This window comes from Nicotiana tomentosiformis, chromosome 3 (assembly GCF_000390325.3).
Source record: "Nicotiana tomentosiformis chromosome 3, ASM39032v3, whole genome shotgun sequence".
Lineage (NCBI taxonomy): Eukaryota > Viridiplantae > Streptophyta > Magnoliopsida > Solanales > Solanaceae > Nicotiana > Nicotiana tomentosiformis.
The window spans coordinates 55,490,087-55,562,175 of record NC_090814.1 but is presented as its reverse complement, the minus strand read 5'-3'; the positions used below and the strand labels follow the sequence as shown (position 1 = coordinate 55,562,175).

Genomic DNA, 72,089 nt, shown 5'->3' with positions numbered 1-72,089 from the left:
CCAATTTATGTCTCCACGCCTGTGGGAGATTCTATTGTTGTTGACCATGTGTATCGGTCATGTTTAGTTGTTATTGGTAGTTTTGAGACCATATTGATTTATTGTTGCTCAGTATAGTATACTTTGATGTTATCTTGGGCATAGACTGATTGTCGCCCTATCGTGCTATTCTAGATTGTCACGCCAAGACGGTGACGTTGGCAATGCCAGGTTTACCACGGTTGGAATGGATGGGTACTTTGGATTATGTTCCTAGCAGGGTTGTGTCCTTTCTTAAGGCACAACAAATGGTTGAGAAGGGGTGTGATGCATATCTAGCCTTTATGAGAGATGTCAGTGTTGATACTCCTACCGTTGAGTCAGTTCTGGTAGTGAAAGACTATCCAAATGTAGTTTTGGCAGATCTTCTGGGCACGCTACCTGATAGAGATATTAATTTTGGTATTGACTTGTTGTTGGGTACTCAACCTATTTTTCTTCCACCATATCATATGTACCCAGCAGAGCTGAAAGAGTTAAATGAGCAGTTGCAAGAGTTGCTTGATAAGGGTTTCATTCGGCCTAGTGTGTCACCTTGGGATGCACTGGTTTTATTTGTGAAGAAAAAGGATGGTTTTATGTGCATGTGTATCGATTATCGACAGTTGAACAAGGTTATAATGAAGAATAGGTATCCATTGCCTCGCATTGATGATTTATTTGATCATATATAGGGTGCCATATTGTTCTCAAAGATCGATTGGTGGTTAATTTATCATCAGCTGAAGATTCGAGATGCGGATATTCCGAAAATTGCATCTAGGACTCGATATGGTCACTACGAGTTCTTTGTGATGTCATTTAGGCTGACCAATGCCCTAACAACATTTATACACCTAATGAACAGTGTATTTCAGCCATATATTGATTCATTCATTAATGTGTTTATTGACAACATCTTAGTATGCTCCTGCAGTCAAGAAGATCATGAGCATCATTTGAGGATTGTGTTCCAGGCCTTAAGAGAAAAGAAGTTATATGCAAAATTCTCAAAGTGTGAATTCTGGCTTTATTCAGTGGCGTTTTTGAGCCATGTGGTGTCGAGTGTGGGGATCAAGGTAGATTCGAAGAAGATTGAAGCAGTGTAGAGTTGGCCCAAACCGTCTTTAGCTACTAAGATCTGGAGTTTTCTTGGTTTGGCGGTGTATTATCGCCGTTTCGTAGAGGGATTCTCATTTATTGCTGCACCTATGACCAGCTTGACCCAGAAGAGTTCTCCTTTCAGATGGTCCAAGGAGTGTGAGGAGAGCTTTCAAAAGCTCAAGACTGCTTTGACTACAACCATAGTGTTGGTGTTGCCTGCGGGTTCGGGGTCTTACACAGTGTATTATGATGCGTCACGTGTTGGCCTTGGCGCGGTGTTGATGGAAGACGGTAGGGTAATTGCCTACGCATCTAGATAGCTGAAGGTTCATGAGAAGAATTATCATGTCCACGACTTGGAGTTGGCAGCTATTGTTCATGCATTGAAGATTTGGCGGCACTCTTTGTACGGTGTCCCTTGTAAGGTCTACACCGACCACCAGAGCCTACAACATCTGTTCAAATAGAAGGATCTTAACTTGCGACAACAGATATGGTTAGAATTGCTTAAGGACTATGATATCATTATCCTATATCATCCCGGAAAGGCCAATGCGGTGGCCGATGCCTTGAGTCGAAAGGCATAGATCTTGGATAATTTAGCATATCTACCAGTAGTAGAGAGGCCATTAGCATTGGATGTTCAGGCCTTGGTCAACAAATTTGTTAGATTGGATGTTTTGAATTCCAATCGGGATATGGCTTGCATGGTTTCTCAGTCTTCTTTATATGATCGCATCAGAGAGCATCAATATGAAGATGCCTATTTGCTTGTCCTTAAGGACACGATACAGCACATCGATCCCAAGGAGGTTTCTATCAGAGGTGATGGTGTATTGCAGATGCATGTCTGATTATGTGTGCCCAATGTGGATGGGTTATGTGAGTTGATTCTTTAGAAGTCCCACAGTTCGCGGTACTCCATTCATCAGGGTACCACTAAGATGTATCAGGATTTGAGGCAGCACTATTGGTAGATGAGAATGAAGAAAGACATAGTGGAGTATGTAGCTTAGTGCTTAAATTGTCAGCAGGTGAAGTATGCGCATTAGTGACCAGGCGGTTTGCTTCAGATACTTGAGATTCCCGAGTGGAAATGGGAGTGATTTACCATGGACGTCATTGTTGGTCTCCCACAGGCTCAGAAGAAATTTGACGCTATATGGGTGATTGTAGATAGGGTGACCAAGTCGGCTCATTTCATTCTGGTGGTGACTACGTATTCTTCAGAGAAGCTGGCTCAGGTTTATATCCGCGAGATTGTCCGACTTCATCGCGTGCCGGTATCCATCATCTCTAACTGGGGCACACAATTTACATCGCATTTTTGGAGAGCCATATAGCATGAGTTAGGAACACAGGTTGAGTTAAGTACAATATTTCACCCCAGACAGACGGACAGTTCGACCGCACTATTAAGATATTGGAAAATGTTCTTCGTGTCTGTGTTATGGAGTTCGGGGGTTCTTGGGATCAGTTCTTGCCACTTGCAGAGTTTTCCTACAATAACAGCTACCAGTTGAGTATTCAGATGGCTCCCTATGAGGCCCTATATAGTAGACAATGTCGTTCTCTAGTTGGTTGGTTTGCGCCGGGAGTGTCTAAGTTTTTAGGCACAGATTTGGTTCGAGATGCCATGGAGAAGGGCAAGTTGAACCAGGATCGACTTCGTACAACCCAATCTAGACAGAGGAGTTATGCGGATCAGAATGTTCGTGATGTTGCATTTATGGCTGGAGAGCGAGTTTTTCTCCGGGTTTCACCTATGAAGGGTGTAATGAAGTTCGGAAAGAAGGAAAAGTTGAGACCTAGGTATATCAGACCTTTTGAGATCCTTGAGAGTGTGGGATTATCGACCTACAAGCTTGCATTGCCACGTGTTAGATTTCAGCTCAGTCTAATTGGACAAGGATTTGTCTTATGTTGAGGAGCCGGTGGCCATCTTGGACAGGCAGGTCCGAAAGTTGAGGTCGAAGGGCATTTCTTCAGTGATGGTTCAGTGGAGGGGTCCACTAGTCAAGGACGCGACTTGGGAGACCAAGCATGATATGCGTAGCAGTTATCCTCATCTTTTCACCACTTCGGGTATATGTCTATACTCGTTCGAGGACGAATGTTTATTTTAACGGGGAGATAATGTAATGACCCGGTCGATCGTCTTGAGTATTTTATGCACGTTCCCCTATTTATTGTCTTCTCTCTGTTATATTGTAGTTATGCGACTTGTCGGGGTGTGGTAGTTTGGTTTCGTGTGGGTTTCAGAGTGAAATGAGACACTTAGTCCCAAAGTTGGAAGCTTAAATTGAAAGACTTGACTGGAGTTTGACTTTTATGTAGATGACTATGTAATGGAGTTTTATGGTTTCGATAGATTCGTAAGGTGATTTTGGACTTAGGGGCACGTTCGGATATTGATTTGGAGGTCTGCAGGTCGTTTCAGCTTGAATTGGTAAAAGTTAGAAAGTTTAAGGTTTGAAAGGTTGAGAAGTTTGATCGAGAGTTGGCGTTTTTTAAATCGGGGTCGGATTTCGATTCCGGAAGTTGGAATAGGTTTGTTGCTCCATTTATGACTTGTATGCAAAATTTGAGGTCAATCGGAGTTGGTTTGGTATGAATCGGTGTTAGTTTTGGAAGTTAAAAGTTCATAGTTTCCACATGTATGAATTGGGTTGTGATTCGTAGAATCGATGTTGTTTGATGTTATTTTAGGCCTCAAGTAGGTCAAATATGTGTTTTGGAACTTGTTGGTACATTCGGACATGGGGGTTCTGGGGCCCCCGAGTGTAATTCGGCTTGAATGCAGAACCATTTTGGGCTTGGTTGTTTGTTGAACCACTGTTGCGTCTGGTGTAATCACACCTGTGCACTTTGGACTGCAGGTGCGACATCGCAAAAGCGGCCCTCGAGCCGTAGAAGCGAGGGTTGAGCTGGCAAGCGGTGACTGCAGGTTCGGTTACCTCATCCTTGATGAATGTGTGTTTGACCTCGGACTGTGGCCTTCTCTTATGTTTACCTGGATGAAAGCTCGAATCCAAAATCAATTTGTGAGTTGTTATCTCTGGTGGAATTCCTATCATATCTAAGTAGGACCAGGCAAAACAATCGGCATTAGCTTTAATAAAATCAATGAGTTTTTTCCTGAGCTTGGGGGTTAGCCTCGTGCCCAGGTTAACCATTCTATTCGGCAGATGCACGAATAGTTTGACTTGTTCCAGTTCCTCGATAGTTGACTTGGTAGCATCGATGTCATCAGGTTCCACGAAGGATCTCGGGATCCCGAAGTCATCTTCCTCATCTGTTGAACGTTCCTCCCATTTATTTGGCTCGGTTGGGGTCGAGACTTTTGATTGCAATTTGGTTTCTTTATCTTCGATTGGTCCCTTATCCTTTGATGTCGTGATAGCAGGTACTGGGATCACTTCCTCGATGATGAACATCTCTTTTGTAGTCGGTTGTTCCCCGTAAACCGATTTGATTCCGACTAGAGTGGGAAATTTCAGCGCTTGGTGCAAGGTCGATTGTACTGCCCTCATGCTATGATGTCGTACAATGTAGAGTTGACAACAATAGATATCATACTTCAAGCATGTACATAAATATGCACATACATGAAGAAATAACATAAATAATAAAAGAGCTTCAATCTAAACCAACCGGCTATCATAAATCAATTTCACAACACAACTGACAATAACTCCCAAAACCTGGTGAGACCAAGTCATAAGCTCTACACGAGTATACTGAAACATCCCTAATACATCAATATCTATAATAAGAGTATGTAATAGAAACTAAGACAGAGGGTGACTCTGAGGCTTGCGAACACCGGCAAGTCTACCTTGAAGTCTCTGATCCCTAGCTCAACTCATGGATGCCTATCTGGAATGAAGTACCTGGATTTGCACAAAAAGATATGCAGAAGCATAGTATGAGTACACCACAACGGTACCCCATAAGTATCAAGCCTAACCTCGATAGAGTAGTGACGAGGTCAGGTCAAGACACCTATTGGAACAAATAAGGAAACTGAACAAGTATGGTACAGTATAATAATGAAAATAATGGAAATGATACAATGAAGATATACAACAAGAATAGCTACACTGAAATTAATGCAATAAAGGCATCATAGGAGGAACACAAGAATTACTACCGAGGTACCGCCTCGTAGTCACATTTCACAATCAAATCATAATCTTTCCTTATATTACCATGGGCGCCTTGCATTTAGTTTTGAAAATCATTTTCCCGAAATAGATACCCACGTTATAGCCCACCTTATCACACCGCGTCACTTCAAGTAGATCCCCTACTAGAAACATGCATATTGATCCCACCTTATCTCACCGCATGCGTATCAACCACTGTCCTTATACAACCGCATACGTATCAATATCATAACATATCAGAAATCGCACCTCAAGTGCCCAATACCACAACTTGCCAAAAAAGTCAACAATAACAATGTTTCCACAATAAATAGCCCATAGCTCAACCACAATGTGTACAAGAGTCTCAACAATAGCAACTGGAAGTGAATAGCTCAACAAGGATGATATTTTGACAATTTGCAACTTTGCCTCAGTGTGATCACGACTTTCACATCTTCAACACCACACTCAACAATAAGATATTCCAAGAAATAACAACTTCAAGTAAGGTAACTCAATAGTTAAGTATTTAACAAGGCAATAAGGAAATAGTAACTCCAACTAAGCATGTAAGGGCAAATAACAAGTAAAGGATAAGACAAGTATTAACAACGTCAAGTAAAGCATGTATGACTAGATTAATGATGATGAATATAACATGTTATAACAATTCGATTAAAGGCAAGAGAATCTACATAACTTAAACTGGACAATTACCATATTTAGCCCAAGTACCCACTCGTCACCTTGCGTACACGGCTTTCACGTACCATAATTAACTTAAAATAACATAAATCCTATGGGGTAATTCCCCGCACAGGTTTAGGCAAGATACTTACCTCAAAACATGCTAACTCAAGCCACTAGTAAGCCTTTCATGCGATTATTCAACCTCGAACGACTCGGATCTATCCAAAATAAGTGTATACCATAAATATGAACCATAGGAAACTATCCGGATAGTGAAGTTGTAATCTTTAAAGAAAATCAAAAAGTCAACCCCGGATCCGCATCTTGGAAACCGACCAAACTTATAAAATCTAAACATCTATTTCATAATGAGTCCAACCATACTAAAATTACTCAATTCCGATCTCAAATCGATCTTCAAATCCTCAAAATGTGGTCTATGAAGTTTTCACAAATTTTCCCATTTTTTCCAACTCAAAAACACTAATTAAATGAAAAAAACAACGATGAATTCATGTAAAGTAGCTGAATTCGAGTTAGAAACACTTATCCCGATCAACTCCTTGAAAATGTCTCTCCAAATCGCCAAAAACCGAGCTCTCTAGGTTAAAAGATGAAGAATGAAATAAAACCCTCGATTTTCCCCTTTTCTGCCATGTGATTTCCGCTTCTACGGAATGTAGGTCGCTTCTATGACTCCGTACCTGCTGAAACTCCATCGCAGGTGCGGCTCTCACTTAAGCCCATGAAATTCCGCGTCTGCGGACGCAAAAACGCATATGCGCTCACGCTTTTGTGGGAAGTGGCTTGCTTCTGCGAACCCGCTTCAGCGGAGTGTTGACCGCACCTGCGGTCCTCTCCCAGCCCACTCAAATCCACTTCTGCAATGCCCCATTCGCACCTGCGCGTCCGCTTAAAGTTTTAAGAACAGGTTCTATTCGAAAAGTCAAATACTTTGATTGGTTTAGCCAACGTAGAGGTCGTTCCTAAAAAGGGAAATAAATTTAGAATGTGTGTAGATTACAAGAATCTGAATAAGGCATGCACAAAGAATTCATTTCCTTTGCCTAACATCGACCGAATGATCGATGCAGCGATAGGGCATAAGACGCTGAGCTTTCTCGATGCCTATTCTGGGTACAACCAAATACAGATGGACCCGGAGGACCAAGAGAAAACCTTTTTTAAAACTAGGTTCGGCACTTATTGTTATAATGTGATGCCCTTTGGGTTAAAAAATGATGGTGCCACATACCAACACCTAGTTAACCGAATGTTCGAGGAACAAATAGGGAAAATAATGGAGGTTTATATTTATGACATGTTATTTAAGTCCCTGCAAGTAGAGGACCATTATTTTCAGGAAACCTTCGACATACTAAGGGAATACAATATGAAGTTGAACCCAGAGAAGTGTGCCTTTGGAGTCGGCTCAGGAAAATTCCTCGGTTTCATGGTATCTAACCGGGGAATAAAGATCAACCAAGATAAGATAAAGGCCATAGAAGATATCACCATGGTTAACGACGTCAAAGCAGTGCAAAGGCTGACCGAGCGAATAATCGCATTGGGCTGATTCATTTCCAAGTTGTCGGATAAAAGTCACCAATTTTTCTTGTTACTAAAGAAAAAGAATGACTTTGCCTGGACCCCAGAGTGCCAAAAAGCTTTGGAGGAACTCAAACAATACTTATCAAGCCCTATCTTGCTGCACACACCGAAGGTGAATGACCAGCTATACCTTTACTTGGTAGTGTCCGAGATAGCAGTAAGTGGTGTCATGGTTCGGGAAGAAGAAGGTATTCTCCCATTTTTCCAATATTGCCCCGCGAATCCGAAACTATTTCTCCCATTTTTCCAATATTGCCCCGCAGACCCGATGATAACATAGAAACTTTTCCAAGTATTCTTCACACTCTGCTGTAAAATGCCCGTCTCCGGCCATATTACGAATCCAGTAGAACCACTATTGAGAGTCACCCACTCTGGCTTGGTCCCAAATAGAAGCCAAACTCTAGTGCGCTGTCAGCACATGAACACTCCCAAATAAGCAACCAGGTGAATTATTTTCCTTGTACATCACATCTACCAGAAGTGTACACTCCGAGTCTCCCCAAAATCTGCGCATGAATCGATAAGGCAAAATATAGCACACATTCATCAAATCCTTTGCCCAAATTATCCCTGATGTTTCCTTTTCTTAGTCGTAAATAATTTACCAATGCACCGGTAACCAGAAACTGCACAAGCAGACAACCACACGATCCAATCGTAGATGGTGGGCTCCCCCACTTAGCTTTAGGCTACCATCACATAATGTATAACCCATAAATATTCCTCCTTCTCTATTACCATGACCTCGCACCATCAACTCGCCAAACTTCTTTTAGTCCCTTGTTAAACTCTTTATGAACATTCCGAATTATCAGTCACAATTGCATGTTCGACCTTCTGTCGGGTAGTAAGTAGAACTCTTCATAGAAACTTTATCAAAATCACACAACCGCTGACCAGTCCACAGGAGATAGCCACCTGTGGAAATTCCATACCGACATCTCCCAACAACGCTGCATTGGGTATAACTAACACGAAATCAGTAAACTCTCCTGAGCCTATGCTCATCCACTAGTTGTACAAGTCTGTTCATTCCCCATTGACATCAACTAAGAGTCTCACAATATATTCCCAAACTCGAAGTCATGTTGCATCCCAACGATAATAAAGTTTTCATACCCTTCTTCAATTCCAACTACTCCTTTCTGACGTATTCGATCTTCCTCAGTGTAGTAACTACCATTTCAAATAAGGTCCGTAGACCTAGTCACTTTCAACCATGACCCCCAAATTGCTCTAAACTTCCTCAAGGCACATGGCTATCTAACCACAGAATCCATATCTACTCCACCGCTCTCAATTTGGTTAACCCATCTCCTTTAAGAAACTGCTCGACCTCTTCTTTTTATACTTGACCTACTAGTAATTCAACCACCGCGAGAAACCTCCCACTATATCCTTCCTCATCCTTCGTTTCCCAAATGCTTCCTCAAACCAAAATCCATCGCTATAGCACCTGAACTAATAAATTGCTACCAATTTTAAGCCTCCTCGAAGATCATCTTTCTCGAGCCATTAGCATTAGAAACACCGATTTGATTCTGAAACCGCTACACACCGCCATCTCTGACAATCGCTTCTCAGACGCCATTTCACAATACCCCACCCTGAAGGCAAATCAAAGAAGACCATAACACTGGCAAACCTTAATGTGTTCAAACAAGGATGACGATTCCACATCACAAATGAAAATTCCACCACGCTAAAAAACTATCAAGTATCGTCACTCCATTAACCAAAGCCTGAACATCCATAGACCGATTGTCTTTCCTTCGCTGGAATTAAATGCTGAACCCCAAGCCATGCATCTAGAAATCCTCCTTTCTAGTCACAGTCGCGATCCATAAATAAACACCCTACTATCACACCAACATTGTGAGATAACAACGCATGAACATCATAATAATATGTGCATAGCCTCGAAGCCATAGGAAATATAGATGCTGGGCTGAAATGACAGAATACCCTTCCGAAAGGCGACGATAATAGCCTGCCAAATATGCATGGGGAAACATCATTCACCATGCCTGCAGTACCACTACAACTCCTCGATACCCAATTGATAATAAGCGCTTCATGTCACATAAGATTGAGTAGGAAGAAAATAAAGGCATTAGCCTGAAAGAAATCAAATCGCACAATGAGGAATCAAGAAGGGAAGTGCTCCTAATAGTCTTCTAGCCTCTCGAAGATAAGTACAGACGTCTCTGTACCGATCCGCAAGAATCTACTAGACTTGACCATGACTCGTGACACCAAAGTGAACCTAGAGCTCTGATACCAAGCTGTCATGACCCAAAATTCACTATAGATCGTGATGGCGCCTAACGCCGCTGTCAGGCAAGAGAACGATGATTTATCAATTAAATTACTCATTTTATTACTTTAGAAATCATAAATTTTTAATAAGGAAAGAGATTTACACTTGTAAATCCACGGGAACGTATAACATTTGTAGTTTATTAAAGAAATGAAAGGCAATATAATATACGAAACTGTGAGAATCAACTAGTATAACCCCAAAACCCGGTGTCACAAGTGAATGAGCATATACTAAGGAGTCCAATAATAATACAACATTTATCTAGAATGTAAATAAGACAGGATAAAATAAATAGTATGATGGGACTCCGTGGACTGCGATGTGTATCCTGGAATGCAGCTCACATAAAGTCTCCTCAATAGGTGCGCCTATGCGCCAAGATAATCGCCCAAGGAACCGGTCCGATCCCGCACATTTAGTGCCGAAGTGTAGCATGAGTACGTAAATCAACGCGTACCCAGTAAGTATCTAGCCTAACCCCAGGAAAGTAGTGACGAGGGGTCGACATCGACACTTACTAGAGGTCCAACAAAACAATATAATAAAACGATAAGCAGATGTGAAGCACTCAACCATAATGGGGTAAATATGTAAGTTACATAATCTTTCAAATATTTCTTTTTAAAGTATGAATTTCTCAATCTCGTATCCTATCTCACTAACTTGGAAAATATCAAGTGCCAATATAAAATGGATAAGGAATACCATATAAAATGCCAGGCATCGGTGGAAGGATAATCTCGTGAATATTTGGACTTCCAGCGATATAACGCCCGATTATGTCAAGGTCGTTCGACCCGATCCATAATAATGTGTACATTGCTAAGAGTCGAGCGGCACAAACCATAGATGCATCTATTATGCTTCTCAGGCATTTGGCCCGCTCCACAAGAAAAGGAAGGAAGTTATCGAGTTACCAGACACGTGCTTACAATATAGTACATGAGCACAAAGTGAATATAATTTTTGCCGATTCTCAAATAACTAGCCAACAAATCAAGGTGATAAGGCTCGGCCTCGTATATGTATATTTATTTCTAAATCAATTTCAATTATAATTTTAATTAATTAAGCCTGCAGAATGAATTCAAATATTTCAAGTATTACATGGCAAAGTCCTAAGTCTACCCGGACACATGCTTTAGCTACGTACGGACTCTCGTCACCTCGTGCGTACGTAGCACCCACAATTATTAGCACATAAAAATTACATCACCTTGGGGTAGTTTTCACCTCACAAAGTTAGACGACTTACCTCGCTCCGAAGTTCCATAACCGGCTCCTACGCCTCTCTAACACCTCAACTCAAAGCCAAACGTCCTGAAACTAGCCAAACAATGAGAAAATAAATCAAAATATACTCCCATGCTTACAATTTAAAAATTCATAATAATTCCCAACTCCGCCCGGAAAGTCAATAAAGTCAACCCCCGAGCCCACATGCCCGGATTCTAAAATTATTCGAAGATAAAATTTACCCATAACTCCAATGTATAACTTATTCCAAATTTCATGTCACATTTCGTTACCCATACCCAGAAAACGTTCTAGGTTTTCTACAAAAATCCCAAATTTTTACTAATTTCCATGTTAAAATTCATATATAATTCATGTATTTAACCCATAAGTTGTAGGAATCACTTACCTCAGAATTGATGAAAAAGATGGTGAACCGAAATTTGTCCAATATTTGCTCTCGTGGCAGAAATGAAGTAAAAATGAGCCAAACCCGTGTACTTAACAAGCCTTCTGCCCAGCGATCATCGCACCTGTGGCCACTTGACCGCATATGCGGTCCCGCAAGTGTGGTCCAACCATCGCATCTGCAAATACCCCACTGCCTCCAACACTTCGCGTTTGCGGACAAGGGTCCGCTTCTGCGAGTCGGCTTCTGCGGATTTTTCTCCGCTTCTGCGCATCTTCATCCCAGGCCCCATTCCGCTTTTGCGCTCCAGTGCCCGCACCTGCGAGCTCGCACCAGGTCTTAACTGCCTTAGCAATCCTTCCAAGTCCAAACTCAATCGCACCCGAGGCCCGGGGACCCCATCCAAACATAACAACACATCACAAAACACGATGCGGACTTAGTGAAAGCCTCAGACCACTCCATATAACATCAAAATTATGAATTGATGATCGAAACCTTTCTTTAAACTTTCAAATATTCCAAACTTCGGCGAACGCGTTCGAATCATACCAAAACATTCCGTAATGATGCCAAACTTTGTATACAAGTCACAAATCATGATACGAACCTATTCCAAGGCTCTAAACCTCAAACGGATATCGATAACACCGTATTCCACTTCAAATCAAACTTAAGGACGAAATGCTCCCGGACCACCCGATACTCAACCTGAATATACGCCCAAGTTTAAACTCATCATACGAATCTATTGGAACCTTCAAATCCCGATTTCGAGGTCGTTTACTCAAAATCAAACCTTAGCCAACTCCTCCAACTTAAAGCTTCCGAAGTTAGAATTTTCTTTCCAAATAAATTCTGATCTTCCCGAAATTCAATTCCGACTACTCGTACAAGTCATAATACATGAAGTGAAGCTATTCAAGGCCTCAAACAACCAAACTATGCATTAGAGCTCAAAATGACCGGTCGGGTCGTTGCATTATATTTTTTTTCAGAAGCGAAGAGACATATGTCTTTTCCATTTAATGCTCGAGATACGTGTTCTGCTATGATTGGTTCTATAGTTTATAGCCTCTTTTAGGGTTTTCTGTAGCTACATCAGTTCGAAGTGACGGTTCATAATGACGTTTTTCTCTTATAAATACTGTATCACACACCATCCAAAAACTTCTTCTTCCTTCTTTCACTCCTTTACCAGCTTCTTATGCAATTTCTCTTCTTCCTTCGTGCTTCTACTATAATTTAAAAATGGCTTCTTGTTCTTCAAATCTTTATTCATCATCAGACCCTAAAACAACTATCATTATAGACGAACTTCCTCCCTCTTTAGTCCCGATTAGGAGAAAAAGAGGTAGTATACTTATTAGTCTATGTTCCTTGTCATGTCGTAGCACCACTCCTTCTGAGAAGATTTCTTCTAAATCTTCTTGTTCTAAAGCTAAAGCTTTATTATCTCCTAGATCTTCCTCGAAAGGTAGAGACCAAAACGAACCGCTGCATGAGCATGTTGTTTCAGAAATTGTTCCTCGGGAATTCTCTTTCACATCGGACTATGAGGCATGGAGAAAAGAGGTTTCTTCCATAGCAGCACTTAATCTTACCGTTCATTACCTTTCTTTAATCACTTCTGGCCCCTCAGTACGCTGTGAATGCCATTAGAAATCTAGTTTCCATATTGTAGCTCCTAGTGTCGATGATAGAATAACCTCTTATCGTGAGGGTTATTCATTTGTTTACACCTACTCTTTTAATTTAGTATTCAATCCTCCTATTGATCCAGTGATCATCGAATTTTACCGTTATTCTAATGTGTGCCTCGGTCAAATAAGTCCGATAGTATGAAGGGCGATGGCTTGCCTTCGTTACTTATCAGGATTAGTCTTGGCTTCTTTCACCTTGCGACACCTCATCTATCTGTACTCACCAAAGCTTTTCCGTGAAGGTATTTTTTCTCTTGAAGCGAGGAGCAAGAGAGTCTTGGTTAGCCCCGAAGATGACTGTGACCGGGATTGGTACGCTCGATTCATGACTGTTCCCACTCGTGACTTAGTGGGTGATGAAAACTTGTCCTTCCCTGAGAAGTGGAACTTTGCACATGAATATTTTCCTTTGCCAATTTTTTTGAATTTTGATTTCATCATCCATACTTTCTTACTTTTCAGCAATCATGGAAGTTTTTGGTGAACTTATCGACTTTCGTGATTTGGTAGAACAAATTTTGTCTGCCGCCCCTATGAATCAAAGATCTTGAAAATTTCTTTCTCAAAAGTTTTGATGGAAAGTGAAAACCCACGATATTCTATTTTACTTTACCCTTTCCATTATTCTCAGGATTTGTTGTTCATGGCATTCGTCCCGCCTCTGTTCTTGTGGCTAGACTCACCGTTAGCACTGTCCAAGAACAGATATTAAGTGTGTTCTCTTCAAAGAGGAAAAACAAAGAAACTTGTGCCTCTGACAAAGAAGAAGAAGAAGAAGAAGAAGAAGAAGAAGAAGAAGAAGAAGAAGAAGAAGAAGAAGATGATGATGATGATGATGATGAAGGTTCTTTAGTGAAGAATCCACGGGTCAGAAAATGTGTTGTTCTTAATGATGAATCCGCCATTTCTCAGAATCAACCTTCAGGCCCCATGCCTTTACAGCTAGTTGATGAGCCTAAGAATGTTCCTTTGGATATCTCAGAGGACAAGGATGTTGGTCATGCTTTGAATCCCCCTCTCAAGTCCCACTGAAAGGCTTTTTGCTCAAGGATTTGAAGGTGAAGAAGAAGAATTCGGCCTTGTTTCTGAAGAGCTACCCCTTGCTGCTCTTACCATGACCCCTACTGCTCCTTCCGTTACACTTGTTGTTGCTTCTACTACCACACATGCTATAACTCTTGTTGTCGTTCCTCGTGAAGAGGCTGGCCATTCTAGTGGAAGAAGAATCATGAAGCAAGCTCTAATTGAATTCCCCGAGGACGCCAATTTGCTGAAGAATCTAACCGAGCTACCTCTTGAGAGAGAAAAGCTTGAGTCCCATACCTCCATCACTCTGATGAACGATGTCATTCATTCTGCTCTTAAGGTATACTCTTGTTTTCTTATCTCTTTCATTTTTTTAAAAGTTTGTAATTCTCCCACCTTGTCGCTTTTTTCAGATCAATTTAACAGGTACGTAGTTGATAAGAAGGATAGCTTGGACTTAGCAACAAGTTGATAAGTTGCGCACAGAAGCTAATAACTGAAAGGAGCAATTTTAAAGCCTTCAGCTTGAGAAAGATGTTCTTGCAGAGGAGAAATAATCTTTGGAGCAATAGCTCAAGATTACCACTGCTAAACTGGCGGTTTTGAAAGCTTCTTCCAACCAGGTTGAAAAGAAGAAAGATAAAATGGAAGCCTCCTTTGCTAAACAGCACTCAAGGGCCACTGAGGAAATTAAGAGCTTGAAAGAGTTTCTAAATCAGAAGGAAATGTAGGCAGTTGATCTGGTTCAGACATTTACTCAAGCTCAAGAGGATCTTCGTGCTTCTTCTAAAGAAGTTAAATTCCTTGAAGCTACTCTTCAACCCTTGAAGGTGTTTTTTGATGCTTTTGAGGCTAAGAGAGAAACATTGATCGAGGCTAACCAGGAAGGCTTTGACCTCGAGGCTAGAAAGCATTGGCCTTGAGGCTGGAAAGTTTTGGCCTTGAGGCTGAGATTTCCAAAGATAAAGAAACATTTGAAAGTACTTAGCAACTTCAAAATTTCTCAACACCCGAGGATGAAATTTTCAAGGGTGATTTGAGTAAAGACAATTCTGAAGCTGACCAAGTTGATGCCCAACCTTCGTCTTCTCCTCAAGTTGATACTTCCGCCCCTGTTGATGATGATCCTTAGCTTATTTCCTTTCAATGATTATCATTTTGGACGTTGCTTATTGATGTTTATGGGATTTTTTGAAGTTGGTCTTTGGTAAACTTTTCCTCCTTTTGTTTTTAATAACATCATCAATATAACTTTGTTGCATATCTTATGTATGTTTTTGGTCTTTAATTTTCAAGATTTCTCTTGCATTTTTCAAGTAGATAAATGCTTTAATATGCCGTGACTAAATTCACACGGTCTTATTTATAAAAGAAGCCCCTTTTATATTAATAACAATGATGAAGATAATGTCTCATCTTCATATTGGTGTAAAGATATTAAAATAAGAAGTAATTTGAAGAAGTTTTTTTTGACTTTCAAAACAAATATTCATGTACAACATTTTCATAACTACTTTCTTTATAGCAAGTTTACAAGTACGGATTTTACTATCCTGTGACTATATTTGTGGCCTTAACCTAATAGCTCTTGGGAGTTTTCTACTGAATCTTCAATTCCTTACTTCCTATTCCTTCTGTGAGCTTGAAAATTTTAAAAAAAAATTAAACTTGAAATTTTCTTCAAGATTTTTCCTTTGGCTAGTGAGAGCTATGCTTTTTTGGTGTAAGTCTTATTTCTTTGTGTACTTCTTTCATATGCATAGTCCCCTCAGTGTTTGAGCTTTGAAGCATAAAAATTTGAATACGTGATCAACTCCTCTCTTTGGTCCTTTGCCTAAAAAAGAAAATACATACGGGACTCGGAGGTAACTTTTTAGATGATGACTGCTTAACCCTTTCCATCATAATTGTTATAACCTAGATCGATAATAATTAATTATTTCGCGTGCCTTTTAGGTCTAATGTCATCATCTGATACGGGCTAGCTTTTTGTCTATCATCTAAAATGATTAGTAAAATTCAAATGAACAAAACAAAAAATAAACTTTTAGGATACCTAATTGTAGGTACTTGCTCAAAAGTAATATTTCTTCAAGTGAACCATATTCCAATTGGAAGGTAACACTTTCCCGTCCATGGTCTCCAATTCATACGCTCCTTTTCCAATAATGCCTTTGACTCAATACGGGTCTTCCCAATTTAGACTCAATTTTCCTACATTTGTTGTCTGTGTTGATCGAAACACGTTTTTAGGAAAAAGTCCCCAATCTTGAAGTATCGAAGGTTTGCCTTTCTGTTATAATATCGCTCAATCCTCTGCTTTTGTGCTGCCATTCATATCAAAGTTGCTTTCCTTCTCTCCTATATCAAACCTAAATTTGTACGAAGTTCTTCCTCATTAGATACATCATTTGCATGCACATACCTTGTACGTGACTCTCCTATTTCCACTGGAATTAAGGCATCAGTACCATAAACAAGTGAGAATGGTGTTTCTCCCGTGCTTATTTTCGTCATTGTCCTATAAGCCCACAACACCCCAAGTAACACTTCAGGCCACTTGTATTTTGATTCTTCCAACCATTTCTTTATATTGTTGACAATGATTTTATTTGTCGACTATGCATGCCCATTAGCTATGGGATGATATGGTGCTAAAGTAATTCGTTTAATGTTTTAACTTTTGAAAAATCAGTAACCTTTGCACCCATAAATTGTGGCCCATTATCGCAGACGATTTCCCTTAGAACTCTAAATCGATGTATTATATTTTTTCAAATGAAGTCGATAACTTCCTTTTCTCGTACCTGTTTGAAGGAACCTGCTTCCACCCACTTCAAAAAATAATCAGTTGAAATTAATAAAATCCGTACCTTTCTTGGTGCTTGAGGCAAAGGACCTACGACATCCATCCACTACTTCATAAACGGCCCTGGTGCTATGATTGAATGAAGCAACTCTACCGGTTGATGCATATTATTTGCATACTGTTGCATTTATCACACCTCATTACAAAATGTTCCTCATTGTTCATGGAAATCGCTTCGTCTTCCATTTTTAGCCAATAATATCATCCTCTTATTAGCGTTTTACCAATGATCTTCCTCCAACGTGATTTTCACAATGTCATTCATGTACTTCTCACATCACTTATTCAGTTTGTGATGGTCCAAGGCACCATGCTAAGGGTCCTCCTAATATTTTGCGATACAAATTGCCTTCTATTAAGCAATAGTGAGCAATTTTCATTCACAACAAATGGAATTTCTTCTTATCCTCAGGTAAACTTTCATATTGCAGATAATTTACAAACTTATTTCTCTAATCCCAAGTTAAATTATTAAAATTTACCTAATTCTTGGCTTGATCAAGGGCTGAATGAAACAAGTGCGTCACAATTGAATTTTTTGCTTTTGACACATCAACCCCGAACCCAAGATTTGCTAAGCATCAGCTTCTGTGTTCTCCCCGCTTGGTATTTGAACAACATTCCACGCTTGGAACTGTCACAGTAGTTCTCGCACCTTTTCCAAATACTACTGCATTCGTGTTTCTCTAACTACATAATTCCCTTGTATTTGATTTACTACAAGTTGCAAGTCACTTTTGATTTCAACTTGGTCAATCCCCAACTCTCTCTCGAGTTCCAAACTTGCAATTGCTGCCTCATATTCGGCTTTATTATTAGTAATTGGATATCACTTTACCGCTTGCATAATAATCTCTTTCGTAGGTAAAATTAAAATAATACCCAAACCTGCTCCTTTTATGTTTGAAGACCCATTAGTATATAAGATCCAAGTCCCAGATTAGATACGGTAAATACTCGTATCTCTTTTTTAACTTCAGGAAGTAGGTTCGAGCTAAAATCTGCTACAAAATCCGCTAGTACCTAATATTTTATGGCAATTCTAGGCTGATAGATAATATCATATACACTAAGCTCTATGGCTCATTTAGCTAATCTCCTTAATAACTCATATTTATGCAGTATATTCCTTAACGAAAAAAGCAATTACAACAGAAATAGGATGACATTGAAAAATAAGGTCGTAATTTTCTTGATGCCATTACCAATGCTAATGCTAGTTTTTCTAAATAAGGATACTGTGTTTCAGCATCCAGTAAAGATTTGCTTACATTTTAAATTGAATATTGCTTACCTTTATCTTCTCTTACCAATATAGCGCTTACTGCTACCGCTGATACAGCTAAGTAGACGAGTAACCTTTCTCCGTCTCTTGGTTTCGATAACAGGGGCGATTTTGATAAATACGATTAAAATCCTTCAAATCTTGTTGACATTCGTCAGTACATTCAAATTGATTTTATTTTTTCAATATTGAAAAGAATTTAAAATACCTCTATTAGGATTTAGATATAAACCTCCCCAAAGCTGTTACTCTACCTATTAACCTCTGTATTTCATTCTTGCTTGTGAACACATCGGGTATGTTTTCAGTTGCCTTGATTTGAGTGGGATTCACTTCGATCCCCCCTGTTAGAAACAAGAAAATCTAAAAATTTACCTGAGGCTACACCAAAGGTGCATTTCTCCGGGTTCAACTTCATGTTATACTTGCGGAATATATCAAAGGTTTCATTTAAATGCTAGAAATGGTCTCCTGCTCTTGCTGATTTTACCAGCATATCATCAATGTAGACTTTCATTGTTTTCCCTAAGTGTTCTTGAAATATTTTGGTCACCAACCTTTGATATGTAGCTCCAGCATTTTTCAAACCAAACGGCATGACCTTATAGCAATAAGTCCCCCTATCTATAATAAAAGAAGTTTTTTCCTCATCTACAGGATCCATTTTTATTTGGCTATAACCAGAGTACGCATCTAAAAAAACTTAAAATCTCGTGACCAGTGGTAGTGTCAATTAGTTGATCTATATACAGTAAAGGAAATGAATCTTTAGGACATGTTTTATTTAGATCAGTATAATCTACACGCACTCGCCACTTCCTATTCTTTTTCGGACTACAACAATATTAGCTAACCAATCGGGGTACTTTACCTCTCGAATTGAACAATTTTCAAAAGTTCAACTTATGAGTCATTACTTCCGGCGGTATAGTTTTCATGTCTCAATGCGACCAAGCAAAACAACTAACATTAGCACGTAAGAATTCAATCAACTTATTTTTCATCTCCAAGCTCAGGTTTGTTCTGATATAAACCTTTCTATAAGGCTAGTTAACAAACAATATAACAGCTTCGAGCTTCTCCATGGTTGTTTTGATATTTTTGTTCTCCCCTAGCTCTTGGATCACATTGGGCCTTGAATCCATATCAGCTTCAGTTTTTGGACTTTTAGTTGAGGTAGAAGGTCTATTCTCCTCAACCGAATTTTGTAATTTCTATTTCTCTTCTCCCTCTTTGAGTGTTCCACTCATTTTTGCAATTATGTTGATTTCTTGAGCTGCCTGTTGATCTCTTCAAATTTGACTAATCCCCCATTGTGATGGAAATTTAATTACCTAATGCAATGTTGATGGCACTGCATCCATGTCATGAATCCACGGCCATCATAAAATTATGTTATAGACCATGTCTGCATCCACCACTTGAAATTTAGTATCTTTGATGACACCTTCTACAAACTTTATAAAACATAATTTTTCCTTTAGTTATGACACTCGAATTATCGAACCCAGACAACGATCGAGCTTTGGGTATGATATGATCCGTCACTTGCATCTCATTCACTACTCTCAGCAGTATGATATTCACAGATCTACCTAGGTCAATCAAAACTTATTTGACATTAGTATCATGAACAAATAAAGATTTTACTAGTGCATCGTTATGGGGGATGATCAAGCCATTCACATCTTCCTCGTCAAACGTTATGATGTCTCCTTCCAAAACTTGACGAACCCGCTTCCAATGGGTATTTGAGACCTTGGTTGTCTTTTTGATTGTTGTGTACGTTACTCTGTTGACCTCCTCACCCCCGGTTATAACATTTACTATCCTTTTTGGCGACGAAAGTTTTTGTGGTTTTTGCCTATTTTTCATATAAGATTATTTTCCCTTTTCACTAGACATATCAGCGCGGTAAACTTTTTTCAGTAAATACTCAACCTCCCCTTGCAAGAGCCTAAAATCTGCTATTCTATGGCCATTGATCATTATAAAATTCGCACCAGAAACTTTGGTTTCTTTTGCTGGGATTTGTCCTCATCTATTTCGGCCATCATACTTTATCACTCATACCTCTCAGCACAGCTACCAACTCGGATGTTTGAAATTATAATCTCCTATTCTTGATCGGGAATTTTGATCGTTGTTTCTTTCTATATCTCGTTCCTTATTGAATCGAGAAGAAGAACTTGTCTCCTTTTTCCTCGATCTTGAGTCAAACCGTGCATGTTCTTGTTTTGATCTAGAATCTCATCACGTGGGTACCATGTAAGGCTCGTACTTATTTTTTCCAGACCTCCTTTCTATTTCTGAACGTCTAGACTCGAACCTTTCCTCTACCTTTGGCTGAGACACTATATCTTCTTCTATTCATAACTTTGTATTGTATCTGTTATATATGTCATTCTAATTAGTTACAAGAAACTCTCACATGCTTTCATTTAATCTCCTCGTGGCTTCTGAACTTTTCTCATTCAAATTACTTGTGAATGTCATGGCTACCCAATTATCGGGTACACGTGGTAACATCATCCTCTCACGCTGGAATCGATCTATGAATTTTTTAAGCATTTCCTTACTTTCATGCTTCACTTTGAAGATACATTTTATTCTCTTTTCAACTTTTTGAGCTCTTGAATGTGCTTTTGTAAATAAATTTGTAAGCTCAGCAAATGAATCAATAGAATTTTAAGGTAAGAATGAATACCATGTTAGAGCTTATTTTGTTAGGGTTTCGCCAAATATTTCACCGAAACTGATTCAATTTCCTGCTTGGTTAAGTCGTTGCCTTTGAACCCGAGGTAAATGCGATAACATGATCTCGTGGGTCGGTACTCCTATCATACTTAGGGATATAGGGCATTGTGAGCTTTTTGGAAATCGGCAACGGCGCTGCACTCGACTTCCATGGCTGTTGTGAATACTTGTCTATATCAACTCCTTTGATCATGGGTGGTACTCATGTTATCTATTCTATCCATTCATTTTGTTCCTTAAGCTGCTTCTGCAAGGTTAGTACCAAATTTTATAAATTAGAGGTACTTGGTATAACTGGCCTTCCGGCCCCAAATCATTTGTCATTCCCCCACTTCCAGAGTTTTCAAGCCATGAACGAGTGTTTTTCACGGATGTATTTACTGGCGGTGAAGCTTGCACAAGTCTTGGCAATCCACTTGCAAGAGCATGCAAAGTTTCACCAATTTGTTGAGCAATAAACTGCTTCAAATTGTCTTGATCATCAATTTGTTGACCAACGTTACTATTAGCAGATCTTTCAAGTGAATTTTTTCGCGAACGTTATGGAGTAGGTGTGGGGGTATGATATGGTGGAGTTCCATTTCCTTGATCTTCATCACCCACTTAAACAATTTCGTTAGTAGTAGACATATTTCATTGTTGAAAATAAAATATGAAAAGTGAACAGATTACTAGATTCCCGATAACAGAATAAATTTGTTTAACCCAAAAAATAGTTTTTGTGGTCAAAGTAAATATTAGAATAAATCGATTTGAATAATAGACAATCGCGTATAATCAGGGATTATGTTGATTCCCTTTTCAGTTGTCAGATACGGTATCTTTTGCAAACAATCTCGTAGGTATTTTAACCGCGCCTCACCATTCTTCTTTGTTGATCTTATTCAAATGCCACCTGTCAATATATCATCAGGCCACGTGTCATATTTTCCGCCAATACACCCATGTCAATGGTTAGAATTTCAGATGGTTTTCAAGAAGGTATCGGTGCTGGTCACACGCTCAGCTAAAATAAGGGAATGAGAAATGTGCAAACTAGGGCCTCAAATTAAATTGGGTCAACATGCTCTATGAAATGCATAACATTTTGGGTGTGTTTGGTACGAAGAAAAATATTTTTCATGAAAAATGTTTTCATGAAAAATGAGTGATTTTATCACTTATTTTCTTTTGTTTGGTTGGTAAGTGAAATTTTTTTTTATGCTACTCTCCTCATTCCCCTTCCTTCAAGTCCCCATGTTTCCTTGCTCCCCCCCCCCTCCCCCTCCCCCTCCCCCTCCCAAATATCCAACCTTTTCAAGAGTTTATTTTTTTAATAATTTAATTATTCTTCTAAAAATGCACATAAACCCAAATGAACTAATGTGTTGCTTTACTTTTTGTTTTTACATAAAAACAACATTAAAATTTATTCTCCATAATTAAAAAGAAACTACTCTTTTTTGATTGAAAAAGAAAGTACTCTTTCTACATCATGAAAGTAAAGTGCTCATTTTATTAAAATAAAAGAGAATACTTTTTCTACATGAAAGGAAAATACTCATTTTGTTGAAATAAAAAATATACTTTTTCAGCATCATGAAAAGAATATATTCTTTTTGTTGAAATAAAATAAAATACTTGTTACTACGTCATTTAAAGAAAATACTCATTTTATTGAAATGAAAGAAAATATTTTTTTTACATCATGAAAAGAAAATACTTTTTTTGTTGAAATGAAAGAATACTTTTTTCTACATCATGAAAAGAAAGTACTTTTTTTTAAAATAAAAAATTACTTTTTTATATCATGAAAAGAAAATACTCATTTGTTGAAGTAGAAAAAGAAATTCTATCTATAACATGAAAAATAAAGTACTATTAATAATATTTTTATTTAGGGTGGGGGTGGGGTGGGTTGGTGGGGATGTGGAATAGGTGAGGTGAGGTGGGGGTATAGGGGTGGGTTGGTGGGGATGAGGAATAGGGTGGGGAAGGTTGAAAAAGAGTTTTGGAAAATATTTTCCCTTCTCTTGATACGGAAAATATTTTTCTCCAATTGGAGGAAAATGAGTTAATGAGAAAAATATTTAAGCCAACCAAATATAGAAAAATTAAAAAACATTAATGTTTTAACCTTTGAAAGTATTTGGCGGGCTTTTTGTACGCATGCGGCTAACAAATATTCTCGTCACCAACTCAAGATCAATTTCTCTCTCAAATTTGTTTGTGTATAATAAGGAAAGGTTCTCCTATAGTCATATAACTAGTTACAATTTGAATAAAAAATAATTATTCCATAAAGATTTCTCATGTTTTACTTGTTGAGTTCTTGTATTATTTTTTACCGATCTCTTATAGCAAGATTTAGGGCCGGCTAAATTAAGCAAGTGAAGCTTTTGCGTTAGACCCCCAAAATATATTTGAGGTCTCAACAGTTGTTATTACTATTAGGTTTTTAGACTTATTTTTCCTTAAAAATCACTCAAATATTTTTAGAAAAAGAAAATAGTTACAAAAGTTTTATAAAAAGAGAAACGAGACAATATGCTTCCACCTCATAATGTCCTTGGAGGGATTGTGTAGACCAAATTTGGATACATTGTAGATGCTTTTATCATGGCCTTAGCAATTCTAATATTTTCTGATTTCTGGCATAAACATAATTAATAGCTCATGGTATTGATTGGCTTAATTATTAGAAAGATTTTATTTTGATTGAGATTAATTTTATTCTAATTTATTGTAATTTATTTTCCTTCCTAAAATAGTCATAGGACCTAGTATATAAATATGTTTTCTTAGGGATGTAAGAAATACACAGAAATACAAGAAGCCTTTTATTCTTCTCAAAATCTGCATGGTATCAGATTCATTGCTGCCCCTTTTAGGTGAGTTATCTCCCTCGCAGCACTAGGGTTTCGTTTTTATCAAAGAGGTCGAGTTTTCTCTGTCTTGGTGGTTGTCCGCAACACAAACTCCTTCGGCTTCCGTCAAGATAGATTTAGTTTTCGGTGAGGCAGATTATTTTTGAACAATTTTCTTTAGATTTTCTTCTGATTGGTCAAAAAGTATGAAGACATTCAAGAAGACGGTTTCTGGAGAAATCTTGTCTTCGGATGAAATTCAACTTCTTTGTCGCCTCCTAGCCAAAATTGGCTTCGCTAATATTGCCACATCCAATTATGTGTAATTTGGTACTGTCTTTGCTGCTCACCTTAATTCTTGGATTGTTGATTTTAGCGCAAATAGGCACATGACAGGCTCTTCTAAAGGCATTCAAAACTATTCTCCGTGTCTCAAAGGAGATAATGTTAAAATAGATAATAGTTCTTTAACACCTATCTTTGGAACATGTTCTGTCGTTTGTACTTCTAATATTAAACTATCATCCGTGCTCCATATCTCTGAGTTCTTTGTCAATCTTTTATTTGTTAGTGCCATCACCAAAGTTCTAAACTATAAAATCGTGTTCTTTCCCGATCATTGTATTTTTAGGATCTTCAAACAGGGAAAAGGATTGGCAGTGGTAGATTACATGATGACTTGTATATATTAGATGAAATTCAAAACTTTGGTCAAGCCTTTTTGGGGAAAGTAAGGATGTCAACCAAGAAATAATACAGCGGCATAGACGGTTAGGACACCCATCATTCTTTGTTTTGAAGAAGTTATATCCCGATTTATTTTCAATGACTCAATTTGAATCTTTATTCTGTGATGCGTGTGAATACGCCAAGAATACTAGAAACTCTTATCCGATGAGTGATAATAGAAGCACAACTCTGTTTATGACTATCCATTCTGATGTATGGGGTTCTACCCAAACTGTTTCTTTATTTGGTAGTCGATGATTTGTTACTTTCATTGATTACTGCACTAGGATGACCTGTGTATATTTGTTAAAATTCAAAAGTGAAGTTTTCTCTTGTTTTCAGTCATTTCATAAGATGATTTGTACTCAATTTGATGCCAAAATAAAACTTTTGAGAACTGATAATGGAAGCGAATACATGAATAATGGTGCTTATTTGGAGTCCAATGGGATAGTCCATCAGCCTAATTGTCCTTATACTAGTGCACAAAATGGGATCGCTGAAAAAAAAAGGCATTTGTTAGACGTAGCAAGATCTCTTATGTTCACAATGCATCTACCACAATCTTATTGGGGGGATGCTATTCTAGTGGCTGCCTATCTTGTCAACAGAATACCACTTAAAACCCTCAATTTTCAAAGTACTCTGAAAGCTTTAAAGGGTAAGAATGAATATACAATTCCCCTAAAAGTGTTTGGTGTGTTTGCTTTTTTCACACTAGAAATTCTGGAAAACTTGATCCTAGAGCTATAAAGTATGTTTTCAATAGGTATTCTCTGGCACAAAAAGATTACAAATGTGATCATCCTCCCTCTAGGAGATCTTTTGTTAGCATGGATGTTACTTTTCGAGAATCTGAGCCCTATTTCAGTATTACTTCATCATCCCTTCAGGGGGGAGAGAAGTAAGGAGGAAGAGGTGATTCTACCTAGTTCCATTACTGGACCTCTTGGTGACATTATCACAAGGGGAAAGTGAAATTGGAGAAATGATTGAGGGGGAGACTATTGGGCGCTTGGATAGGCCTGATTTGAAAACTTACTCAAGGAGAAATATAGCAGAAAAAGCCATCGTGCAATCAATAGAAGCTGAACCTTATTTTACTAGTGAGTTATCTACATTTTCTAATGAGTTAGATGAACCTATTTGTGATGATCCAAAATATCATCTTTAAATTTAATAAGTAATTATGTATTCTAAGACCTCGAAAAGTACCATTTATCCTTTCTCGACTTGCGTGCGCAGTCCGTAAAATTTTCTGGAAAGTTTTCATGTGAAGAATGAATTAAAATGTAAAATAGGGCTTTAAAATTCAAGTGAGTTGACTTTGGTCAACAGTTTTAGCAAACAGATCCGGATCACTATTTTAATAGTTCCGATAGCTCCGTATCGTGATTTGGGACTTGGGCATATGCCCGAAATTTAATTTGGAGGTCCCTAGCTTAAGTTATGACCATTTAACGGAACTAGCAATTTAAAGGCTAAAGATTTTCAAGTTTGACCACGGGGTTGACTTTTTAATATCGAGGTCAGAATTCGATTCAGAAAATTAAAATAGCTCTGTTATGTCATTTATGACTTGTGTGCCAAATTTAAAGTCATTCTGGATTCATTTAACATGTTTTGGCACAAGATTTGAAAATTGAAAAGTTTGGAAACTCAAAAGATCGAATCGAGGTGTGAATTATAATTTCAGCATTGTTTGACATGATATGAGACCCCGACTAAGTCCGTATAATGTTTTAGGACTTATTGGTATATTTGGTTGAGATCCCGAGGGTCTCGGGTGGATTTCGGGTGGTCAACGGAATTTAATTTTGGCATTTCAAGAACGTTCGACGTCGTTTCTTCAAGAATAAGTGATATCCCATTAAGCAAATGAATTTCAAATTCCGTTTTGATGGAAACATTAGATCCGTATTGAAATTTTGGAGCCGTAGCAAAAAGAATCGTCGAATTCGGACATCGTATGAGAGAGTTATGCCCATTTTCATGTCGGAAAAGATTTTTCATAGCCGCCAGCGCCCAGGGTAGCGTGGGGCGCTAGCCCTGGCGCTGGGAATTATTGGTGTTCTGGAAAGTGCGCCACAGGCAGCGCCCCACGCTACCTGTGGCGCTCGAAAATGCCAGAAACCCCATAAAACGGGGAGTTTAGCCATTTTACTCATTTTTGAGTTTGGGGAGCTCGGTTTAGGCGATTTTTACGGGAAAAAGTTGGGGTAAGTGTTCCTTATCCTATATTGATTATATTTCATGATTACATACTCATTTACATCATGAATCCATGAATTTATGGAAGAAAAATCAGATTTTTACAAAACCTTCCAAAAAATATAAAACGAAGATTCGAAGGTCAATCCGATATCGGAATTTGATGTGAATTTCGGATTTTTATCCGAAAAATTAGTAAATTCATATGGAATTAATTTCTACGATTTGTATTGAGTATATCGAATTATTTGTGAATAGATTTGAAGCTTTTGGAGACAAATTTAAAAGGAAAAACTGTGGTCGAGTAATTTATTGGAATTTGCATAGCGAGGTAAGTGTCGTGGTTAACCTTGACTTGAGGGAATAGAACTCTTAAATTTTTTGTTATGTGAAATGCATGTGAACGACGTATAGGCGAGGTGATGGGTATCTATACGTCGTCAAATTAATGATTTGCATAATTATTTAAAAATCATAAATTGTTCTAAGACACGAATTAATTGTTATAATAATTATTTCTTTCATATTCCTTGACAAATATTAATTCTTGAATTCCTGCAACAATTGTTACATGCTATTTGATTTATGTGTATTAATTGCTACTTGACATTTAGCATATTAAATATTAAACTGTCTATTTTCTCCCCGATTTTTATAATAAATTACTAATTGTCATTGCTTGTTTCATAATTAAATCATAACTATTGAATGTTTGTTGTTTTAAAATTTTATATTAATTGTTGCATTTATTGGGACAATTTATTCTATAAGAATTGGTAAATGAATATATTGGAGGAGTGGGTTACCCGCCGCAACAGAGTTGATTGAAATGAATATATTGGAGGATCAGGTTGCACGCCGCAACAGACTTGTTTAAAAGTCCATATTGGAGGATCGGGTTGCACGCCGCAACAAACTTGTTTAAAAGTCCATATTGGAGGATCGGGTTGCACGCCGCAACAAACTTGTTTAAAAGTCCATATTGGAGGATCGGGTTGCACGCCGCAATAGACTTGTTTAAAAGTTCATATTGGAGGATCGGGTTGCACGCCGTAACAAACTTGTTTAAAAGTCCATATTGGAGAATCGGGTTGCACGCCGCAACAGACTTGTTTAAAAGTCCATTTTGGAGGATCGGGTTGCACGCCGCAACAGACTTGTTAAAAAGTTAATATTGGAGGATCGGGTTGCACACCGCAATAGACTTATTGAAAAGTCAATATTGGGGGATCGGATTGCACGGCGCAACAGACTTATTTAAAAGTTTATATATATACTTGATTGAAATAAATATATGACATACTTGATTAAAAGGAAAATATTGTGAGAGCGGGTTGCACGCTGCAACATAATTGAATGTGAATATATTGTGAGAACGGGTTGCACGCTGCAACAGAATTTATGGAAATGATAATTGGTTATAACTGCTGAGTTGACTTCAACCATTATAAATGAGTTACCTGATTTATTTCTATTATTGATGTTGTTACTAATATTGCGTACAGGTTAATGTAAGTGAACCGCCTTAGCCTCGTCACTACTTCGTCGAGGTTAGGCTCAGCACTTACCAGTACATGGGGTCGGTTGTACTGATACTATACTCTGCACTTCTTGTGCAGATTTTGGAGTTGGTCCCAGCGGCGTACCATAGACTTGCTCGGATTTCAGCTACTTAGAGGAGACTTGAGTTATAACTGCACGGCGTTCGTAGTTCTGAAGTCCCCGTCTACTGTACCTTAGCTGTGTGTTTATTTCCAGACAGCTTTATTTTATTCAGACCTTTATTTTTATTATTCTAGAAGCTCGTGCACTTGTGACACCAATTCTGGGATGGTATTTAGACGCCGTTATTTTTATGGATTATTCACTATATATCAGACCTTACTTCAGCATTTGGTTCTTTATTATTAATAAATTTAAAAATGGCTAATATTATTTTAACGTTGGCTTGCCTAGCAAGTGAAATGTTAGGCTCTATCACGGTCCGAAGGTGGAAATTTCGGGTCGTGACAATTGGTATCATAGCACTAGGTTACATTGGTCTCACGAGTCGCGAGCAAGCTTAGTAGAGTCTGAAGGATCGGTACGGAGACGTTCGTACTTATCTCTCAGAGGCTATGAAGTTTAGGAACAATATCACCTCTTTCACTCCTTATCGCGCGACATTGATCTTGCTTGAAACCTATATCTCACATTCCTTTGTATCTACTCGTGTATGACATTGTGCTCTTGGTGTCAGTTGTGCGTCGACGGTTCGTGATGCCGCAGATGAACTAAGAGGGAGCCAGATATGCTCAAATATTGCCTCAACGTGTGATTCCGACTGAAGATGCGGACGTATAAGGATACCACCGAGTGAATAAAGTGGGGGTGCAACGTACCTTGGAATCTGGTTGATTTATGCGAGTTGTGAAGGTTAATATTGTGGACCATCGGACGAGGTGAACTATGACTTCGCGCCGAGTGGGGGAGTCCACTATCGATGAATGGATTGCGAGTCGTGTGTTACATCAGTTTTGGCTTGAAATGTATATATGTGGTACTAAAAGATTCTCCCAAAATTTACATGTGTTTAAGGCCCGAGATCTTGTAGAGAATAAGGTTGGGACTTGCGGTATGTCCGCCTCCAAAATAATCTTATACTTTAGTACTAAAGGATTTAGAGAAACAATATTAAATTTACAGAAGGCCTACTCGGCATGGACGTCACAGTTGCAGATTTTGGGGTGCTTCGGAGGAAGTACAGTGGTTGACGAGATTCTGGACTAAGAATTGTGTATATGGAGCTCTACTTTTGTGATCATCGTATATAAATAAGGGTAAAGTCTAGCCCAAAGAAGAATCGAAGAGTATGTTAAGAAATGGGTCAGCTCAACAGTGTTGAGTCAGCATAACAAAAGAAGAAATTGGCCTTGGGAGAGATAATTTTCCACAGGTGTCTGTGGCAAGCCTATGAAGAGGGCAGACCAGCCAATACAACACCGCCCCCTTGGCTCGGTTCTCAGGAATACTTTTGAAAGAGTTTGTTTCCCGGACTCTCCATAATGCATGGCGCATAGGGTTTGAATGATTGCGTCAGGTCACCATGACGGTGTCATAATATGCCATCAGGTTCAATAAGTTAGCCTGTCATATTCCTACTTTACTTCTTATAGCTAGAGAGCGTGTCCACATAATCATTAAAGGACTCAATTATGATCGTAAAATTTTGTATGAATCGGGAGCTACAAGCTGATATTTCATTTCCACTAGTGGTAGAAATTGCCAAGATATTACAACGTGTTCGGGGTGAGGAAAAAGGAAACTAAGGAGACCAAGACGTCTCGAGGTTCTGGGGGATTCAGTGTATTCTACTCTGCAAGTATAAATCATTATGGCAAGGGCTCGGGCAGTCGGCTAGCCCAGTTCGCACATAGGATTAATCGAGGTGCTCTAGTAAGTTCTTTTAATGCACCACTGACATAAGTGTCCTACAATGGTTATTCCAGTTATTTGGCACAGACTTAGTATGAGCAGCGAAACTCGCAAATAGGTTGTTATGAATGCGGTGATACTAGGCACATCATGAGAAAATTGTCCCAAACTTGGGAGAGACATATTTCATCAAATCACTCAGGCTACGTGCCCCATTGCAGTTACTACACCACCCACATGACCAATTAGGGGTGGAGGACATGCGGGTAGAAGGCGTCCTAGAGGTGGAGACCCAGCCATTGTTATAATTGTTTTATGGTATGGTGGCGGTCGATACATCAGATGGTGTCGTTACAGGCGCGACCTCGATTTAATATAAAGGAATAGTTTCCTTAACTTGATTTGGTTCTGAGTATCGAGACGAGTCCTCCTATTGTGTCCCACTTATGAGTGGGCTTCATAATTATATAATCTACTTATGTGTCTACTTCTGTTGGGAGGTTTTATGGAGATAACTACACCTATCATTCCATGATGGACTCTAATAAGATCTGTGAGGATAAATGTGCCTTTCTGGTACTTATTTCTGTATGTTCTAATGTATGTTTGGATAATTAATTACAAATTGTGAATTATATGCCCTACCAGTGTGGGGTTCATTATGTGTTGTGATTTTGTTTAACGAAAGTTATTTAAAAGGAGAAAATGGAAAGTTTCGATTGGCACGATGTGCATATTACTTGTGATTCAAAACTGAGAACGAGATCCTCGCATTTTAATATAAAATGATATGTTTAAACCGGGCTACGAGCTGCGGTGGAAGTTATATAAGGACGAGATCCTTGTGATAAAAACCCTTGTGTTTAAATCCTCCCTTGTGAAATTAAATTTGTACTATAGTACTAATAGGGAGTCATGCCTGCTAGGCTTATTTTAAAATATTGTATGAAATTCTCTGTGCATACTTGCCAAATTCGTGTTATAATATTGAGTTATAACCTACGAGGTAAGTGCCCGCCCAGGTGGCGTTAAATGTGACTCGTTAATTTGGGTAAATAATTACGAGTTCTTCATGCCTCGCATCTCGTTATTAGTATTGTGAAGGTTTGAAACGAGATTTTTGTTAACATGAAGTTAATTGACGATTCTGTAATTGATTATGAACAACTATTAAGACCAGATTAACCCAGAAAGGTGTCCCATTCAGATGGTCAGACGAGTATGAGTTGAGCTTTCAGAAGCTCAAGACCGCTTTGACTACGGCGCCAGTGTCGGTATTACCCACATATTAAGGATCGTATACGGTATATTGTGACGCATCTCACATTGGGCTTGGTGCAGTATTAATGCAAGATGGCAAGGTAATTGCATATGCGACGCGACAGTTGAAAGTTCATAAGAAGAATTATCCTGTCCATGACTTAGAATTGGCAGCCATTGTTCATGCGCTGAAGATTTGGAGGCATTACCTCTACGGTGTCTCATGTGAGGTATTTACTGATCATCGCAGCCTTCAGTATCTGTTCAAACAAAAATATCTTAATTTGAGATAGAGGAGATGGTTGGAGTTGTTGAAAGACTATGATATCACCATTTTGTATCACCCCGGAAAGGCCAATGTGGTGGTCGATGCTTTGAGTAGAAAGGCTGTGTGTAAGGGCTGTCTTGCGTATATTCCGGTTGGTGAGAGGCCATTAGCTGCAGATGTTTAGACTTTGGCTAATCAGTTCGTGAGGTTAGATGTTTCAGAACCCAGTCGGGTTCTAACTTGTACAGTCGCTCGGTCTTCTTTATATGAGCACATCAGAGAGAGGCAGTATGATGATTCTCACTTACTTGTCCTTAAGGACACGGTGCGACACGATGATGCCAAACGGGTTGCTGTGGAGGAAGATGGAACTCTGCGAATGCCGGGCCATATTTGTGTGCCTAATGTGGATGGGCTTCGTGAATTAATTCTTGAAGAGGCACATAGTTCCAGGTATTCTATTCATCCAGGTGCCGCAAAAATGTATCAAGATTTCCGATAACATTATTGGTAGAGGAGAATGAAAAAAGATATAGTTGCACATGAAACTCGGTGTCTGAATTGTCAGCAAGTTAAGTACGAGCATGAGAGACTTGGTGGTTTGTTTCAGAAGTTAGAAATTCTTGAGTGGAAGTGGGAGCGTATCATAATGGATTTTGTTGTTGGGCTCCCACGGACTCAGAGAAAATTTGACGCAATTTGGGTCATTGTGGACAGGTTGACCAAGTCAGCCCATTTCATTCTAGTGGCAGTTACCTATTCTTCAGAGAGGTTAGCTGAAATTTACATTCGTGAGATTGTCCGTCTTCACGGTGTTCCCGTGTCTATTATTTCAGATTGAGGTACGCAGTTTACCTCACATTTCTGGAGGGCTGTACAACGTGAGTTAGGCACGCGGGTGGAGTTGACTATAGCATTTCATCCACAGACTGACGGACAGTCAGAGTGCACTATTCAGATATTGGAAGATATGCTCTGTGCTTGTGTTATAGAATTTGGAGGTTCTTGGGATCATTTACCACTTGCGGAGTTTGCTTATAATAATAACTACCAGTCGAGCATTCAGATGGCTCCATATGAGGCATTATACAGAAGGCGATGCCGATAGCCAGTTGGTTGGTTTGAACCGGGAGAGGCTCGGTTGTTGGGTACCGATTTGGTACAGGATGCCTTAGATAAGGTCAAGATTATTCAGGATCGACTTCGCACAACTCAGTCTAGGCAAAAGAGTTATGCCGACCGTAAAGTTTGTGATTTTGCATTCATGGTTGTAGAACGAATATTGCTCCGGGATTCACCTATGAAAGGTGTAATGAGGTTCGGAGAGAAGGGCAAGTTGAGCCCTAGGTATATTGGACCCTTTGAAATTCTTGAAAGGGTGGGTGAAGTAGCCTACAGGCTTGCATTACTACCTACTTTATCAGCAGTTCATCCAGTGTTCCAGGTGTCTATGCTCCGAAAATATCATGGTGATCTGTCCCATGTGTTAGATTTCAGCTCAGTCCAATTGGACAAAGATTTGACTTACGAGGAGGAGCCGGTGGCTATTCTAGCCCGACAGGTCCGACAGTTGAGGTCTAAGAGTTATCCTTTAATTCAGGTGCAATGGAGAGGTCAGTCCGTAGAGGCATCTACCTGGGAGTCCGAGTCGGACATGCAGAGTAAATATCCACACCTTTTCTCCAACTCAGGTACTTTTTTTTATAACTCCGTTCGAGGACGAACGTTTGTTTTAGAGGTGGAGAATGTGAAGACCCAAAATGTCATCTTTAAATTTAATAAGTAATTATGTGTTCTAAGACCTCGAAAAGCATAATTTATCCTTTCTCGACTTGCGTGCGCAGTCCGTAAAATTTTCTAGAAAGTTTTCATGTGAAAAATAAATTAAAATGTGAAATAGGGCTTTAAAATTCAAGTGAGTTGGCTTTGGTCAACAGTTTTAGCAAACGGACCCGGATCATTATTTTGACAGTTCCGGTAGCTCCGTATCGTGATTTGGGACTTGGGCTTATGCCCGAAATTTAATTTGGAGGTCCCTAGCTTAAGTTAAGACCATTTAACGGAACTAGCAATTTAAAGGCTAAAGATTTCCAAGTTTGACCACGGGGTTGACTTTTCGATATCGGGGTTGGAATCCGATTCGGAAAATTGAAATAGCTCTGTTATGTCATTTATGACTTGTGTGACAAATTTAAAGTCATTCTGAATTCATTTAACATGTTTTGGCACAAGATTTGAAAATTGAAAAGTTTGGAAACTCAAAAGATCGAATCTAGGTGTGAATTATAATTTCAGCATTGTTTGACATGATATGAGACCTCGAGTAAGTCCGTATAATGATTTAGGACTTGTTGGTATATTTGATTGAGATCCCGAGAGTCTCGGGTGGATTTCGGGTGGTCAACGAAATTTAATTTTGGCATTTCAAGAACGTTCGACGTCGTTTCTTCAAGAATTAGTGGTATCCTATTAAGCAAATGAATTTCAAATTCCGTTTTGATAGAAATATTAGATCCGTATTGAAATTTTGGAGCCATAGCAAAAAAAATCGTCGAATTCGGAAATCGTATGAGAGAGTTATGCCCATTTTCGTGTCGGGAAAGATTTTTCGTAGCCGCCAGCGCCCAGGGTAGCGTGGGGCGCTAGCCCTGGCACTGGGAATTATTGGTGTTCTGGAAAGTGCGCCACAGGCAGCGTCCCACACTACCTGTGGCGCTCGAAAACGCCAGAAACCCCATAAAACGGGGAATTTAGCCATTTTACTCATTTTTGAGTTTGGGGAGCTCGGTTTAGGCAATTTTTGGGCGATTTTCACGGAACAAAATTGGGGTAAGTGTTTCTTATCCTATATTGATTATATTTCATGATTACATACTCATTTACATCATGAATCCATGAATTTATGAAAGAAAAATCAGATTTTTACAAAACCTTCCAAAACATATATAACGAAGATTCGAAGGTCAATCCGATGTCGGAATTTGATAATTTTTATATGATTGGATTCGTCTCGGAATGGGTGTTCAGATTTCGTAAGTTTTTCTGAGATTTGAGATGTGGGACCCACTGTCAATTTTTAAAGTGAATTTCGGATTTTTATTCGGAAAATTAGTAAATTCATATGGAATTAATTCCTACGATTTGTATTGAGTGTATCGAATTATTTGTGAATAGATTTGAAGCTTTTGGAGGCAAATTTAAAAGGAAAAGTTGTAGTCGAGTAATTTATTGAAATTTACATAGCGAGGTAAGTGTCGTGGTTAACCTTGACTTGAGGGAATAGAACCCTTAAATTATTTGTTATGTGAAATGCATGTGAACGACGTATAGGCGAGGTGATGGGTATCTATACGTCGTCAAATTAATGATTTGCATAAATCATAAATTGTTCTAAGACACGAATTAATTGTTATAATAATTATTTCTTTCATATTCCTTGACAAATATTAATTCTTGAATTCCTGCAATAATTGTTACATGCTATTTGATTTATGTGTATTAATTGCTATTTGACATTTAGCATATTAAATATTAAACTGTCTATTTCTCCCCGATTTTTATAATAAATTACTAATTGTTATTGCTTGTTTCATAATTAAATCATAACTATTGAATGTTTGTTGTTTTAAAATTTTATATTAATTGTTGAATTTATTGGGGCAATTTATTCTATAAGAATTGGTAAATAAATATATTGGAGGAGTGGGTTACGCGCCGCAACAGAGTTGATTGAAATGAATATATTGGAGGATCGGGTTGCACGCCGCAACAGACTTGTTTAAAAGTCCATATTGGAGGATCGGGTTGCACGCCGCAACAAACTTGTTTAAAAGTCCATATTGGAGGATCGGGTTGCACGCCGCAATAAACTTGTTTAAAAGTCCATATTGGAGGATCGGGTTACACGCCGCAACAGACTTGTTTAAAAGTTCATATTGGAGGATCGGGTTGCACGCCGCAACAAACTTGTTTAAAAGTCCATATTGGAGGATTGGGTTGCACGCCGCAACAGACTTGTTTAAAAGTCCATATTGGAGGATCGGGTTGCACGCCGCAACAGACTTGTTTAAAAGTCCATTTTGGAGGATCGGGTTGCACGCCGCAACAGACTTGTTAAAAAGTTAATATTGGAGGATCGGGTTGCACACCGCAATAGACTTATTGAAAAGTCAATATTGGGGGATCGGATTGCACGGCGCAACAGACTTATTTAAAAGTTTATATATATACTTGATTGAAATAAATATATGACATACTTGATTAAAAGGAAAATATTGGGAGAGCGGGTTGCACGCTGCAACAGAATTGAATGTGAATATATTGTGAGAGCGGGTTGCACACTGCAACAGAATTTATGGAAATGATAATTGGTTATAACTGCTGAGTTGGCTTCAACCATTATAAATGAGTTACCTGATTTATTTCTATTATTGATGTTGTTACTAATATTGCGTACAGGTTAATGTAAGTGAACCGCCTTAGCCTTGTCACTACTTCGTCGAGGTTAGGCTCAGCACTTACCAGTACATGAGGTCGGTTGTACTGATACTACACTCTGCACTTCTTGTGCAGATTTTGGAGTTGGTCCCAGCGGCGTACCATAGACTTGCTCGGATTTCAGTTACTCAGAGGAGACTTGAGGTATAACTGCACGGCGTTCGCAGTTCTGAAGTCCCCGTCTACTGTACCTTAGCTGTGTGTTTATTTTCAGACAGCTTTATTTTATTCAGACCTTTATTTTTATTATTCTAGAAGCTCGTGCACTTGTGTCACCAATTCTGGGATGGTATTTAGATGCCGTTATTTTTATGGATTATTCACTATATTTCAAACCTTACTTCAGCATTTAGTTCTTTATTATTAATAAATTTAAAAATTATTTTAAAATGGCTAATATTATTTTAACGTTGGCTTACCTAGCAAGTGAAATGTTAGGCGCCATCACGGTCCGAAGGTGAGAATTTCGGGTCATGACACTATTGCTCAGAGAAAAGGAGTCAGATCTTGCACCATCAAACACCCTTTATTTAATTTTGTCTCCTATAATTCTTTGTCTTCCTCCTATAAAGCCTTTACCTTATCTATTTCTTCTGTGTCTATCCTTAAGAATTAGAGGGAAGCTTTCGCAGATCCTAAATGGAAGCAAGCTATGATTGAAAAAATGAAGGCCTTGTCAAAAAATGAGCCTTAAGAAATTGTCACTTCATCACCAGATAAGAAGTTAGTTGGCTGCAAATGGGTATTCACTGTGAAGCACAAATTTGATGGCTCAATTGTAAGATTCAAAGCAAGATTGGTGGCTAAGGGATTCACTCAGTGTCACGATCCAAAATCCACTATAGGTCGTGATGGCGCTTAACGCCACTGTCAGAAAAGTCAACGGTGATTGATCAACTTAATTGCTCATTTTTATTACTTTTGAAACCATAATCTCCATTAACTAAATAGTATAAAATAGAATTTACAGGGTAAGATGATAATATTTACGTGAACTACAATAATGAACAACTAGTAGGAACCCCCAAAACCCCGTGTCACAAGTGCATGAGCATCTACTAAGGAGTACAATAAAAATACAACATCCGTCTGGAATACAAGTTAGACAAGAGAATATAAATAACTCTGATGGAGACTCTGTATGCTGCAGATCATAACATGAAATGCAGCTTACCGTAAAGTCCCTGCAATAGCCGCGCCTCTGCACCTAGAGGACCACCAGAACATATATAGACATGCACAATAAGTTCAGCAAGAGTAAGTAAATCAATTCATACCCAGTAAGTATCTAGCCTAACCCCAGAGAAGTAGTAACGAGGGGTCGACATCGACACTTACTAATGGTCCAATAAATCAAATACAGTAGGAAGTAAACATATGTGAGGCAGAGTAAACAAACGAAATAAACAAGTATAAATACATAGTACAATCCTCCTCTCAACAATAAACTCAAGCTCTCAATTAGCAGCTACCTCCTCAACCGGAGTGTATGTACAATGGGCCTCACCAGATAGGTCGTCATAATTCAAATTAGAAAAAAACTCACAGATACACTGGCTTCTTGTCAAATATTACACACGATTGCATAAGAGTATTTAATAGAAATATCTAGGCGTACGACCCGATCCCATCATATTGTATGCACTGCCGAGGGTCGAACGGCACGAACCATAGATACTTCTATTATATTGCCGAGGCGAACGACCCACTCCCATGAGAGTGTGATACATAATCCTGCCGAAGCGAACGGCCCGATCCCATTAGAATAAGAAGCTTTAATGGTTCCTTGACCCCATTCATGAATAAATATGTGAGTTATGAACTTTAAGGAAGCTTTTTTATGAAAACACACAACGCGGGAGAAATTCGTAAGGGGCGCACAATTGTTCCGCGGCTAAATCAAGTAGCTTGTCAAGTATCTACAATAGTGAGTCCAAAACTTCACGTGAGTCTAGTCTCAGGTCATAATGCAAATTAAAGCAATTGAACATGCAAGAATAATGCAAATAATACAATAAAGCATGGCGTTAGTCTAAGTCTACCCAAACATAATCAGGAATTCTAGCATACGCACGGATACTCGTCACCTCATATGTGCGTAGCTTCCAAAATATGTAGCACATAACAAATATAATACCTACGGGATAATTTCTCCCTCACAAGGTTAGACAAGAGACTTACCTCTCTATGAAGCTCCATAACCGGCTCCAACGTCTCTCTAACACCTCGCATCGATGGCCATCATTCCAAAACTAGTCAAACAATATGCAAACCAATCAAAATATACTCCAATACCCATAATTAATTAATTTAAACAAATTTTCAACTCCCCTCGAAAAGTTGATAAAGTTAACCTTTGGGCCCACATGCACGGATTCCTAAAATCTTTGAAGATAAACATTACCCATAACAATACGAACTCAAATATATGATCTATTCTCAAATCCATATCCAAATTTTGTGGTCAAAATCCAAAAATATCAAATTCTAGGTTTTCTTTAAAATCCTACAATTTTCCATAAATTTCCATGTTAAATCCTTATAGTATCCGTGTAATTAACTTACAATATGCGGGAATTACTTACCTTGCAATAGATGATGAAAATCTCTCCTTGAAACTCTACAAAAATTGCCCAAACCAAGAGAGAAATGAGTGAAATAAGCAAAAATCCCGACTTAAAACAATATGCTCGGGCTTGTCCTTCTTCGCGATCGCGGGAATACCTTCGCGATCGCGAAGGCTAAAAATACTTCCTCCCAAAATTCCTCTTCGCGTTCGCGGTCACACAGCCGTGTTCACAAAGGCTAAACACTTCCAGGCCCCCAGCTCCCTTCCTTCTTCGCGTTCGCGACCACTATGTCGCATTCGCATAGGCATGCTCCAGTCCTCTTACGCGTTCGCGACCCCTGTGTCATGTTCGCGTACAAAAAAATCCATCAGCCTATATTTCTTCTTCGCGAACGCGTGAGACCCTTCGCCTTCGCAAAGAACAACACTAGATACAAGCACCAGCAGTTGCAAAACAGGAAAAAATGGTCCGAAACCACTCCGAATCACACCCGAGACCCCCGGGATCCCGTCCAATCACACCAACCAATCCCATAACATGAAAAGAACCTACTCGAGGCCTCAAATCACACCAAACAACATCAAATCTACAAATCGACGATCAAAATTCTTCTTTTAAACTTCAACATTCAAACTTCGATGAACGCGTCTGAAACATACTTAAACATTTCAGAATGTCGTCAAACTTTGCGTGCAGGTCACAAATCACGATACAAACTTATTTTAAGGCTCGGAACCCCAAACAGACATCGATAGCATCAAAATCCACTTCAAACCAAACTTATGACATTCTAAAACTTTCAAAAATGCTAACTTTCCATAATAAGCGCCGAAATGCTCCCGGACCACCCGATACTAAACCCGAACGCACGCCCAAGTAAGAAATCATCATACGAACCTATTGGAACCTTCAAATTCCGATTCCGAGTTCGTTTAATCAACATTAAAATCTTAGTCAACTCTCCCAACTTAAAGCTTCCGAAATTAGAATTTTCTATCTGAATCAACTCTGAACTTCCCAAAATTTAATTCCGACTACACACATAAGTCATAATACATGAAGTGAAACTAATCAAGGCCTCAAACTGCCGAACGACATGCTAGAGCTCAAAATGACCGGTCAGGTCGTTACACTCAGACTTATAAAGTGGATTATCAAGAGACATTTGCCCATGTTGCTATGATGAACACTATTAGAATTCTTTTGTCTTATGCACCTAATCTTGATTGTGACTTGTAACAGTTTGATGTGAAGAATGTATTTATTCATGGAGACTTAGAAAAAGAGGTGTATATAGAGATTCCTTCGAGATTTGATACTGCACCAAAGTCAAGGAAATGTATGCATATTGAAGTAAGACTTGTACAGACTGAAGCAATCCCCAGAGTTTGGTTTGACAGATTCTGCAAAGCACTAACCTCTTTTGGTTACTAACAAAGCAATACTGATCACACCCTCTTCATAAGACATTATAGGGGTAAACTCACTCTTTTCCTAGTTTATGCTGATGACATATTAATAACAGGAGATGGCCCGATTAAAGAAATTGTTGGCATATGAAATTGAGATCAAGTATCTAGGAAACTAGCAGTACTTCTTAGGTATTGAGGTTGCTAGACCAAAAAGAGCAGTCTTTATTTCTCAGAGGAAGTATATTCTGGATCTCTTGAAAAAAACTGGTATGATAGGTTGCAGACCCGCAAAATCGCCCGTTGAAAGCAATCATAAGTTACAAAACGGAGTTAGAGAGTCAGTTGATAAGGAGAGAAATCAAAAATAGGTTGAAAGACTCATTTATCTCTTACACTAGACCAGACATAGCCTATTCAATTAGCTTGGTGACACTACAAGAAATCTGACTGATGCTATCGCCACAAAAGATAAATGTTTAGTGGCGACAACTATTATCGCAGCTGGAAGCATAGTATTAGTGGCGACTAAGAATGCGTCGCAGCAAAATATAATGTATCTCTTCGCAAGCACGGTGAACGCCACCGAACACAAGGGCTTTTGTGGTGACTCTTAGTGTCGCCACTAAATCTACCATATTAAGTCACTGAAGAGGACCACACACCATCGGTGGTGAACATGCTCCTTCTTGTCTCTTTATCTGGCGAATCGACCACTGACTTCCTTCCTCATTTCTTCCTCTCTCTAGATTTTGTGCTCTCTGTTTTCACAAGGCGAGAAAACCTAATCTTTTTTTCTCTATTGTGATGGTTTACGAATTATCATCATATTCGGAAGAAGTGATTATACATGATTGCGACTGGTGTGTTTGTGCAGCGCAAGGCTCATGGTTAGCACGATCTTTAGGTATTTTTGGTTATTTAGTGTTGTTTCCTTTCTCTAGAAGTGTAAAATTAAGGACTAATTATGTGGATTTTTAACTATTTTTTTATGTTATCTTTGTTCTCTTAAGCTTTGAAACTACTGGGTTTGATTATATTTTTGCAATTTTAGGGCTTTTATGCTTGAATACTGCTTAGTGCTCGGTGCTTTGGAGTGGTAAGTTTTCAGTAATTTTGGAAAGATTCAATTCCCATTTCCCTTAGTTATTGGTTATGATAGCCTAGAAATTAGGTCTTTGAGTGAGAATTTGTATTAATTCGCTTCATTTGTTCCGTTGATGTTAGCCTATTTAAGATTAGAAAGAAAAATAGACTTAGGGATTTTTTCCATCTTGTGATTTTTCAGAGAAAAGAGAATATGTGATTCACATATATTTGGATAGTTGATATTATGCATTTGGGATGCCCATCTAATCAGATTGATCGCTAGGTAATTGGCCAAATTGAAACTAACTGCTCTTATTGTCACCAACTTCTATTTATTTGTTTGTTATTCCAATACTCCGAACAGGTTATTTTTACCTTCCTAATATTATAAACATGTTATTTTTGGAGATTTGTACTTGTAAATGAACTGCATTAGAAAATCTGATACAATGTCTTCTCATGTTTAATCTTTTAGTAGCCTCCTTATGGAAACCACCTGATGAACTTTTTACAAGTTTATATTCTTATTAATCACCTTTGTATTAGGTGTATTACTGAAGTGTGCATATTTTATCATAAGAAGAGATGTTCCATAAGAATGTAAAAGTTGGAAAAGTTGGTTAGTAAAAGTTGTGTTGGTATGTGATTAAGTCGAAAGCATTTATGACTTGGAGCAAATTTTGCATTCGAAGTTTGTTCCTGAAGAGATTGATATTTCAGCTTATTAGCAACTTTAAGGTACAATAACTTTGGTAGGTGTATTGTGGTTAATGAGTTATGGTAAGATCCAAGTGTCTTAAATATTAGTGTTAAGCTTATTCTAGAATAGTGGCAGTCAAGTGTTCTAGTTTCATATTAATACTATTACATGCCTGTTCAACTTATGCATTTATAGTTGGTCCGTTAGTTACAATCTTGTGCATTATACACTACTTTGTTAGTCATGTCTAAAATGGCTGTAGGTTAGTAGTTCCATTATATTTTTTCGGGGAGCTCAGTGAATTGGTGGCTACAAATAGGTAAAACCAAGGGAAAGTAAGCTATGTTTGAACTTTACCCCTTTGGCGTGGCTACTTTGTGGGTTGATTTGCTAATTTTGTAGCTGCATTTCTTCTGCAACTGATGATTCTCATGTGTTTCTTCTTGTATAAGTTTATTATCAGTTGATTGGTTTAAAGTTTGGGGACTTGCAAATGAAAGAGTAATTTTAGTCATCATTCTGGTTGTGACCTTTTAATAAAACATATTCACATGGTTGCATCATTCCATATTAATGGTATCTGAATGTGTTGTCTAATAAATCTCCTTGAATTTTCTTTGTAGGTAGTAACTAATCTATCCATAGTGCGCGCAAAGGATAATGATGCACCTTTTTATGGGCAGTACCAAGGAGCGGAACAATGGGAGCTGCCAATATTATCCTTTCTTGATTTTGGTCAGGCTTTTTCTCTCCCACCTTTGGCTGCATCTAGGACATGAAGTTTGTTAGTTGAATTCCAAAATCATGTTCTTTAGGGGAGGAGGAATGGTGCTAGCCGAGGAGGAGCTCCAAAACATTATATTTATCTTTGTTCTTTTGTGCATTTCATGTATATGTACAACTACAATATGTTTTGAATTTGTTAATAAAAAGTTCCGATATAACTTTGTTTGAGAAATGTCTTTATCGCTGTCTCTTCTAACGTTATGGATTATTCTAATACATTTGGGCAATATTTGTAAAAATATAGCAGCATCATAATTTTTTTTTCAAGAAAAACCTATTTGTGGCGACTAAAGTCGTCACTAATCATCAAGCTATTGTAGCGACGGAGACTTGCTGCTGAATATACCATGGTTTTGTAGCGACTAAAGTTGTCACTAAATGCCATTTTCAAAGAGTATTTGCTTGCTTATTGTGGCGAATTTAGTTGCCACAAATTGTTGCTTTCCGTGGCGACTATAAAAAGTCGTCACTAATAACCTTCAGTAACGGGAGTACATGCAGCGAGTCCAAGGTAGCTGCTATATGTTTATAGTGGTGACTTTTGGGGCTTTTGTGGCGACATTGGTCGCCACAATAAGGTAGATTTCTTGTAGTGTGAGTCAGTTCATGCATGATCCCAGAGATCCTCATATGCAAGTTGTCTTTCACATTTTGCGATATCTGAAGTCTGCTCCAAGGGTTAGATCTCTGGATGACAGAAGATCTACATCTGATTACTGTACACTCGTAGGAGGAAACTTGGTTTACTTGAAGAAGCAAGAAGCAAAGTGTAGTTGCTAGATCAAGTGCGGATGTAGAATATAGAGCTATGGCCCAAGGTGTTTGCGAACTTTTTTGGCTACAACAACTACTAGAGGGATTGAGACTGTCTGAAAAAGGAAAACTTTCCTTGTACTGTGACAATAAGGCTACCATCAGTATAGCTCATAATTCAGTCCAGCATGACCGAATAAAGCATGTGAAAATTGATCAATACTTAATCAAAGAAAAAATTATAACTGGTGTCTTGAGTTTGTTTCATGTGCCATCGAAAAAATAGTTTGATGATGTGTTTATCAAGGGTCTCAACAAACAGACTTTTCATACGCTGGTTTGCAAGTTGGGCATGTGTGACATCTTTGCACCAATAGCGACTTTTGGGGCTTTTGTGGCGACATTGGTTGCCACAATAAGGTAGATTTCTTGTAGTGTGAGTCAGTTCATGCATGATCCCAGAGATCCTCATATGCAAGTTGTCTTTCATATTTTGCAATATCTGAAGTCTGCTCCAAGGGTTGGATCTCTAGATGACAGAAGATCTACATCCGGTTACTATACGCTCGTACGAGGAAACTTGGTTACTTGAAGAAGCAAGAAGCAAAGTGTAGTTGCTAGATCAAGTGCGGATGTAGAATATAGAGCTATGGCCCAGGGTGTTTGCGAATTTTTTTGGCTACAACAGCTACTAGAGGGATTGAGACTGTCTGAAAAAGGAAAATTTTCCTTGTACTGTGACAATAGGGCTACCATCAGTATAGCTCATAATTCAGTCCAGCATGACCAAATAAAGCATGTGAAAATTGATCAATACTTAATCAAAGAAAAAATTGCAACTGGTGTCTTGAGTTTGTTTCATGTGCCATCGAAAAAATAGTTTGATGTTGTGTTTACCAAGGGTCTCAACAAACAGACTTTTCATACACTGGTTTGCAAGTTGGGCATGCGTGACATCTTTGCACCAATAGCGACTTTTGGGGCTTTTGTTGCGACATTGGTCGCCACAATAAGGTAGATTTCTAGAGTGTGAGTAAGTTCATGCATGATCCCAGAGATCCTCATATGCAAGTTGTCTTTCACATTTTGCGATATCTGAAGTCTGCTCCAAGGGTTGGATCTCTGGATGACAAAAGATCTACATCTGTTTACTGTACGTTCGTACGAGGAAACTTGGTTACTTGAAGATGTAAGAAGCTAAGTGTAGTTGCTAGATCAAGTGCGGATGTAAAATAAAGAGCTATGGCCCAGGGTGTTTGCGAACCTTTTTGACTACAACAACTACTAGAGGGCTTGAGACTGTCTGAAAAAGAAAAACTCTCCTTGTACTGTGACAATAAGGCTACCATCAGTATAGCTCATAATTCAGTCCAGCATGACCGAATAAGCATGTGAAAATTGATCGACACTTAATCAAAGAAAAAATTACAACTCGTGTCTTGAGTTTGTTTCATGTGCCATCGAAAAAAATAGTTTGATGATGTGTTTACCAAGGGTCTCAACAAACAGACTTTTCATACACTGGTTTGCAAGTTGGGCATGTGTGACATCTTTGCATCAACTTGAGGGGGAGTGAGATTTGATTTTATTCTGATTGATTGTAATTTATTTTCCTTCCTAAAATAGTCATAGGACCTAGTATATAAATACATTTGCTTAGGAAAGTAAGAAATACACAAAAATACAATAAGTCCTTTCTTCTTCTCAAAATCTACACATGGTTTGAGGAAAAAATAAACAGCTCATAAAACATAGAGAAAGAGAAAATAATAGAGGCGGCTCAATGGAATTGGAGGCCTAGAGCTAAACATTATCGAAAGTACATAGTTACAAGTAAATTTCTGATAAATTTTAATTAGAAATATGATAAAAGTCATAAATAATATGCTATAAAAATGAGTGTATAAATCCTAACTGAAATAATATGCCAATAATATTTATAGTGAACCTTGAAATCGATCTACCCGCTAAGCATAAGACAAATTAAATTGGGGAAACCAGTCAATTAGTTGTTTTTAGAGCCTCCGTGCAAACAAAAAAAAAATCATGTTTGGTTGACCGTAATCTTTTCCAGTTTAGTTTTCAGGCCATTTAAAAGTTTGTATACATAAATAATAGAAAAGGTACGTATTTGTTCTATTGGTCCATTGTATTTGTATCGTAGCGCATAAAAAGCATCTTCTATTACGCCCCTGCTTAGCTGAGCAAATTTGGACTTGTCTAGTAGGAGTATTAGATAAACATGAATGCCCGCCTCATAGAAGCATTTGCAACCAAAGTTTCACCACAAATAGTTTCCAAGTATAATAGGAGCTGAAAAGTGATAGTAGAATTGGAGAAATTACGATGGAGCAAGGAGCAAGACAACCACCTCATGTGGTCATCTTCCCATTTCCAGCACTGGGCCATGTCCATCCAATGCTCAATCTGGCCGAGCTTCTTAGCTTGTCCAGCAATATCCATGTTACCTTCATCAATGCTCTTTCTATTCATAATCGACTTTTACGTTGTACTGACCTTCAGTCCCGTTTTGGCCGTTTCCCAGGCTTCAGATTCAAAACCATTAACTTAGGCCTCGGCGATGGACTTCCACATACTTCTGATGATATTATGGCCGTTTTGAAGTCCTTGAGGACCACTGCCAAACCACTTCTCAAAGAATTGTTTCTTTTGGATAATTGCGAATTAGGCACTACTGATAAAATTATAGGGCAGGTACCACCAGTGACTTGTCTTATATCTGATGGTATTTTAATTATAGCTCTTGAAGTGGCTGAAGAGCGTGGGATTCCTACCTTTCATTTTCGTACTTCAAGCGCTTCCTCTTTTTGGGCTTATTATTGCATCCCTCAATTAATCCATGCCGGCGAGCTTCCCTTCTCTGGTGAGCTTTTTTCACTTTAAACTCGTTTGACCCAATTCTAGGGAAGACAACCACTATTAGAAATTCGCTAAAAATCGATCAAAAATATCGACCAACGTTGGTCGGTTATGGCAAATTACTGACCAAAACGCGACCATTACGGTGTGGACGGTGTTTTGATGGTCAAAATGGCTTAGAGACCAAAGTTGGTCGGAAATTACCGACCAACTTTGATCGGTATATTAAAACGACCATCTGACAAGTTTAATTACTTACCGACCAACTTTGGTTGGAAACATATTTTATTAATTTAATTTTACCGACCAAAGTTGGTCGGTTTAACTATATTATGTTTTTTTATTAATTATTAAAATTAAAAAAAACCGATTAACTTTGGTCGGTAATTGAAAATATATATTTTTTAAAACTAATTAAAATTAAACATTACCGACCAACTATGGTCGGTAATCTCAACAATGCAAGCAAAATACCGACCAAAGTTGGACGGTAGTGTTGAATTCTGGGAATTTAATGTTCATTAACCGACCAACTTTGGTCGGTATTTTGGAATAATATTTTTTTTTATTATTAAAAATCGACCAACTTTGGTCGATTTTTCTGGGTTTAATTTTGGCATAAAATGCCTGTTTTGGCAGCTAAACCACCTGCCAGCATACCAATACAACAACACAACAACAACAACAACAACAACAACAACAACAACACAACAACAACAACAACAACAACAAAAACACAACAACAACAACAACAACACAACAATAACAACAACAACAACAACAACAACAACCAAAACATTCAATAAATACTTTAAAACTAACAAAATAAAGTTCAATTGAACATAAAAATCCAAAATCAAGTTAAAACTAATTACAACTAGTTCAAAACTGGTTCTATTTGTCTAGTTCAAAGTATATAAAAGTCAAGGGGTGTTTTGTACAACATCATCATCACCGTCTGATGAACTTTCATCTATAAGACGATATAGAGAACGGTCTTGTGGAGGACGGGAAGCACGATCACGGGGAGGACGGGAGGAACGATCACGAGCAAGGTGGGAGGAACGATCACGTGGAGGTCGACCCTCTGGAGATGACTCACGAGATCGGGGCAACGGAAAAGCTACACTAGATAGGAGAGTTCTGATCTGAGCTTGCATGCCAAGGAATTGAGCATCTCTAAGCCTTTTTCTTTTCTTGGCCGCTTCTAGCTCTGATGTGAGCTTTGTCACTGTCTCCCGCATAGCGGAGAGGCTCTCCCTATTAAGTTGCTCGTCTTGCGAGGAAGTCCCTATTCCTCGCATTCCACACTTATAGCGATGAAAGTTTTTAGTAGGAAGCCCGTATACCTTCCCCCATTTTGGACTGCCAACAGACTCCAACCATATTCTTTCAGCATCCTCATCCGAAGGTTAGGTTGGCTCACCTGATTCACCAGCTGGATGACTACGGATGAATTCCTCCACGTTACTTTGGTAGCGACCCTATATTATTTTAAATTAAATCAGTATTTCAAGTTGTTTATAAAAGTAAATTATAATACTTAAATAAAATTAAAAGCTTACATATGCAGTCGAGGCCCGGTCCTCGACCCACCTATCTTGATCCCCCTCTTTCTTCTTCTTCACAACATGTGTCTCCTTGAATAGCTCATCATGACTCATTGGACGCCCATACTTCTTTTCCTGAAAATAAATTAATTTAGTTAATAAACAGAATAGATATACTTAGAAAAAGTAAAATAATTTAAGCAATTACGTACCAATCTTCTTTTTATTGTCCCTAGGCTGATCGCACCTCCAGTGTGCAAGGAGCCTCCCTTCTCGAATGCGCGAGCTTTCTTTCCTTTTTCGCTCCTCTCTAAGAACTCTGCGGTAAGCCATTGCCTTTGCAAATCATTCCACAAATTCTCAAGTAACCAGCCAGGCCTCTTGTTCTTCTTTCTAGCATCCGAGAAAGCATCCGCCAATCTCTTGCGAGCTTTATGATGAAAATTTGTAGCCACTTCCGCGCTATAGCGGTCTTCCCATACACACTTGCTCTGTATTTCAAAAGTTAAATATTAGATGGAAACATCATAAATATAAATTATTAAACTGTTTAAAAGAACATTTATACCTTAAATTGATTGAAAATTTGCTCCTTCAGTGAGAATGGGCAATCAGTCCAAGTCGCATAAGGGCCATCATAAAGCTTTCTGATGGCATTGATGATTATCCTCGTAGTCTTATTACCCGGCCTGAACCTGCAATTTAACAATAAAAATACATTAATATCTTAGTAAAAATGTTACAAATCAATAGACGTAAAAATAATGAATAACACTTACCCATCACCCTCAGGGACTATGATGATCCTGCCATATCGATCATAATGCACTACCTCGTCATCACCATCCGAAGCATGTGTATCAGAGGCATGTGAAGACGGTGTAGGCAGGTCAGAGCTAATGCCTCCCAGGCGAAGGCCTGCAATAGATGGAGTCGATGATGAAGATGGTTGCGATCCCTGTGACTGCGACATAGCTAGATGCGACCCAAGTGGATGTGATACTGATGGTTGTGACCCGAGTGGCTGTGACCCGAGTGGCTGTGACATGGGTGGATGCGATCCATGTGGCTGTGATATGTAGGGATGTGATCCATGTGGATGTGATGCAGATGGCTGTGAGGCAGTTGGACTGTATGTCGGACGTATAGTCCTGTGGCCCTGTGATGGAAGACTGGGTGTCTGAATGAAGGTGTACGGCTCATGATGCTGTGGCAGCTCAGTATAGCCGTGTGGTGGAGGATAAGACATAGGGATCTCTGAAAAGGGTGGCCAAGAGGGAGTATTATTTTCTACCCTCCTCTTTCCCTTCCTACCCTTTTCTCGACCCCGAAAACTAGTAGGGTCATTGTTACCTTGACCCTTGCCTGCCATCTGCATAATATAATACACATTTAGATTGAAACATATAAGAAACTAGCTATAAAACGAGAGTGCTTTAAAAAACCAACTTTTTAATCCTCATCGACGTATTGTTCCTCGTCCGAGAATTCTTCGTCCTCACTTGTTTGAGCTTCATCAGTTGATTCTTCGTCCTTATTTTCTATAATTGTTACTTCATTTATATCAACTTCTTCCAATATGCATTCAGGATGTTCCAAATCATTTTCTAACTGATCGTCCACTATTTGGTGAATATTGGAGATATCGTTTTGATATGCAACATCTAACACATTCTCGACTTCCACCCTACCTACAGGCTTAGTTTTTATTACAATCCACCAATCGGACTTATTCCGCCGCAATGGATAAGGAGCATAATACACTTGCCTAACGTTATGTGCAATTATGAAAGGATCATAGCGATCATACTCCCTCGTATGATTAACCTCAATTATGTTGTATTGGTTGTGTACTCTTGTACCTCTTGTTGGATTTGGGTCAAACCACTTGCATCTAAAGAGTATCAATTTCTTATATGGCCAACCTGTATATTCTAGTTGTAATATTTCTTTGACCACACCATAATAATCAATATCTCCAACTTGGTTGCCATCACCACCTTGAACCCACACCCCGCTGTTGTTGCTATTTTTATTTTTAGAGCAATCCTCTGTATGAAACTTATAACTATTCACTACGTACTTAGACAATGTTGTGACCTGAAGCCCAGGTCCCCAAGATATATCTTTCAAAAATTAATTTACACCATTATTTGGATTATTTACCTACATAGAGTTAAAAAAATTCATAAGTTAGCACAACTTATGAATCAATTTTTATACATTCACTATATATATATATATATATATATATATATATATATATATATATATATATATATATATATATATATATATATATATATATATACACACTTACAAACTGTTTGAACCACGTATCAAATCTCGTATATACAGCATCATAGCCATGACCCACGAAGTGACTGTGACATATCAAATATTTTTAGTAGTTGCATCAATATGTAGTCACAGTAAATTTTACATTTTGATAACTAATAAATCAATACTTACTTGAGAAATGGTATAACTTCGGGACAATTTAGCAATACATGAAGTGTAGCTGACTTGTACTCCATAGCACTCAAACTTCTCTTTCTAACATCCTTAGAACATCGGCCTGGTTGATTGAATATGGACATTGGTGGATATAATGGATCATTCACACATTCGACCGTGTGCCTATTGGGCCTATTCCTAGAACATGGCATGTTACTCTCAAAATAATAAGAACAAAAATGTGCAGTTTCCTTTGCAAGATAGACTTCGCATATAGATCCTTCAATCTTATTCCTCTGCTTAACAAATTGTTTGCATTTGCCAATTGTCCTACATAATCTCATGTTAGCCAATAACATTCAAATAAAATAGAATATTACATCAAACTTATAATATTACCTCTCAAAGGGATACATCCATCTGCATTGAACAGGCCCTCCAAGTCGTGCCTCGTGTACAAGGTGTATTGGAAGGTGTTCCATTACATCAAAGAAACCACATGGGAATATTTTTTCCATCTTACTAGAAATTACACGGATGTTCTGGTCCATCCGAAGTAGGTTTTCTTCCCTTAATGTGGTAGAACACAAGTCTTTGAAAAACAAACTAATCTCTGTGATGGGTTTCCAGATTCTTTCAGGCAAACCACAAAATGCAATAGGCACTAAGGTCTCCATGAAAACATGGCAGTCATGACTTTTCAAATGGCTCAACTTCCCTACCTCCATATCTACTTTTTTTCCAAGATTCGATGCATAACCCTCAGGCATCTTTAATTTCGTAACCCAATCACAAATTTGTCGTCTTTCCTCCAAAGTGAATGTGTAACTTGCTTTGGGCTTGAACACCTTACCATTGTTTGCTGTCTGCAAGTATAATTCAGGCCGCCTGCAATATTCTTGTAAGTCCATTCTAGCCTTCGGGTTATCTTTTGTCTCACCTTTAACATCCATCACTGTGTTGAATAAATTATCAAAATAATTCTTCTCAATATGCATGATATCAAGGTTGTGTCGGAGAAGATTATCCTTCCAATAAGGCAACTACCAAAATATACTCTGTTTCGTCCAATTATGATTAACACCATATCCGGAGAATCTATAATGTGGAGCCTCAGTAACTTTACTGAAGTTCTGGACCCTCTCCCAAATTTCCTCACCTGAAAGTATCGGAGGTGGAGAATCATATTCCACTTTATTCTTTTTGAATGCATTTTTCATCCTTCTAAACTCATGATCATCAGGCAAGAATTGACGGTGACAATCAAACCATGATTGCTTTCGGCCATGTTTCAAAGTGAACGCTTTACTATTTTCCATGCAGTAAGGACAAGCTAGCTTCCCAGCAGTCATCCACCCAGACAACATTCCATACGCAGGAAAATCATTAATAGTCCACATTAAATTAGCACGCATATTAAAATTCTGCTTGGTTGATATGTCATATGTTTCAACACCATCATACCACAATTGTTTTAGCTCATCAATCAAAGGTTGCAAATATACATCAATCAAACTTTTCGGATTACGTGGACCGGGGATAATACAATTTAAGAATATATATGGACTAGTCATACACAACTCAGGTGGTAGATTATAAGGTGTAAGAAAGACAGGCCAACATGAATATGGTGTCGCAGATATAGAAAAAGGCGTGAAGCCATCGGCACACAGACCTAACCGAATGTTCCTTGGTTCACTAGCAAAATCTGGATATGTCCTATCAAAGTGCTTCCAAGCTTCTCCATCTGAAGGATGACACATAACACCAGGTGGTCTTCTATTTTCAAAATGCCATCTCATATGAGGAGCAGAACTCATCGACGCATATAACCTCTTTAACCTAGGTATAAGAGGTAAATAATGCATTGCCTTGACAGCGACCATATTCCCGCTGGAAAGCCTCTTGAAACGAGGCTTTTCGCAAAATTTACAACTGTCTAAAGTTGCATCATCTTTATAATATAACATGCAACCATCTTCACAACAATCAATTCTCATTGACGAAAGTCCTAACTTAGAAACCAATCTCTTCGCCTTATAGAAATCACCAGGTAAGTTGATATTAGGGTCAACTAGTTCACTCATAAGGTCAATGAAACAGTCCATGGCTGCTTGAGAAATATTCCAATTAGATTTGATACTTAGTAATCTAACTGCAACAGACAACTCAGAGTGCGGACTTCCTTCACGTAGTGGACGACTAGCTTCCTCTAACTGTTCATAAAAACGTTTTGCGTCATCATTAGGAGTTTGTTCAAAATTTTCATTGGGCTCACCCCCAAAAGCATACGCAACCATATCCTGAATTCTAGAATCAAGATTTGTATTCTCCACCGACCTACTACTTTCACCAACAACCATGTTATGAAATATCCCACGGCTACCATCGATCTCTCCATGATTAGTCCACACAAAGTAATTCTCTATAAACCCCTTCCTATAAAGATGAAGCTTAACTTCCTCCGATTTTTTAAACTTCATACAATCGCACCTGACACAAGGGCACCTAATTACTCCTTCACTTTGGTATGGTGGAAGTGACATTGCATGTCTAATAAAGTCATCAACCCCTTCTACAAAATCCTCCCGCAATCCCCGCCGATTAGGATAATTTCTATTGTACATCCAAGTACGATGTTCCATCTATACAAATAAAATAAGAATAAATTAATTTATTCTATAATTATAAATTAATTATATCTTTTTTAGTTAATTCAAGATAATTATCTTTTCCTAATTACACCAATTTATATCCTAAAAGTTTAATTCATATCCAAAAGGTCCAATTCATATCTTAAAAGTTCAATTCATATCCTAAAAGTTCAATTCACAAGAACAAATCCTAAAAACTAAAATTTCAATTCATATCCTACGAGTTTAAACATAAACTAACTAAACTAAAGAAATTCAACCCATACCCTAAAAGTTCGATTCACAACAACAAATTAATTTATTCTACAATTATAAATTAATTATATCTTTTTTAGTTAATTCAAGATAATTATTTTTTTCTAATTATACCAATTTATATCCTAAAAGTTCAATTCATATCCAAAAGGTCCAATTCATATCTTAAAAGTTCAATTCATATCCTAAAAGTTCAATTCACAAGAACAAATCCTAAAAACTAAAATTTCAATTCATATCCTACGAGTTTAAACATAAACTAACTAAACTAAAGAAATTCAACCCATACCCTAAACTAAACTAATTCATAAATAATTGACTAATTAACAAAACTAATTAGTTAATAAAACTAATTAACAAAACTAATTAAAACAAGACCTAAACCCTAATCCTCAATAAAATGCAATGTTCAAATAATTGAAACACTAATCAATTGAAACTAATTCATAACTAATTAACAAAACCTGAAAATAATAAATAAATGGGTTGTAATTCAAACCTAGAATTTTTAGGAGATGGAGAAGGAGATCGAGGGGCGGCAGTGGCAGTGGCAGTGGCAGCGGTGAGGGTGAGGGCTGGACGGTGAGGGGGAGGGCTGGGAGAAGGAGAGAGGGGAATGAAGAAGAGGGGAAAATTTCAGAAAAATTGGGGTTTCCCCCGTTTTTCACTTCTCTGATTTTAGAATTACCGACCAAAGTTGGTCGGTACATTAAGTGCTGACCGTTGACCAACTTTGGTCGGTTTTTTAAAAAAATAAATAAATTCTTTAACCGACCAACGCTGGTCGGTAATTTTAAATATAGATTCTTAAATATTATAAAATATTTTAAATAATAAAATAATTATTAAAATTTAAAAAATTGGATCCAGATTACCGACCAACGTTGGTCGGTAATCCAAAATTTTCTTGTCTGATCAGCTATTGACTAATTTACCGACCAACGTTGGTCGGTATTTTATTTTAAAAAAATGTAAATATTTTTTTTTTCCCCAGTTTGCGTCTAACCTGGACGGTTTTTGGTCGCATTGCTTGACCGACCAACGTTGGTCGGAAATAGTTGGTCGGTTTTTAGCAGATTTTTAGTAGTGAACAAGTTTTAGTTTATTGAACTTGTTATCTAGGAGTATTATTATTGTATTTATCGGCCTTACATCAACAACAAGAACATACCCAGTATAATTTGGGGAGGATAGTGTGCACGCAAACATTATCCTACCCTGTGATGATAGAGAGGTTTCCAATAGAACCTCGGTCGTCGGCCTTTATTACAACGTTTTGTGAAAAACTCAAATGACCATGTTACCCAAAGGAACACATACATGTGTGAAAAACTCATTTAACCATGCATGATGCATGTTACCCAGTAGGACCACATAGATGATAGTTTTCTTTTATAAAATTTTCTTACTTGGGAGTTATATTAATTGGCCAACGACTTTATGATAGGAAACGACCTAGACACTCCAATTGCAAATGTGAAGGGGATGGAGAGCTTTCTAAGGCGACGTGATCTACCGAGTTTTTGCCGGGTGGATAATTTGGGAGAAGGAACTTTCCAATGTGTCAGGAGCGTAACTCTAAGCACCCTTCGAACCAAAGGGCTTATATTCAACACGTTCGAGGGACTCGAAGGACCAATACTGGACCAAATTCGTGTTGATATACCCAATATTTACACCATTGGTCCGCTCCATGCACACTTGAAGAACAAACTAGCATCAGAATCAAAAGGTAAATCCATATCTTCCAACGGATTATGGGAGGAAGACAGAAGTTGCTTAAAATGGCTGGACGAGCAACCATCGAGGTCAGTACTTTATGTAAGCTTTGGAAGCGTGATTACATTGACAAAACATGAGTTGACAGAGTTCTGGCACGGCCTTGTCAATAGTGGTCAGCAGTTTTTGTGGGTTATTAGGCATGATGTTATCAAGGATAAAGATGATGTATTGGAAGTTGAACTGAAAGAGGGTCGGAAGGAAAATGGTTATATTGTCAGCTGGGCTCCTCAAGAAGAGGTTTTGGCACACCCTTCCATTGGGGGATTTTTAACTCATAGTGGCTGGAATTCGACTTTGGAGAGCTTATACGAGGCAGTGCCAATGATATGTTGGCCTCAATTGGCTGACCAACAAGTCAATAGCAGGTTTGTTGGGGAGGTATGGAAATTGGGGTTAGACTTGAAAGATACTTGTGATAGAGTCATAATCGAGAAAATGGTGAGCGAATTGATGGAAGCGAGGAGAAATGAGTTCTTGCAGAGGGCAAATGAGATGACAAAATTGGCGAGAGCAAGTGTTAGTGAAGGTGGATCATCAACTCGCAATTTAGACCGCTTGATCCAAGATATATATAGCATTTAGCAAGTGATTTCGAAAATAAGAGTCATATTTGGTCAATGTTTCTTGCCATATGTAGGCAAAAGTTGTCAGTTTTTATTTTTTCCATTTTGATGACCTATTCGAATGAAGATATAAAGGCCGGATCTAGTTATTTGAATTAGTTATAGTCCAAGGTTGGTATCGAGTTATTTGAATTTTATAGTCCAAGGATGGTATACGATATGAAGATATAAGCGTATGAATACATATTTGTCGCGTGTATAATTTTTTGAGAAATAAGCCAAATTATATAATTTGTATAACCAAAATACTCTCTATAATTATCAGCCAATATTTTAAATGTTCCGTTGTTTTTCTGCTTCTTAACATTGTTCCCATTACATATTATTTATAATCTACATCATCAAGGGAATCAAAGCACAAAACGTCGTTTTTTATAGCTGTGTCGTCTTCTAAATTCATCAATTATTTAGTAAAATAATTTATCAATATTTTCTTATTTCATATTAAAAACAGTAAAGTCGGTAATTAATCGGGCAAAGATCACTTTTGTGGCTTAATCTATTTACATCCGATAGCTGCAAAAGTGTAAAAAAATTGTATATTTTTTGTACATATGTATAGGGTAAAATTAGTTCGTATTGAATGATCGAAGGATAGCGTGACACGTGGAACCGGAGGTATGGAAGAGAAATCGAGTGAGAACCAAGACTGGGAACAGCAGCTGCAGTTGGCACCGGATAAACCCCGAGGGAAGCACGATCAACGTGAGCGCGTTGAATATTTATCACCATACGACATTAAATGAAGAATATTCCCTAGTAATAAATAGGCAGCCGTTGCAGAGAATTTTGGCATTCATAGCCTGCCGTTACATATTCATCAATGGCCTCTTTTATTGTCATTTAAATAAGGGCTTGATCCTAGGGTCTAGTTTCCTAGGTATAGCTATAAATAGTAGCTTCAACAACCATTGTAGATGGACGAAATCTTTGGCAAATTTTATGCTCCATCCTACTCTCAAGCTAAATAATACAACTTTACTTTCTGTTTTATATTGCTCTTACTTCTGTCCTTGCTCCCGGAGCCAGACCTGCCATTTCCTCTGATTTTAACTCTAAGTCTTATTTTTAATCTAATTTATTTATCATTTTGGATCAAATCAGTTCGCTTGTCTATAAACCACGTAACAAATTCAACTGTACCGTTTTACGGGTAAACAGTTTGGTGCCCAACGTAGGACTTAGACAGTTGCGTGATTGAGTTGATCCTTGCATCTATTATTAACTCGTTTGATTCTTTGTTTCACAGCAAAAATCGAAAATGACAGCTAATGGTGTCAAAATTGCACACAATGTTGAGGCTCACGAAAATCTGTCTCAACATGAGGATTCAATCAGTGACACCCGCAACGAGGAGGACGTGGCAACTCCGATCCATGGCGGACAATATCCCCAGCATATGCGGGAGCCAACTCCCGATGATGAGGAAGATGAGCACGTGGCGAAAACGGTAAGGATCTTGAAAGAACAACAGAAAGACATCATGGGCCATCTCTCAAGGCAGGACCAAGTCATGATGGAATTGAAGCAGGCGCTATCAGGTGTTTCCAACAATACAAATGGGAGAGGCCCAGTTCCTCCCAGTTCTCTTGCAAATCAAACGACTTAAGTTGATAACAACACCCCGAGCGGCAAGGTCGGTTTTGACAGAGTTGGGGTACCGGTAACGGATCTCGTAACAATAATGGTAATGATCCCTTCAAAACCGAACTCATGAGACTCATGAGGAAAATGAACGAGCGGATGGATCAGAACGTGAAGGAGTTTCACCCCCGAATGGATCAGATTTTAGGCGCCCCACCAGTATTGAAGGGCCAGGATTCGAAGAAGTACACCCAATTGTCGTTTAAGCCGAGCGCAACACCGGAATTGATTACGAAACAATTCAAAATGCCGGACATACCAATGTACGATGGGACTTCAGATCCTCGGGAGCACATCACAACTTATACAACATCGGTGAAAGGAAACGACTTGGCACAACATGAGATTGAGTCGATTCTGCTGAAGAAATTTGGAGAAACCCTTACAAAAAGGGTATTGACATGGTATTTACTCCTACCCGAGCATTCAATAGATTCTTGTGAAATGCTTGCATATTCTTTCATTAAGGCCCATACCGGGGCTAGGAAGGTTCAAGCCCAGAAGGCAGACATATTCAGAATAGCACAAGGAGAGTCTGAATTATTGCGGGAGTTCATTATTAGATTCCAGAAAGAAAGGATGATGTTACTGGTCGTACCGGACGAGTGAGAAGCAAAGGCATTCACTAAGGGTTTGAACCCTAGGAGCTCTGATGCCTCCCTAGAAGTTGAAGAAAAGCCTGCTCGTGTTCCAAGCAACCATATGGGCGGATGTCCATAACCGCTATGAATCAAAGATAAGGATAAAAGATGATCAGCTCAGGTTCCCGGCGTCAACCAAAGGACAGGACCGAGACAAGAACCGGGATAAGTTCAGGGATAATTTTGATGCAGACTGGTGATCTTTTAAAGCCCGGTTCTTGCCTAACGAGAAAGCCAAAGGATGCGGTAGCAAAGGGTTCTGGTCCTCGGATAGGTTCAATCCCGATAGAAGAACTGACCTCGGCCGGAACAACAGGTAACTATAAGAAAAAGAGGTACCAGGGACCCGAGATTCCTTATATCCTAGCATGTTAGATTATAATTTCAACATCAGTGTAGTGGAGCAAGTATCAGAAATAAGAAACATCAAGAAAGCATGGTTCCCGAGACCAGTCAGATCTGATCCCAGCCATAGGGATCCCAATTTGTTGTGTGAAAATCATGGGACTCAAGGCCACAGAACTGGGACTGCCAACGTCTGCACGAAGAGGTGGCGATGCTACTGAAGAACGGCCATCTCAGGAAGTTCTTGAACGAGCGAGCCAAGAACAATTACGGCTGCAGTCGGGACAACGCAGAACCCTCGAAGATAGGGGAAGACCCTCCTCGACTAACTGTCAACATCATTTTTGGATGGAATGAAATCAATAGTGTGACTTTCTTAGCAGCCAAGAAAATAAAGGTATTGGTGACCCACAGCAAGAGACTCCGGGAATTCGTCGACTACGACATCACCTTCACAGAGGAAGACGCCGATGGACTTCGAAATTTCAAGATTAAACGTGTTTTGGTTGACCCTGGAAGCTTAGCCAACATCATTCAATGGAGAGTGATGGAATAAGCCAGATTAACCAGAAGCATCATTCTGGCAACGAAGCTTATCTCCGTTTTTCAACTTGCCAAGTGTGACAACCCGAGGGAAGATCCTGTTGCCCACGAACGCCGAAGGGGTCACGAAGACCACCTTATGTGAAGTGGTTGCCGGTGACATGGGCTACAACATAATCTTTGCTAGACCATGGTTACATGAGATAAAGGTCGTACCATCGACATATCACCAACTGCTAAAATTCCCGACCCTAGAGGGAATCAAGCAAATAAGAGGAGATCAACCGGCAGCAAGAGAAACGAACACTGTGTCAGTTTCCAACAGTAAAAGGAAAGAACCCAACAAATAGCAACAACAACAATAACATATCCAGTATTATTCCACACTATGGGGTCTGGGGAGGGTAATGTGTACACAGACCTTACCCCTACTTTAGAGGATAGAGAGGTTATTTCCAATAGACCCTCGGCTCTGGAAAGCATAAATACAAATAGTAATTATAGGAACCGACGCCTACTCCCGAGCCGTGTGAATATGATAAAGGTGAGGAGCCGTCAGAATCCCACTAGGTACCGAGATACTTTCAGGTACCGGAAGAGACAGATGTAACCAAGTCCACAGTAGAAGAACTCGAACAAGGGGCTTTGTTTGAGGAATTCCTGGAGAGAAAATTTCACTTGGGAATAGGACTCAATCCCGAGCCCAGGTCAGGCTTTATTGATTTCCTTAAAACTAACATTGATTGTTTCGAATGGTCGCACTCGGATAGGATATGTATCCCATTAGAGATGGTAGTACACAAGCTAAGCCTGGACCCAAGCATCCCAGTGATGAGGCAAAAGAAGTGCTCGATAGCCGAGGTTAGAAATAGGTTTGTCAAGGAAGAGGTAATTCGATTACTTGACATCGGTTCAATCTGAGAGGTAAAGTACCCCGACTGGCTAGATAATGTATTTGTAGTTCCAAAAAAGAATAAAAATTTTCGAATGTGCATAGCTTACAAAGACTTGAATAAGGCGCGCCCAAAGGGCTCATTTCCACTGCCTAACATTGATCAAATGATTTATGCGATGACCAGGAACGAGTTAATGAGTTTTCTCGGTGCCAATTTCGGGTACAACCAAATTAATATGAACCTAGAGGATCAGGAAAAGACTTCGTTCATAACGAACTTTGGCACATATTGTTATAATGTGATGCCTTTCGGGCTTAAATACGCTGGAGCCACTTATTAGAGGCTCGTGAACAAAATGTTCGAGACATAAATAGGAAAAATGATGGAAGTGTATATAGATGATATGTTGGTCAAGTCTTTGAACGCAGGTGATCATTTAAAACACCTCCAAGAAACCTTTGGTATCCTTAGAAGGCACAACATGAAGCTAAACCCAAAAAAATGTGCGTTCAGGGTTGGCTCAGGTAAGTTCTTGGGTTTCTTGGTTTCACAAAGGGGGATCGACGTAAATCACGATAAGATCAAAGCCATCAAGGACAGCCCAGACCAGCTGACAAGCGTAAAAGAAGTCCAAAGTCTAACCAGAAGAATGGCCACTCTAAGCAGGTTCATCTCACGATCCTCATAAAAATGTCATCACTTCTTCTTACTGCTGAAGAAGAAGAACAATTTCGAATGGACTCCAGAATGTCAACGGGCCTTAAAAGATCTGAAACGTTATCTATCAAGCCCCCCACTACTATCAAATCGAGGAAAGGTGAACAACTGTTGATATACCAGGCGGTCTCAGAAGTAGCGGTAAGTGTCGTTCTAACCCGGGAAGATAAAGGTACACAATTTCTTGTCTATTATGTTAGTAAAATTTTGTCAGGAGCGGAGATTCATTATCCACACCTCGAAAAATTGGCCCTAGCTCTCGTACTCGCCTTTCGAAAGCTTAGCCCTTATTTTCAATGCCACCCGATAGCCGTTGTGAAGACCTTCCCTTTTGCGGAATGCTCTTCATAAGCCTAAATTTCCAGGCTGGTTGGACAAATGGACAGTCAAAATTAGTGAGTTAGATATTGAATACAAACCTAGGACTGCGATCAAATCGTAGGTTTTGACCAACTTTGTGGCCAATTCCAGCCCCAAGTTATTACCTCTGGCTGCTAAAGAAGCATTGCTGGTATCGAAATTGAAATCAGGAGTTTGGACCTTGTTCATGGACGGAGCTTCCAATGTGAGAGGGTCCGGGCTCGGGGTGTTCCTAATCATACCTTCAGGGGAAACCCTGAGGCATGCCATAAAAACTGTTATGTTAACTAATAATGAAGCCGAGTATGAGGCTTTGATTGTAGGACTAGAATTGGACTGGGGACTTGGCTCGGAGGTCATAGAAATCAAATGTGATTCCCAGCTGGTAGTAAACCAAGTATATGGAATTTTTGACACAAATTAGAAACGCATGCAACAGTATGTGATTAAAGTTTAAACTTTGCTTACACGATTTAGGGAGTGTTCGATCACACACATCCCGAGAGAAAAGAACGTAGAAGAAGATGCATTGGCCAATTTAGGGTCATCCTCGAAGATGAAAGGATCTGACTCTGGTACCATCGTTCAACTTATGCATTCAGTACTGGATGTGGATGGCTATTGCGAAGTTAATACAACCAACCTAGTCTGGGACTGGAGGAATGAGTTCACCGATTATCTTCAACACGACAAGCTTCCCGAAGACCCGAAGGCATCCCGGGAACTACGCACCAAAGCGGCTCGCTACAACCTCTTGGGTGGACAGTTATGTAGGAGATCGTTCCATGTCCCATTGGCCCTATGTTTAGGAGCCTCGGAGGAGGATTATATAATGAGAGAAGTCTATGAAGAGATCTACGAGAACCATTCCGGTGCAAATTCGTTGGTGTTAAAGCTGATAAGGGTGGGGTACTACTGGCCCCGGATGGAACAAGACGTAAAGGCATTTGTTCAGAAATGCGACAAGTGTTAGTGTCATGACCAATTGGTACACCAACCGGCGAAGCTCTTGCATTCGGTACTGTCCCCATGGACATTCATGAAATAGAGGATGGACATAGTTGGATCGTTGCCGCCAGGTCCCGAAAATGTAAGATTCCTTTTAATTTTAACTGATTACTTCACTAAATAGGTTGAAGCATGTCCTTACCAAAATATCGGTGAGAGCAAAGTAGTCGACTTTCTATGGGAAAACATAATTTGCCAGTTCGAAATACTGAAGGAGATTACCTGTGATAACGGACCACAGTTCATAGGCTCCAAGGTCACAAAATTTCTTGAAGACCTAAAAATCAAAAGGATTACATCCTCACCATACTGAGCGCTAATGAACCGGCAGAATCAACCAATAAGGTGATTATTCAAAGCCTAAGAGGTTAGAAGCAGCTAAAGGCAAGTGGCCGGTAGAGTTATCGGTCGTGCTATGGGCATTCCAAATGACGGCAAAAATAAGCACAGGAGAGACCTCTTTCTCTTTGGTATATGACTCCGAAGCTTTGAACCCGGTGGAAGTAGGAGAACCAACCTTACGGTTCTTCCGAGCAGACGAATAAACAAATAACGAGGCAATACTGGTAAAGCTGGAACTGCTCGACGAACGCAGGGACTTGATTTTGAGGAAAGTGACTCAGAACACTAGGGAAATCAACATTGGAAAGTTGGGTCTAACGTGGGAAAGCCCCTACCGGGTTTCAGCTGTCACTGGTAAAGGATCATACGAGCTAAAAAATAAATATGGAGTCAAATTGTCAAGTAACTGAAACGTGATTCACCTCAAAAGGTATTACTGCTGATGGATCCTACCTATACTGAAGTATGTGCTACACTCTTTTTCCCTTCGACCAGATTTTGTCCCAATCGGGTTTTTCTAGCAAGGTCTTTAACCAGGCAACAACGGAAAATATATTACGAAGGGAGCATCGTCGGCAAAGTAAAGACCTTTAAATGACAAGGCATTGAAACAATAAGCCACTACGGGATGGTTAAATAACCTTCGGCTCGATGGCAAAGTTCCTAACGGGAAACAAAGCTTGCCATCAAACCAAAGATTATTCAACCATTCCCAAATATTTTTCCTCAAATGAGCAAGACTTCCAGTGTTCCAATTCACATACTTCGCATTCAAACGCTGGGGGGAATAGTATGAGAATACGGCAACATGATTGCCATGAAATTCAGAACTATGAGACCTGGGAACAATAATGTCTCATCGGGACCGGGGACTGCATGGCCAGCCCCATAGAAACAAGTTGTAAAAGTTAGCCATATGTATTGGTAATTTCTTTTTTTTTCAGCAACCGAATGCTTATGTACTTTTGAAGATAGAAGGAATAAAATAAAGTCCTTTTATTTTTATATTGTTTCTTGTCCAAGAGATGTATTGATTTTATCATTTGAAAGTTAACTAAAAACTTCAAATGCTTGTGCCGAAATGAACATGATAAGTCTTCTTCAAGAACATTATAAACATAAGAGGGCCCTCTCTTATGAAACCCTCATAGTAAAGGATTGGTTCCGAAAGAATTTATACCCGGAACCCAAAAGCTATCGGAAGAAAATACACCTGAAGCCTTATCTAATTCGACGCAAAAGGAATGAACTTTGTGCAATACTAAAACAAAAAAGCCTTATTTATTTATCAACATGCCATAGCATAAGTACAAAGGTACAAAGGGAAAATATCAAAAGAAAAGAGGAAAATCTAAACTTCATCGCCACTGGAACTCGGGGGAGAGAGGCATCTACGCCCCCACCCCATCCCACCTCCTTCCCCCTCCCTCGAGGAGAAATGGACAGGTCTACCGCCAGCGCAAGATCTTGGCCTTCATAAGCATTCTCTTAAAGTTCTTCCTCAATTCTCGAATACTCGGAACCAGTACTAGAAGAGTCAGTTATGTCAGGTTGAGCCGGGAGACATTCTCGAACAGTTAACTCCAGCGCTCGGGCCTTGGCAATCTCATCATCAACGTCAATGACGCCCGCTTTGGCCTACTCCAAGATTTTCCTACTCATATGGTACATAGAGTATGTTTTTTCAAAAATGAGGGAATCCCCTTGGTGTTGGAGCTTTGCCTTAAGTCTGTCAACCTTGGCTAGAAGGCCATCCCGCTCAGATCTGGTAGAGCCAAGGCTAAGATCAAGATCACAGAAATTTGATATGTGAACCCAGTTTTTATCCATGATCTTCTTATACCACTCTTCCATCCGGGACCGCTTCTCCTCAACAGTAGCAGCTTCTTCGGACTTTGAATTCAAGGCTGCCTCCAAGTTATTCACTCATTCAATGGAGGCTGACTCACGCTCAGCAGCAACGAGCACAACATCTTGGACCTCAGCCCATTTAACCTTAGCTTCTTGAAACCGTACATTTAGTTGAGCGGCTTCTTGGCTAAGGACCATCGCTTCGTGCTCACGTTGTTGTAACCCAGCATCTAGCTCACTCGCCTCAGCAACCTTTGTTTCCAGCACCGGGAGGCGAGCAGCAATTTGTTTTTCTCGAACAACAGCTGATCTCGCTCGGATGTAAGTCCTTTTTTATCGAGGATCAATCTCTAAAGGCCCTCGGAAGCAAGGAAACTGGCTTGCAAAATGTGTATCAAAGTCAGAAAACCCATTATAACAGATAAAAAAAAAAATAAACAGTAAACGAACAAATACGGTACGCTGCCACATTATGCATGGCATTATGCAACATACATTCCGTGGAGAGGGAATGTAAATTCTTCTTATCTTTCTCTGAAGACAGCGGCTTTAGGTAATTGGCAAGCTCCACCGGCATGGACAGTATGTGGCACTCTTTTGAAACCGAAAGAGTAACGCTCCTCCTTCCTCGGGGGTCTGGAGAAGGGGTTGGATAGTTGTGCCCCAAATTCCCATGATCGGGAGACTAGGGAGGAGAAGAAGCTTCTTCTCGGACATCGGTGGTCGGTGGAGGAGATGTAGCAGTTATTGGTGATGAAGGCACAACCGTGTGGAGGGGGATGAAGCTAATGGTGTTGTAAGTTAGGAAGAAACTGGAATAGGAGTAGTGCTGATTATTGGTTGCTCATCAACCAAAGGCAGAAGTGGCCCTCTTTCCGACCTCGCAGGACCGGAAACAGCAACTGGGACTGGAAAGCGAGAATTGACATTCTCTACTATCTCCATTTCTCCCCAAAGCGCTCGGACCTCGCCTTCGGTTGGGGTTCTAAGCTCTCTATATTAAGCAATCTATTGAGCTGATGAAGATCATTGTCTCCGTTGAAGGGGAGCCTCTCCATCACTAGCTTCCCCGTCGTCATAAATGACCATGGTGGATGCGGCCGGCTCGGGCGTGGTCTTCTTTATTTTCTTATTTTTATCCTCGGCTGAGGAATAATGCTGCCTTTTTGGTTGCTTGTTCTCCAGCTAGGGACTTAGAGAAGAAGCATCAGCTCTGTAGGCAGATTCGAGGGCACCGCTCCGAGTGAGAGCCTCTTGCAACAACCTCGCAGCCACCGCAGGATCGTCCAAAACCTCGACTTCGGGGAAGGTAACAGAACCTGCGAGAGTCCTGAATCAAACAAAAAAGGTATGGTTAACAAGTTTTCTTACGTACTTACAAAGGCAAAAAGCAGAAAGAATCAATTTACCGTGCTTCTTGGCCTTCCACCCATGTTTTAGCGCCAACTCCTTCCATTAACGGGTCTCCGGCGTGGTAATATCCAGAATCTTCTGAACCCATTGGTCTAGGCCTTCAACCCTTGGTGGTGTCCACCGAGTAGCTGAAATAACGGAAACAAAATGGTTAGCAATGACACGGAACTGTCTCTTTGATGGAGAAAGAGATAGATTACAAACTTACGTGAACGACTCCACAATTCGGGAAAAGCTAGAGTTGTGGCCGGTATGATACCCCTAGTAGCGATGACAACAAACTGCTTCATCCACCCACGGTCATTGTCATCATCTATACTGGTAAGCAGAGCATGGTGGCCACGCTTGCTGAAATTTATTAACCCATCCCCCTCCCCGAAAGATTTTGGGGGAATAGAGGTTCATCATATGTGTCAGGTTTATGATTTTTCCCGTCTCCGTGCATAGTCGGCGCAGACAAGCCACCGTTCGCCAAACAGAAGGGCCTAATTGAGACAAGAAGACCTTTGTATCGGTGCCATAATTCCAAGATCACGGGGCCAAGTCCCCCGTTCAAAGAAAATGGACCCAAAGTGAAGGGGAACGTATAGACATACGTAAAACCCTTCTTGGTGAAGGTAACCCGCTCCACCAAGTCAGGAGCAATGATGTTAAGGTCATGGCAGTTGCAATCATCCTTTAGTAGGAATACTGTAAGAGAGAATAAAAAAGGGATACCTGCGAACAAGTCAGGTTCGAGGATTCGTAGAAGGAAACTTCTCTTGGAAGTCATTAATAGTGCTCAAGTGTTTAGGTATGATGGTACTCACCGTAGGAGGATCAGCATCAACATCAACCTCTTTATCTTTGCTTCTCTTCGGGCCTCCACCGAAGAGAAAACCAGAGTTTTTAGAGGACTTAGTGAAAGAAGCCATGATAATAAAGAGTTTATGGGCTAAGAGCAAAAGAAGTTGGAAAGAGATGAAAGCAGAAGAAGGTTAAGAGCAAAGAAGATAATGAACTTATGAGGGCTTTGGAAGTGAAAGAAATAAAATGATGAGTATAAGTAAAGATACATACGGCGGAAATCATGGCCATGATTACCTCGAGAACCGGCGAAATTATTGTCGAATCGCAAGGCAACTCGTGTTCGGAGTACTAAATGCGAGGAGACGTGCGTCTTATCAAGCGTCAGAAATTATTTAGAAGGCTTCAGAAGAATTTTCCGCCAAGAAAGGAATCTTCACCAACTTCTCGATGACACAAAGATATGTCGCCGAAAAGCAGGGGGATTATCTGTATAGGGTAAAAGTGGTTCGTATTGAATGATCAAATGATAGCGTGACGCGTAGAACGGGAGATAGATGGAAGAGAAATCGAGTGAGAACCAAGACCGGGAACAGCAGCTGTAGTTGGCACTGCATTAACCCCGAGGGAAGCATGATCAACGTGAGCAGGTTAAATGTTTGTCACCAGCGACATTAAATGAAGAATATTCCCTAGTATTACATAGGCAGTCGTTGCAGAATTTTGGCATTCATAGCCTGCCGTTACATATTCATCAATGGCTCCCTTTATTGTCATTTAAATAGGGGCTTGATTCTAGGAACGTTTTTCCTAGATATAGCTATAAATAGTAGCTTCAACAACCATTGTAGAGGGACGAAATCTTTGGCAAAATTTATGCTGCATCCTACTCTCAAGCTAAATAATACAACTTTACTTTCTGTTTTATATTGCTCTTACTTCTGTCCACGGAAGTATTACTCTCGGGGCCAGACCTGCCATTTCCTCTGATTCTACCACTATGTCTAATTTATTTATCATTTTGGATCAAATTAGTTCGCGTGTTTATAAACCACGTAACAAATTCAATTATATCGTTTTATAGGTAAACAATATAATATATAGAAGAAAACACACACACACACACACACACACACACATATATATATATATATATATATATATATATATATATATATATATATATATATAAACTATTATTTTGATAGTGACAGTGTCATTTTCCTATATTAATCACGTGAGATGCAGTACATGATGAATATACAAGGATAAAATGTCCCCGTGATAACATTGTGTACCTCATATAATAGCGCAAGATGGTACCAGTTGTCCACTGTCGTATTGTCGAGGTTGGCACATGTGTTTCGTTACGGCATCTAATTTGGAAGAGTTTGTTTATCAGTGAATAGATGCCTCAGAGAAAGAACAACTAATCCACCAAGTACTAGCATCTACACTATAAATTCCAGAGCCAAGATTTCTAAAGCTGCGAATTGCTAAAAAGGCCATAAGCATTATATTGATTGTGATGGAGAAAACAGAGTTCCCACCTCACGTAGTCATCTTCCCTTTCCCAGTGCAAGGACATGTGAACCCAATGCTCAAGCTCGCCGAGCTACTCTGCCTTTCGGGTATTCATGTCACCTTCATCAACACACTTTCTATTCAAAATCGACTTTCCCGTAATACAGACATTCAATCCCGTTTCAACCGCTTTCCTGGCTTCCGTTTTGAGACAATTCCCGACGGCCTCTCGAACAAAGTTCCACAGACTTATCAAGAGACTCATAAAGTGATGGTGATTTTTGATTCCTTGAGAAGCACTGCGAAACCAATTTTGAAAGAAATAATTCTTGCCGCCGGTTGTCCAAGTGGTAGTAGTGAAGTTACAAGGCAGGGGCCGGTGACTTGTGTTATAGCTGATGGAATTCTAAGTGTGGCACTTGAAGTAGCTGAAGATGTTGGAATTCCTATCTTATATTTTCGGACTGCAAGCGCTGCCTCATTTTGGATATATTTGTGCTTGCCTCAACTTATTCAAAACGGAGAGCTACCCTTCCCTGGTAAGTCATGAATCCAAGCTCTTTTTTTTTCAAAAGAAAGTTTATAAAAGGAAAAAAGAAGGAGAAGCTTTTCTTTCTAATCCATTGGTCAAGCTTATATAAGCTTTATGTCAAATGGATCAGACAATGAAATCATTGCTTTCCGATCCATTTAATCTAACTTGTGATGACAATGAACTAATTATTGGAGTTAGGGGCGGAGCTAGAGCTGAACTCAATAGCTTTAGTGGGAACTGGTATATGTATTAAAAGAATGTACTACATATGCACAAAAATTAAATTAATAACTCGAGCACCAGCACCTGAGACAAGAGTGGGTTGCCCTAGTAGTGAGCATCTTCCACTTCCAACCAAGAGGTTGTGAGTTCGAATCATCCCAAGAGCAAGGTGGAGAGTTCTTGGAGGGAGAGAGTCGGGGGTATATTGGAAAACAGTTATCTACCCCAGGGTAGGGGTAATGTCTGCGTACATTCTACCCTCCCAAGACCCCACTAGTGGAATTATACTGAGTTGTTGTTGTTGTTGTTGTTATAAGCACTAACACTTGAAGTCGTTATCCTAGAATTTAGAATCCATAAAATTCAAATCATAGCCGGAGTCTTGTATTCTTGTAATCATATTGAACTTAAAACTTGGGGTTTCAATTGATTTAAGAGGTTTGTTTAATTATAAGCTATAAACAACCATGTAAAATTAGTTCGATCGAGGAGCCAAATAGTTAATTAACATAATTTCATGGTGTATCGCCAGACTCCATATGTCATCTTATTCGCAAATTTGTATTGGTTTTGGATACTTCATTCAAATTGCAGGAAATGAACTAGATGTTCCAATTGCTAGTATAAAGGGCATGGAGAGCCTTCTCCGAAGACGCGATCTACCAAGTTTTTGTCGTGTGGATAGCGTAGATGTACCGATTCTCCAAATGGTGCTCACAGAAACTCAGAAGACTCTTAGAACCAAAGGGCTCATACTGAACACGTTCGAGGAAGTCGAAGGACCTATATTGGACCAAATTCGAAATCACTTACCAAAACTTTACAGCATTGGACCACTCCATGCGCACTTGAAGAACAAAATTGCATCAGAATCAATAAGTCAATCCATCCATTCTAACAGCATATGGGAAGAAGATAAGAGCTGCTTAAAGTGGCTTGACGACCAACCAGCTAACTCTGTAATTTATGTAAGTTTTGGTAGTTTGGTAACAGTGACGAAAAATGTGCTGACAGAGTTCTGGCACGGCCTTGTGAATAGTGGACAGCGGTTCTTATGGGTCATTAGGCATGACTCTATAACAGACAATGATAAAGAAGCTCAAATAGAAGAAGAATTGAAAGAGGGTGTAATTGAAAATGGTTATATTGTAAGCTGGGCTCCTCAAGAGGAGGTCTTAGCACACACTGCTATTGGGGGATTTTTGACTCATAGTGGTTGGAACTCGACTTTGGAGAGCATTATTGAGGGAGTGCCAATGATATGTTGGCCTCAATTAGCTGACCAGCAAATCAATAGCAGGTATGTTGAAGAGGTGTGGAAATTGGGGTTGGACATGAAAGATACTTGTGATAGAGTAATCATTGAGAAAATGGTGAGGGATTTGATGGAATTGAGGAGAAGTGAGTTCTTGCAAAGGGCAAATGATATGGCAAAATTAGCAAGAGCAAGTGTTGCTGAAGCTGGATCCTCAGATTCAAATTTAGCCAGATTAGTTCAGGACATAGTGTCTATGCAAAGGAAAAACTGAATGAGATGCACAACTTGTCGGAACAAGATTATTTTTTAAAGCCTGATTTGCTTATTATCACTCCAATAAAATGTAAATGAGTCGATGGTCTTTCGAAAACAATGTCTCTACTCTTTCGGGTAGGGGTAAAGTTTGCTTACACAATACCATCTCCATACCTTATTAGTGGAATTTTACTGAGTTGTTGTTTGTTTGTTGTTAAAATGTAAATGAGTCACATGTGACACTTATCATAAGTTTATATAAAAAGATTTACTAGTAACTCTTGAATTTTGCAAATAATGAATTTTAAACTATATTAAAAGAGAAAGCGAATATGACTAATTAAGATTGATGGTTAATTACGGGAGTTACTATTTTTGGTATCATTTCCTCCAATTTATTTTGTTCAGTTTTGCAGAAATTCGTTTTCCAAATCGGATCAATTATTGAGCAGGGAAAGGCACTCAATCGAGACTAGTTAATTGGTAAAATATTCTTCTACGGAAGTACCCGTTTGCAATATGTGCGAAAGTGCTACAACAGGGTGCTCATTTATTTTTGTAAAGCAATTATCTGGAAAGACAATAAAAAAGATAGTCTGGTGCACTAAATTCCCGCTATGCGTGAGGGTCCGAGAGAGGACCGAACCACAAGGATCTATGTACGCAGTCTTATCTGGATAGACAATATTGTATTTAAAATATTATTTGGAATATAATTTGAATTGACTGGCCAAAAATAATAGTTTAAAGTTGAATTTTGGGTCAACTATATGTTGAATTGCTGATTGCTCAAGGTTTATAAACAAAAGTACAACAAAATCATTGAAATCTTGTTGGCTTGCTTCTTGACAATGTATAAATTTGGCCTCCCAAATCCTACTCACTGAAATCTTTTTGGTTTGGTTTTAACTTCTTGCCAATAAATTTGACCTCCAAGTTCTATAGTTCAAAATCTAGGCAGTATTGTTATACATAAAGTATTTTTTTTTTAATGTATAACAATTAAGATTTCATCATAAATATTTTTCTCTGTTGTACCAATTAACACAAGTAGTAATAGCACGGGCTAACTACTTTACAGCTATGTAATTAAAAAACAGTCATTGTAATGAATTTTTAAATTTCATAGGTTAAACTCCATTATAAAGCTCTAGAGTTCACATAAAATTCCATGGCAATAACTATTTTTCAATGGGATTTTTACCTTCTTATACTACATATAAAACTTTATTACCCTCGCTAATCAAGTTTTAACTTAATTACATAGACATATACAATTTATCAATTATATACAATTAGTATTAATGAGTATCTCTTTATATTAGGAATTGAATAAGTATTTAGTTATCTCTCTCCCCCGTCTCTCTTTCTCTCTCTCTTCTCCCCTTCTCTGTTCTTTCTCCAATTTTCTTCCTTCATTTTTTTCTGCTTTTTATCCTCTTTCTTTTTCAGCAACTTCCTTTCATGTTAATCAATTGGTGTTCAAATTGAAATTGTTCATCAATAAATTGTGAAAGTATTTGATTCTCCACCATCGACAATCATTAAAAAACTTCAAAGCTTTGAATTCGAATTTGGGTTTTCAAAAACTATTGTTTATTTGGATTGGGTGTTGTTACAAACAATTGAAAGTCTTCTTTAGAGTTTATATTTCAATTTTGAGGGTGTTTGGTGAAGATAAGACTTGATTTTGTTCATATTGAAACTCGAAGAAGAACACACGACATACAATATACTTACGAAATTGTATTAAAGTTGTATGTAAATTGTATTTAAGTTGTATTCTGTTGTAATTATATATATTTTTCATTTTCATGTTGTATGAAAGTTG

At 38.9% G+C, this 72,089-nt stretch overlaps 2 protein-coding genes and 1 long non-coding RNA gene across 4 annotated transcripts; all 3 read left to right on the top strand.

The window, feature by feature from the left end:
* Nucleotides 1-40,619: 40,619 nt before the first annotated feature.
* Nucleotides 40,620-43,136, top strand: LOC104093160 (uncharacterized). Of its 2 annotated transcripts, XR_011414729.1 has the most exons (4): nt 40,620-41,296; nt 41,444-41,488; nt 41,678-41,761; nt 42,802-43,136. It is a non-coding gene; the product is annotated as an uncharacterized lncRNA (long non-coding RNA). The 2 variants fall into 2 exon arrangements; XR_685579.4 differs by lacking the exon at nt 41,678-41,761 and having other exon boundaries at nt 40,646-41,296.
* A 2,841-nt stretch (nt 43,137-45,977) lies between these two features.
* LOC104093161 (7-deoxyloganetic acid glucosyl transferase-like) lies at nt 45,978-56,013 on the top strand. The gene is made up of 2 exons (XM_009598879.4): nt 45,978-46,601; nt 54,961-56,013. Exons 1-2 carry the CDS (start codon nt 46,064-46,066, stop codon nt 55,875-55,877), a joined length of 1,455 nt encoding a protein of 484 aa, XP_009597174.1. The 5' UTR covers nt 45,978-46,063; the 3' UTR covers nt 55,878-56,013.
* Nucleotides 56,014-67,761: 11,748 nt separating this feature from the next.
* Nucleotides 67,762-70,536, top strand: LOC104093162 (7-deoxyloganetic acid glucosyl transferase-like). The gene is made up of 2 exons (XM_009598880.4): nt 67,762-68,527; nt 69,340-70,536. Exons 1-2 carry the CDS (start codon nt 67,993-67,995, stop codon nt 70,272-70,274), a joined length of 1,470 nt encoding a protein of 489 aa, XP_009597175.1. The 5' UTR covers nt 67,762-67,992; the 3' UTR covers nt 70,275-70,536.
* Nucleotides 70,537-72,089: the final 1,553 nt, after the last annotated feature.

Excerpts from the sequence above, each read along its gene's own strand:
- LOC104093161 (XM_009598879.4), top strand. The coding sequence starts at position 46,064 with ATGGAGCAAGGAGCAAGACAACCACCTCATGTGGTCATCTTCCCATTT. Across the intron at positions 46,602-54,960 it reads CGGCGAGCTTCCCTTCTCTG|GAAACGACCTAGACACTCCA; the intron begins GTGAGCTTTTTT and ends ACTTTATGATAG.
- LOC104093162 (XM_009598880.4), top strand. The coding sequence starts at position 67,993 with ATGGAGAAAACAGAGTTCCCACCTCACGTAGTCATCTTCCCTTTCCCA. Across the intron at positions 68,528-69,339 it reads CGGAGAGCTACCCTTCCCTG|GAAATGAACTAGATGTTCCA; the intron begins GTAAGTCATGAA and ends TTCAAATTGCAG.